Here is a 59,244-nt window from a genome sequence, read left to right as displayed (position 1 = left end):
ACTTATCATGAATCCATGTACTGAAGTCACTGATAACTGTTAACTCCAGTCCCTGAGGGACTTTATGGAGTAAAACCCCTTTCTGACCCATGTAGCAAGAGAGAGAAATAAACTTTTATGTGGTAAGCCACAGAAATTTCAGGACAAATTTGTTACTTTAGCATAACCTGGCCTAACCTGACTAATAAGAAATTCCATCATATGAGTTGACACAACAAAGCATCCTTTTCATTAAAAAAAAGAGCACATGTAATTTGATATGTTTTCAACAAAAGTACAGCAGTGGTTATTTCCAGCTTCTATCTAAACAAAATTTAGATGAACTCCTTGTTCATTTTTTAAGCTGAAGGGTGATCGCTGAATGGTTGACTAAATAACACAGGATATTGTCCATTCTTTCAAAGATCCTCATTTCTCAATTGTTTTTTTCCTGATTCTTAAGGTTTATGAAAACATTGTTTTTTAAACATAGCTCTTGGATAATTAAAAAACTAATATTGATGCTTTATAATTTTCTAAATTTCTTCAAAAACAATTCTCTCCCCTTACATCAGCTAATTTTTTAGGTGTTTGATTCATTTGACAAATTGATGATACAGGAGATTCCTTTCATTCATTTCACAAATTTTAATTGAGCCTCTACTTTGTTCTAAACATTTTGATAGCAGCCAGGGAAATAATGAAAAGATCCAGTACTTACCCTCATAGTTATGGTTCTGATACCACCTGAAGCATTACCTACAGCCAAAGTCAGTTCTGAGATCCCGAGAGACAGGAAATCAGTTACTCTCTATGTGCCTCAATAGCTTCCGCTGTAAAATGGAAATAGTAACTCATTCCCCCCAGAGGTACTGCAGTAATAAAATGAGACAAAGTGGAAGGCTATTTTTAGCTACACTTAGAAGTGCACTCAGACCATCTCAATACAAAGGGTTTTTATTGGACAAAACAGAATCTACAAGGTACCTGGTGCTCTAGCAGCTGGAGGGAGAGAGTAGGGACCATGTGGTCTCCATATTGCTCACTCTGTCTTCTGTCTACTCAGTTCCCTCACTATCTTTGCTTGCTCTTACCTTTTACTCTGTAATTCTGCTTTTAAGTTTGTATCATTGGTAGCTTCTATTTCTTCCTAGCTTCAGTCTACACACTCCCTTGGGTTTTATCTCCATTCTCTCTTTCTTCTTTAGCACTTACAGACAACTACCTAATTAATTTTTCAGTTCAAATTTCTAGAAGAATCTGTTGGGTTGATTTGTTCATTCCAGCATTCAGGACACATACATGGAATATTTACTGAGAATAGGCAGTGGACCCCCATGGTAACCCCCGCCCCCATTAGGACCCCCCGAATGATCCCTCTATCCTCATCCCGAAGATGCTCCTCTTTCCCTGCGAGCTTGTTAGAGGTGCTGAATTTGCCCCCCACTCCAGATCTACTAAATCAGAACCAACATTTTAACAAGATCCCCAGGTGATTTGTGTGCAAAGTTCAAGTCTGAGAAGCACTACTTTAAACTTCTGGCTCAAAACTGGCTGCACAAAACTGCTATGGATTTTAAAAAATTACTGATGCCTGGGTCCCTTCCACAGAGATTCCTTTTTAATTTTTCTGGGGTGCAGGCTGGCATTCAGAAGATCCTAGAGGATTCCAGTGTGCAGGTAGGTTTGAGAATCTCTGAGCTTGTCCTGAGTCACCACGATCAGCTGTGAACCTGGACAAATTGTTTCATTTCTCTCTAAGCTAGATTTCTTATCTCGTAAGTGAAGATAACCTGTGGACCTCAGAGTTGTTCTGAGGCCAAACCTGATTATACCTGTGAAACTGTTTGGAATTCCACGCAGCAGCAGTTAAGTTCTCTAAACCCATCTTCTTTTATATAATTGGGAATTCAAGGAAACAAATGCATTATTAAATATGAGAATATAAATAAAAATGCATGGAAGATCATGTAAAACTGTCATGATTACACTTTACCTGTGTCATGGCTAAGTACTGCTGTCCCATCTCACCTATCAAGTAATGGAGGGTTAGAGAGGTTAAGTAAGTGTCTTAAGGCCCTGAAGGCTGCTAAAGAGAAATTATTCACCAGATCCTCTTTAAAAACCTGCGGACAAGACTTCACTCCAGACCACTGCGATGGGGGAAGACAGACTGAATGCAACTCTGAACAACAGGGAGCAATGGAGATTTATAACAGGGGGCAGGATGTGGGAGAGAACGTTAAAAGGACCAAGAGGAACTTGGTAAGATATTGGGGGGGGGGGGGGACGTGATAAGAAATAGAGTGGAGGAAGAGGAGCTTGATTAGATACGGGGGGAGGGGGTGGATTCTCAGTCAAGTGGCTTTGCAGGATTCTTTGGTAAAATCGGGCTCAGCAGGCCAAGCACGAGGCCTAGTCTAGACGAGGGCTCCAAAGGACCAGACTAGAGTATGCTCCCGGAGCGGGTCAGTCTATGCGGAGTTGGGGCCTCAAGCCGGGCGGGTCTAAGCGCGCACACCCTGCTAACCTTTGACTGCCAGTGTCGGCGGTTAATGCAAACCTCATAGGACCGAACGTGTCTGGCGCCGTACACCCACGAAGCAGGACTGCTGGCCGCGCTCCAGCTTCAAATCAGAGCGAGCCCTATCGCAGCAGCGGCCCCCTGATACGCGCGGAGCCTCCAGGGCTGGGTTTGCCGCGTCACGACCCGCCTCCCGGTCCCCGGGGCGGGGCCGCCGCACCTGCCGCACGCCAATCACGGGCCGGCGCGCAGGGGCGCACGCGCCAAGGCCCTGGGCGGGGCCTCGCCGCACATCTGTCTCCGAGACCTGCCGGCCCCTCCGCCGCCCTGATTGGCCATCTGGTAGTGACGTGATGGCCGCCTCAGCCTATGATAGCCGAGCCGGCCGGCGGCGGGGTGCGGAAGCGGCGGGGCGCGGCGGGTGGAGTGCGGAGCGGCGGGCGCGGGATGCGGGAGGCGGGCGCGGCCTTTGCTCTGCTAGGTCCCAGCGCCGGCGGGATGCGGCGCTTCGCTCTCACCGTGGTCCGGCAGTGAGTATGGCCGGCGTGGGCTGTCCGTTCCCGCTCCGTGGAGTGCTGCGGGTTGGGCTGGGGGACCGAAGACCTGCCCTCGCCCTGCCCGTCCCGTTTGCTCCCCAGAGGCTCGGCCCGGCTATTTCCTAGGTGTTTCCCACGAGTTACCCCTTCCGGCCCTCCTGTCTCAGCGACGCCCAGCGGGAAGCCAGGGCTCAGATGGCATCGGTCCCGCGTTAGCTGGGGACAGGGAGGTCGGGAGGAGTGCGTGTCTAGGTCCCCCGCCGCTGGGCGGCAGCTGAAGCGGAAGAGGCAGCCCTGACCCCGCACCTCCCGGGACCCGCGTTTGCCCCTGGCCGGCCCCCCAGGGTCTGCAGAGTGACTGGTCCATGGCTGACGTCTCCGCTGCAGGCTCTGCGCCCGCTCCATCCCAGTCCCCTCGGGCCCCCAGGCTCGTGTCTGAGATTCGCTTCTTGCCCGCAGAGTTTCCGTCGCTGGGGGAGGAGGGGGGCCTCGCCCTGCTCTCAGCCGAGGGCCCTGCTCTCAGCCGCCTGCATCGCTCTGAACACATATTTTTATCGTATAACATTACACGGAGCTAAATGCTGACCTGTCTGTAGGTCTCTTCCGTTTTCCTTCTCGACTTTTATTAGCCCGGTGTTAATGGGGAGGTGAAATTCAGGGCGGTCAGGAGCACAGATTTTCCAAGCAAGATGGATGTAGGTTAGAATCTGGAGCCTGGTAACCTGGGCTTCCGTTAACCGACTTAAATCTCTACGATCTCAGTGTCCTGATTTATAAAATGGGGGTAGTGACAGGACCCACCGCACTGGGTTAGTGTGGTAATGAAATGTCAGAAAGGTGAACGGTCTAGTACAGTGGAGGGGGGAGATATATCTGAGGATTGAGTAACTTGTTTCTGTAAGGACAGCTCTGATACAAATGAAGTCGTGTGTAAGGTTAACGGGACCAGCATTCTGAGTGGGTGCTTTGTGTCAGAGGACTGGGTTGCAGGTGACAAAGTTTCCAGTTTGACCTCATGGAGCGTGTGAACAGCAATATGGTCTAACCTTATCAGGCTGACTTGAGCTGCTGTCTTTTTTGTCCTGTTCATCCCTTATAAGAAGATGATCTTGACAGTCATCTGAAGTTGTCCCTTTAGGATTCACAGGATTTTAATGACTGAGCTAGAAATCGATTTCCTCTCTCCACCCCATCCTCTCCATTTGATAGAATGCTCTGTGACCATTGTATGACCTTCTTAAGGTCATACTGCTGGTCAGGATCAGAGCAGGAGCTAGAGTCTCGATCGCCCTTACCTCTAAAGTTAGAGCACTTTCTGGATGCCTTGACCCAGGGCCTGGCATATAACCGCAGTTCAGAGGTTGTAGAAAGTCTGGGCAAAACCACCCCTTGGAAAACAAGATGATCCCTGTTTAGATTCTTAATAGACAATGGTTACATGAATGTGGATTTTATCCCCTCCCTGTGTAACAGGGAAGAGCTAAATTGGACTGCATGTTGGATCTGTTTCTTTGACTTTAATCTTTGCTTTTCCTTGCTTTAATCATACACAATGGCCTGCCTCAGGGAACCCTACCCACCTGTGAAACTAACACATCCCTTCCCCAAGGCTAGTCATTCCAGGAAATGTTTTGCAAGACTGATCACCCTTTTTACTTTACTTATGCACTTCTCTCTCTTTCATTGTGTATAAGAAACTAGCATCCAGACCCTGATAAGATGGTTTTTAGGAGACAGTAGCCTGCCATCTTCTTGGTTTGCCAGCTTTCCGAATAAAGTCATATTCCTTGTCTCAATACCTCATCTCCGATGCATTGGCCTGTCATGTAGTGAGCAGAGCTAGCTTGGACTCGGTTAACACCTGCTTCTTAAAAAGGGCTTGATTTTTAAAAATTGATTCCTCATAGAAATCCTATGATTAATTAATTTAAAAATAAGTCTTAATAAGTTAGTATGTGACCCATCCTCTTAAGTATATACTGTGCCTTTCTGCCTCCTATTTTATAGAGTTAAAACCCAGTGTTTGTAGGTTGTTTGAATATCACCAGCCATTTCAGAGGCTACTTTTTTATTTCCCGTCATATAACCTTGAAGAGTGATAAGAATAGTTTGCTTTGTTCTGTTTTATTCATGGGAAAGTGCAGAGACAGTGTGAAATAATTGGTAGGATTATGGTTAGTTTTCTCCTTCAGAGTTCTCAAAGCTAAAAATTGACGATTCTTTCAGGAAAAGAAACAATTTCAGACTTGATTGAGAATCACCAGAGTTTGATGTGATGACTCTTATTGGAATCAGCAAGATTGATTTAGCATAATACTGGGAATTTACCTTGAGTGTTCTATTACCTGATTCTGTCAAATGCTTTGAAACTGATAGCATGATCAGTATTTTTAAGAGTTGGATAATTTCTGGAAAGGTGCATCTTCCGATAATGCAGTGGAACTTTTTAAATGCAGCCAAATCCTTTATGAAAGTGAGAGCACCAGTTGTATCATTTTTGGAACAGAATACCCCAGATTTCAAACTTCAAGTCTACTAATCTGATTGAGCTGTAGCCTCTCATGGTCTTAGAGCAGCATCGTTGAAAACCCCAATACCTGCAGGTTGGCATCAGCATCACCTGCATAGCACATTGAAGGCCCTAGTTCCCTTGAAATGTTCTTTGAAGGTGTTTCCAATTAGTTGCCTGCAAAACCATCCCATTTCACTTCCATTTTTAGCTAGCTCATCAAACATTTTTACAAACTAAATTTAATTTACTTTTCATTACTTAAAGATGGTGAATCAGTGTAGTTATTGACAGCAAAACGGATTTGTTTTTCTTGCTGTGCCTCTTTTGGCAGTTACTTAGTTTTCATTGAATGCTAATCATTGTTCTGTTCATTAATAGAGCAGGCCACATGAATGTTGGATCACCTGTAAACTTTTATAAAGATGCATGTAATTGTTATGTTACTGTGATATTTGTTTTCTGGGAATAGGGTTGGTTAACTGGGAGAGCCTATGCAGCTAGGCCTAATGTACATACAGACAAAAATATATTATGAATTGGGTATTTTACATTTTCCCCCTCAGACCATCTAGTGAAAGTCTCCATGTTACTAGCCCTTGGAATCTTCTATATTTTCAAATGAATTAATTGGTGTGGAGGAATTAGGAATAAAGCTGTATATTCATGATTAAATATCAGGTGAGTATACTCCATGCCCGTGTATACCAAAGCATATCTGTTTCAAGAACTTGCCCCAAATGTATACTAATTTCCCACAATTTGTCTCTCCTGTGGCCAACTGAGTAAGTTGTCCATAGAATCTGAATTATTTAAAAGGATGTGATTAGGAAATTCAGCTTTCTATATGATTTCTAGAGAAACACCATAGAATACAAACCAGAACTAACAAAATAAATGATGCATATTTGTGGCCCTGTAAATGGCTGGTCATAAGACTTGACTTCTCGGCATAAGCGTTTGGATTCTTGCAGAGTCGGGTGTCTGCCTTGGAAGTGGATCATGCTGCAGATTTTGGAAATCAGCGCTTTTATTTCTGACTCCTTCAAAATATATTCCTCTGACCTTTCCGCTCCCCCCCACCTTCCCTGCCGCCGCTGCTACACGCCAAGCTTTGGTTAGGGAACTAGATTAATAGTAAACCTATCTTAGCCACCCGCTTTTCTTTCCCACTCCCCAGACAGACAACTTCAAACAGTTGCTTCATGGATTTGTACAGACCTCTCAATAATGCTGATAAAAGCTGTAAAACTAAATATTTGTGCACATTTTTGGAAAATAATTCTATGTCTAGATTCCGACAATATAATGTTTATAAAGTGATTTGAAAGCAAAAAATGCCCAGTAGAACACCAGTGATTGTTAATAATGCACTATTGTCTACAGCAGGCTCTACTGACTTACAGCTAAAGCAGATCTGTTATTAGTGTATAGCTATTTTTTCTCCTTTAGCTGAAATTGGTTAGATGCTGGGGCAGTACTGTTACAAACCATCAAAGTACTGGGGTTCTGTTTTTTGTAGGATGACATTTTGATGATATAATGTTTTCTTCTGAATCCTTGGTCAGATCAGCTCTTGGGATTAAGTTAAAATCTTGAGCTATCTTTTCAGTAAGCACACAAAAAGTTATCATCCCAGCAAATCATTTGTGTGATTTGTAAAGACCTGGTCTGGCATAATTATTAAATTTCTTCTCACCCTTGATTTTAAATTTATAAAATGAGCGAGGGAGCTTGTGATCCATAGTAAGTGGGCAGAACCTTCTGAGGTTTCTGTATAAAAGTAGATATGGTCTTGGGGTGGGGGAGGCGTTCTTTGAATTTTGCTGGAAATTGAATTGGTTACAAAGCCACTGTCTAAAGAGGACATCACTTGTATTGAAGTGAAGCACAGTCCTTTTATTCTTGGTCTCAGCAAGATGTGTGAGGCTGAGGCAGACAGGAAGCGGATCCAGTGTTTGGGAACCGTTTTCCGTATGAGAAGTGACTGCTTCCCCATCACTGCCCTGGGTGCTTTCTCCATCTGAATGGCAGGGCTTCATCTCCTCTTCATGTCCATTTCATAAGCCATTTTGGAGTACTGTAAGACATCTTTTATTAATACTCACCTCAAAAATGATAGGCGTGGCAAGTAGTTCTGTGTAATTCACTCACTTGTATATTTCTTAATAGAGCCAATATGTCCACATGTTTAGAAATCAGAACAGTTCTCCCAGGTCTTCTGTCCTCTCACCCCGCAGGTGACCACAGGGTTTCATTTCTTGTGCAGATGCAAACATTTACTCGAGTCCCGCCTTTCTAAAAAGCTAGCAGTCTTTGTGTATTATTCTGTACCGTGCTTTTTCTGCCGAATATGTCTTGGTGATCTTTCAATATCTTTACTCTCTTTCCAGGGAACACAGCCACATAGATTCCATCAGGTGGATATCCCACTGTTTGTTTGTTAAAAAGTAATGGCTTCCCTGCAAAGGGGAATTTAGGTTATTTACCGTCTTTTGGTGTTGGAAATATACTGTTGCAGTATTCTTTTAAATATAGATGAATGTAAGCATTTCCAGTAACAGGGCTGCTGGTAAACAGACTTGTCATTCTGATGGACATTTCCAGATGTCCCTCCATCCACAGAGCACGTACACTGAGGTTCTGTTATTTCCCAGGATTTTCTGCAGGTACTGGACACGTTAGGGTGATGCAGCCTCTGGCTGTTCCTTTAAGGACCTGCGTGACTACAAAAGTTAACTAGCGTACAGAAGGTAACTAACTTCAGTAGTGCCTGGTAAAATGGGAGCATAGAGTCAGGGTAGTTACATGGGATGGGGAGATGGGGAATGGTGCCAGGGAGGGAAGTGTACCTCCAGGAGCTGGCTGGCTGTGTTGGGTCTTGAAGAATGAGAACACTGTGGCCAGGTCCAGCGGTCTCTGATTTAGCCCCCTAGGGCATTCTGAGACACATTCAAGTTTGAGAACCTCTGTTCTTGATGAGGTTGACCAACAGCTGCTTTTGTCAACAAGGGACCAGGTTCCAGGAAGAGACCTGAGTTTGTGATTCTGACTTTAAGGTCTGATGGTGTTCGTTTCTGAATCTAAGTCAAACCCACGTAAGATTTTTTTCTTTTTTCTTTTTCTTTCTTTTTAAATTAGTGCTTCATGTAAAAACAAAGGAGTGATGAGCCTTCATGGTAATCAGGGAAATACAAATTAAAATCAAAGTGAGGTAGACTGTTCAGGTGCCTTCTGGGCACAGGTTGAAGGAAATCACGTGATGATGAGGATGTGGAGCACTGCCGGGTGGTAGTGGTTGGAGTAGCCACTTTGGCATTATCAAATAAAGCTGGGTACGCTATGGCCGCGCAGTTCTAGTGCTGGGTATAGATCACTAGGCAGGGGGCAGCAAACCCCTGAGAGTAAATAGTTTAGGCTTTGCAGGCCACACAGTCAATCTGAACTGCTCAGTTCCACCGTTACAGGGTGAAAATAGTCGTAGACAGCAAACAAACATGGGCGTGACTGTATTCCAATAAAACTTGGTTCACAAAGAGACTTGTTTACCAGTCCTTGAGTGGACTTCAAACATGCGCCTGCATCAGCATCACTTGGCGGGTTTATTAAAACACAGACTGCTGGGCCCCCACCTCGGAGTTCCTGATTCAGTGTGTCTGGGGGCGGGTGGGGCCCGAGACTTTGCATTTCCAACGAGTTTCCAGGCAATGCCAGTGATGTGGGTCCAGGGACCATGCTTTTGAGAACCACTGTCCTAGAGAGTCTCCTGAGGTCTGAACAAACATGTTCCTGGCAGTGTAGCCTGGAACTGGAAACAGACAATCTAAGTCTATCACAGTGGACTGTGTAATACATTGTGGTAAATCCTTTCAGTGGAGTTTACACAGTAACGAGAATCAAGTCCAGCCACGCTCAGCAACATTGGTGTATCTCCCAAAATGCTGAAGGAAAGAAGCAACACAGAAAGCCAGAGTAAGAAGCAAGTCACTGTAAACTTTAACAACAGGCCAACTAATCTGTGCTGCACATGGGTAGGAAAGTGATGAGGGAAGGCAAGCCCTTGAGCAGGCAGAAGAGCCACTGGGGAGGGAGGACATTGTGATGAACAGGGACAGGGTCCGGGAGGCTGGCAGCGATCTGTTAACCTGGGTGGCCACTGGCTTTATCAGTATATTATTTACTGTTTATTTCACAATTTTTTAAAAACGAAATATTGGGTTTATTTTTTTAAAAATATTTGTTTGGCTCTGCCGGGTCTTAGTTGCGGCATGGGGGATCAAGTTCCCCAACCAGGGATTGAACCTGGGTCCCCTGCTTTGGGAGCGCAGAGCCTTAGCCGCTGGACCACCAGGGAAGTTCCGCACAATTTTTAAAAGGTTAAAAATGCATTGTTAAATCTTTGATAGCTGTATAGTCTCTGTCCAAAAATGACTTATAAACAGAACTGCTGAGTGCTTCCTAAAAGCTAGGCAGAGTTCTGAATGCTTTACCTGTATTCACCCAATCATCCCGAGAGTCCTGTGAAGTAGGGACCATTTATTATCCCCATTTTACAGATGAGGAAGCTGAGGCATTGAGCTTAACCCAGCTGGTAAGTGTAGAGCCAAGTAGTCTTGTTCCTGAGCCAAATAGATGGCAGCGGGGTTTCTTCTCACGGGTTTTCACCTCTCACCAGAATGGAAGGGCGTGGATGTGGGCTGTAGGGACAGTTGATTCCAGATGAAGAGATAACTTGAGCTGAAGAGACCTGTGGAGTGTTTCTACCCACCATTTCCAGTTCTCTGTCTGGTGTCTGCACAGCGCATTCCAGCTCCCACCTCCAGGAGCTGCTGGTCTAGAGCACCTGTGGATCCAGTGCCTGATCCTGGGGTCACCACATAAAAAGAGCTCAGAGAAGCGTCTGCGGGTTCTCCCTGAGAGCTTTCTGTGTATTTGACGATTGCTTTTATTGTAGGTGTGCTCGGTGGTCCGGTCTGGTCCGGGTGCCCCCACCCCCAGCTGCCCTCTCCAGCCTCAATCCAGTTACTTGGTGACACCGTTTCTCACCCTGTCACTCTTCTGGTTGCTTCAGAATGGGTTGGGTTTAGTTTTGTAATTCCTCGCTGTTGCAAAGTGGAGCAGCTTGAGCAACTTCGGGGCTGAGGAGGCAGAGCCGGGTCTGCAGGTCTGTGTGCCCCCCTTCCCCTCCGCTCATGGTCCCTCGCACTTGTCCACTCAGGCCAGCGGGTGGACGGATGGACCAGCTGTTGTGTTTTGGTCCTGAAGCCTGTGGGAGTAGTTTTGGTCAACATATTTAAGAAGATTATGGAAGAAAACATATATATATGTGTGTGTGTGTGTGTGTGTGTATATACACACTACTTTTGAAATAGCATTTTCTACCTTCAGTTCACTTAAGGTTGATCTATATACATTTTAATTTGGGCCAGTTTGAAATTTTTAGCATCAATTAGGTACATAGAATACACAAATGCAAATAATAGTTTTAGAATAAATTTTATCTTTACAGGTTAGATTCTGACATATGTTTACAATATGCTGTCTTTACAAGTAATCATAACCAGTCATTGCTGATTTTTTTTTTCTCATTTCAAAAATAACTTAATTTGGTAATAAAGGCTTTTTCCCTCCCTGTTTTAGTGGAGAAACAAGACTTAACAAGGAGAAAATACTTCAAGGTTGGTATGCTCTGACTCTTATTTTAGCTCTCTCCGCTAGTGTTAGTGTGAAATGCGGGTTAATCAGATGGGTTGGGGTAGGGTGGAGGGGCGCAGGTCTGGAATCTTAACGGGGGATTACAGAATTAAAACATCATGGTCACAGAACTATGATCAGAGCAGATGGTAACCACGAGGCGTAAGTCTCTTGAGTGAATTGGATGGAAAGAACAGTGCTCCAAGTTGTTCATGGGCCACATCAAAGCCGATGTGTCAGCTGATTAAGGAATTATATTGGGTCTAGTCGTCTTAAAATATATCTGCCAGGATTTAAAGTGATTTCATATTTGGAAACAGAAATTTACTGGCAGGTGTTAATGGTATTTTTCTGCTAAGATAGTTACATTATTTTTAGTAGTAACAGCAAAATGATTTAAAAAGAGAATTCCTGTTCTCACATGGGGTCCTTTACTGTATTCTGAATAGATCCTCCCCGCCTTGTTCTGTTAATTTGAGTTCAGATCTTTTAATCTCCCTGTGATCCAGCTGGTCTGGCTTTTAAAGAGTATGTTTCAGCTAGACATGCTATTTCTGTGCTCTGATTATACAAGCATTTAGTTTTATATTTTGGGGTTAGGGACATCTGGGGTTTGCAGAAGCTGATTTTCATACCCCATGTGGCTGCCTCCCCCTCTTCTGGAAACCAGTCTGATAATTCAGTGCACCTCTATTTCCCACTGATGTGGGGCCCACCCAGAGCATCCTCTGGGCTCATGTGCCGTCCCACCTTGTCCGTGGGGCCTGCTCCTTTGTCTCATTTCATTGGACGCTGACAAGAGACCCTGAATAAAAGTTTTCATGGTCACACCTGTTTTTTAAGTTTGTTTCATGTTTCCCTAACTTTGGAAGTTAGATGCTTAGTTCCTTAAGTTACAGCCTCCTTTTTATTTTTATTTTTTATAAGCATTCGAGCCTTATATGTTCCTAAGTACCATTTTTTGTTGCATACCCGCTGTTTTGTAGTAATCTGATAAGTGTTCAGCACCAAGTATCTTAAATTTTCATTATGATTTCTTCATCAACCCTTGGGTTATTCGGAACTGGTTTTTAAATTTCCAAATGAGTGGGCTTTTTGGTTTTGTTCCTTATGTTCTGTGATTGACTTCCAGTGTAATTGCTTTGTGTTCTGACAGTATGGTTTATTTGATAATGGATCTTTGAGATTGGTCAGCATGGTCAGTTTTTATAAATCTACTACTGTATGTTTGAGAAAAATCTGTTTCCTAATCGTTGGGCTTGGAGTTCTATATCAAATATTTAACCTTGACTTTGTTGTTCAGATCTTCCAAACTTTACTAACTTTGTAAATTTATTCATTTGCTGGTAGGACCTAAGGGTCAATCTGTGAGTGACATGCGTTGAATTTCCCACTCTGATGGCCAATTCATCCTTTCGTACCTGAAATGCCGTCAGCTGATGCTTAATGTCTTCTGCTTTTATACAGGTAGAGGGTAATTTGGTTTTAAAATTGCTCTATCTTCCTGGTGAATTGGAATGTTGATTATTTATAGTGATCGCCACAATCCTTACTAAGACTTGTCATAAAGTCCTGCATTTCTGCGAGTGATATGGCGACTCTGGCTCTTTGGGGTTGGAATTTGCCTGAATATATTTTCCCATTCCTTTCCGTTCAACCCTGCGGTGTACTGATATCTCAAGTGTTACCTCGTAAATGGTAGGCAGCTGATTTGGTTCTTTTTAAAAAATATATATATAGTCTTTCTATTAACTGGTGAGAGTGGTCTGAACACATTGACTCTGGTTTTTGGTGTGTTTGGACTCTTCCTTTGTGGTTCTTGTCTCCCTTCTTTTTCTAGTCTTTTCCTTCTCACACACCTTTACTTCTTAGGTGCCTGCTTTTCTTTTTCTTTTCATTGTCCAACCCACTCTTACCTTCCCTACTGGCCTCGAAGTAAGTCATCTCTGTTCTTTTTTTTTTTTTTTTTTTTTTTTTTTAGGGTATTTTGGGGCATTATTTAGGCATAATTTATTTATTTATTTTTTTTTTATTATTTTAATTTTATTTATTAATTTTTTTTTGGGGGGGGGTACACCAAGTTCAATCATCTGGTTTTTTTTTTGTTTTTTGTTTTTTTTTTTTTGGGGGGGGTACACCAGGTTCAATCAACTGTTTCTATACACATATCCCCATATTCCCTCCCTTCCTTGACGCCCCCCCCCCTCGATTCCCCCCCACCCTCCCTGCCCCAGTCCTCCAAGGCATCTTCCATCCTCGAGTTGGACTCCCTTTGTTATACAACAACTTCCCACTGACTATTTTACACTTGGTAGTATATATATGTCTGTGCTACTCTCTCGCTGCGTCTCAGTTTCCCCTTCACCCCCCGCCCCCTCCCATACCTCGAGTTCTCCAGTCCATTCTCTGTATCTGCCTCCCTGTTCCTGTCACTGAGTTCATCAGTACCATTTTTAGATTCCGTATATGTGAGTTAGCATACAATATTTGTCTTTCTCTTTCTGACTTACTTCACTCTGTATGACAGATTGTAGTTCTATCCACCTCATTACATATAGCTCCATCTTATCCCTTTTTATAGCTGAGTAATATTCCATTGTATATATATGCCACATCTTCTGTATCCATTCATTTGTTGATGGGCATTTAGGTTGCTTCCATGTCCTGGCTATTGTAAAGAGTGCTGCAATAAACATGATGGTACAAGTTTCTTTTGGGATGATGGTTTTCTTTGGGTATATGCCCAGGAGTGGGATTACTGGATCATATGGTAGTTCTATTTGTAGTTTTTTAAGGAACCTCCAAATTGTTTTCCATAGTGGCTGTACCAACTTACAGTCCCACCAACAGTGCAGGAGAGTTCCCTTTTCTCCACACCCTCTCCAACATTTGTTGTTTCCAGACTTTGTGATGATGGCCATTCTGATGGGTGTGAGGTGATACCTCATTGTGGCTTTGACTTGCATTTCTCTGATGATTAGTGATGTTGAGCATCTTTTCATGTGTTTGTTGGCCATCTGTATGTCTTCTTTGGAGAAATGTCTATTTAGGTCTTCTGCCCATTTGTGGATTGGGTTATTTGCTTTTTTGGTATGAAGCTGCATGAGCTGCTTGTATATTTTGGAGGTTAATCCTTTGTCCGTTGTTTCACAGGCAATTATTTTTTCCCATTCTGAGGGTTGCCTTTTAGTCTTGTTTATGGTTTCTTTTGCTGTGCAAAAGCTTTTAAGTTTCATGAGGTCCCATTCGTTTATTCTTGATTTTATTTCCATGATTCTAGGAGGTGGGTCAAAAAGGATGTTGCTTTGATGTATGTCAAAGAGTGTTCTGCCTATGTTTTCCTCTAGGAGTTTTATAGTGTCTGGCCTTACATGTAGGTCTTTAATCCATTTGGAGTTTATTTTTGTGTATGGTGTTAGGAAGTGTTCTAATTTCATTCTTTTACATGTTGCTGTCCAATTTTCCCAGCACCACTTATTGAAGAGGCTGTCTTTTTTCCATTGTATACTCGTGCCTCCTTTGTCAAAGAGAAGGTGCCCATATGTGTTTGGGCTTACTTCTGAGTTCTCTATTCTGTTCCATTGATCTTCCTTTCTATTTTTGTGCCAGTACCATACTGTCTTGATCACTATGGCCTTGTAGTATAGTTTGAAGTCAGGAAGCCTGATTCCACCAACTCCATTTTTCCTTCTCAAGATTGCTTTGGCTATTCGGGGTCTTTTGCGTTTCCATACAAATCGTAAGATTTCTTGCTCTAGTTCTGTGAAAAATGCCATTGGTAATCTGATCGGGATTGCATTAAATCTGTAAATTGCTTTGGGTAGTACAGTCATTTTCACTATGTTGATTCTTCCAATCCAGGAACATGGTATGTCCCTCCATCTGTTTATGTCATCTTTGATTTCTTTCATCAATGTCTTAAAGTTTTCTGCATACAGATCTTTTGCCTCCTTAGGCAAGTTTATTCCTAGGTATTTTATTCTTTTTGTTGCAATGGTGAATGGGAGAGTTTCCTTAATTTCTCTTTCTGCTCTTCCGTTGTTAGTGTATAGGAATGCAAGAGATTTCTGTGCATTAATTTTGTATCCTGCTACTTTACTAAACTCATCAATGAGTGCTAGCAGTTTTCTGGTAGAGTCTTTAGGGTTTTCTATATATAGTATCATGTCATCTGCAAAGAGTGATAATTTTACTTCTTCTTTTCCAATTTGGATTCCTTTAATTTCTTTTTCTTCTCTGATTGCTGTGGCTAACACTTCCAAAACTATGTTGAATAACAGTGGTGAGAGTGGACACCCTTGTCTTGTTCCTGTTCTTAGAGGGAATTCTTCCAGTTTTTCTCCATTGAGAACAATGTTGGCTTTTGGTTTGTCATATATGGCTTTTATGATGTTGAGGTAATTTCCTTCTATGCCCATTTTCTGGAGAGCTTTTATCATAAATGGATGTTGAACTTTGTCAAAAGCTTTTTCTGCATCTATTGAAATGATCATATGGTTTTTATCCTTCAAGTTGTTGATATGATGTATCACGTTGATTGATTTGCGTATATTGAAGAATCCTTGCATCCCAGGGATAAACCCCACTTGATCGTGGTGTATGATTTTTTTAATGTGCTGTTGCAGTCTGTTAGCTAGTATTTTGTTGAGGATTTTTGCATCTATATTCATCAGTGATATTGGTCTGTAGTTTTCTTTTTTTGTGACATCTTTGCCTGGTTTTGGTATCAGGGTGATGGTAGCCTCATAGAATGAGTTTGGGAGTGCTCCGCCTTCTGCAATATTTTGGAAGAGTTTGAGAAGGATAGGTGTTAACTCTTCTCGAAATGTTTGATAGAATTCGCCTGTGAATCCATCTGGTCCTGGGCTTTTGTGTGTTGGGAGATTTTTAATCACTGCCTCAATTTCTGTACTTGTGATTGGTCTGTTCATGGTTTCTATTTCTTCCTGGTTCAGTCTTGGAAGATTGTATTTTTCTAAGAATGTATCCATTTCTTGCAGGTTATCCAATTGATTGGCATATAGTTGCTTGTAGTAGTCTCTCATGATGTTTTGTATTTCTGAGGTGTCCGTTGTGACTTCTCCTTTTTCATTTCTAATTCTGTTGATTTGCATCTTCTCCCTTTTTTTCTTGATGAGTCTGGCTAATGGTTTATCAATTTTGTTAATCTTCTCAAAGAACCAGCTTTTAGTTTTATTTATTTTTCTTATGGTTTCTTTCCTTTCTTTTTCATTTATTTCTGCTCTGATCTTTACGATTTCTTTCCTTCTGCTCACTTTGGGGTTTCTTTGTTCTTCTTTCTCTAGTTGTTTGAGGTGTAAGGTTAGGTTGTTTATTCGATCATTTTCTTGTTTCTTAAGGTAGGACTGTATTGCTATAAACTTCCCTCTTAGAACTGCTTTTGCTGCGTCCCATAGGTTTTGGGTTGTTGTGTTTTCGTTGTCATTTGTTTCTAGATACTTTTTGATTTCCTCTTTGATTTCTGTAGTGATTCCTTGGTTGTTTAATAGTGAATTGTTTAGCCTCCATGTGTTTGTATTTTTTGCAGTTTTTTTCCTGTAATTGATATCTAGTCTCATGGCGTTGTGGTCTGAGAAGATGCTTGATATGATTTCAATTTTCTTGAATTTGCTGAGGTTTGATTTGTGACCCAAGATGTGATCTATCCTGGAAAATGTTCCATGTGCACTTGAGAAGAAAGTGTAGTCTGTCGTTTTTGGATGGAATGTCCTATAAATATCAATTAAGTCGAGATGGTCTAATGTGTCATTTAAAGCTTGTGTGTCTTTATTGATTTTCTGTTTGGATGATCTGTCCATTGATGTAAGTGGGGTGTTCAAGTCTCCCACTATAATTGTGTTACTGTCGATGTCCCCTTTTATAGCTGTTAGCATTTGCCTTATGTATTGAGGTGCTCCTATATTGGGGGCATAGATATTTACCATTGTGATATGTTCTTCTTGGATGGATCCCTTGATCATTATGTAGTGCCCTTCCTTGTCTCTTTTAATAGTCTTTACTTTCAAGTCTAATTTGTCTGATATGAGTATTGCTACTCCAGCTTTCTTTTGACTTCCATTTGCATGGAATATCTTTTTCCATCCCTTCACTTTCAGTCTATATGTATCCCTTGGTCTGAAGTGGGTTTCTTGTAGGCAGCATATAGAAGGGTCTTGTTTTTGTATCCATTCAGCCAGTCTGTGTCTTTTGGTTGGAGCATTTAATCCATTTACATTTAAAGTGATTATTGACATGTGTGTTCCAATGACCATTTTCTGAATTGTTTTGGGTTTGTATTTGTAGGTGTTTTCCTTTTCTTGTGTTTCCTACTTAGAGAAGTTCCTTTAGCACTTGTTGTAAGGCTGGTTTGGTGGTGCTGAATTCTCTTAACTTTTGCTTGTCTGGAAAGCTTTTGATTTCTCCCTCAAATCTGAATGAGATTCTTGCTGGGTAAAGTATTCTTGGCTGTAGGTTTCTCTCTTTCAGGACTTTCAGTATATCCTGCCATTCCCTTCTGGCCTGCAGAGTTTCTGTAGAAAGGTCAGCTGTTATCCTGATGGGTTTTCCCTTATATGTTGTTTGTTGCTTTTCTCTTGCTGCTTTTAATATTTTTTCTTTGTGTTGAATTGTCGTTAGTTTGATTAATATGTGTCTTGGTGTATTTCTCCTTGGGTTTATTCTGTATGGGACTCTCTGTGCTTCTTGGACTTGGTTAATTATTTCCTTTCCCATGTTGGGGAAGTTTTCCACTAGAACCTCTTCAAATATTTTCACAGACCCTTTCTTGTTTTCTTCTTCTTCTGGGATGCCTATAATTCGAATGTTGGTACGTTTAAGGTTATCACTGAGGTCTCTGAGGCTGTCTTCTAGTCTTTTTATTTTTTTATCTTTTTCCTGCTCTGTGGCGTTTATTTCTTCCATTCTATCTTCCAACTCACTTATTCGTTCTTCTGCCTCAGTCATTCTGCTGGTTAGAGCATCTAGAGTATTTTTAATTTCAGTTATTTTGTTATCCATTGCTGTTTGTTTTTCTGAGTTCTTATGAACTGTTTCTTGTACTTTCTCTAATTTGTTATCGAGATTTTGTATCATTTTTACTATCATTACTCTAAATTCTTTTTCAGGCATTTTTCCTATTTCCTCCTCATTTATTTGGTCTTGTGGGTTTTTTTCCTGCTCCTTTGCCTGCATGGTGTTTCTTTGTTTCCTCATGGTTGTCCAAGCTTTTGGGGTTGCTTGTCCTGGTGATAGAGGTGTTTATAGAAGACTGTCCAAGCCTCAGACTAATGTCCAAGTATTGGATTAGACGAATATTCAGTCTAGGAAACACATACATGTATAAGACACACAATTATTGAATCCGTTAGGACATAAGGCTCTAGAAAGACCTGACAGAACCCCAGTGTGCTATCAGATATTCAGAGAGAAACCCAGCAGAGATTGACAACTGGAACAGAACAAATCAGAGACAAAAGCAAAAGCAAACAAACAACAAATAACACCCTACACATACAAACATCAATCCAGGGAGATTTTGTAAGCTAGGATCAAATATAGAAATGAGCTGGAGTACCACCAGAGAGAATGGAGATTCTCAGAATGTAATTAGACAACTGTACTAAGAACTAAGATAAAGACAAAAGCCTAATATTAATACCAAGGCAGTGCATCATCTGGAGAATAGAGCAAGGAGTCTGAGCAGACCGATAGTGTTGCTTATAAGTATGTTAAGATAAAATACACTTAAAATGGCTGGAAGAAAGGGGAACAGAAGAGCGTAATGTGGTTGGAAATATGCAAAGAAAAAGAAAGGAATAGAAGTGTATAAAAGAAAGGGATGAAAGGAAAGTATGAAAGATATTTTGTCCGTACTACCAAAAACTTAGCTAGATATAGAAGTATTTTAAAAGGCAAAAAAAAAAAAAAAGAGTAAAAAATATCCTTAAAAAATTATGTTGTAAAACTTGTAGATCCCTTAGGGCTAAGATCATATTTAATAAATCAAAAAAAAAAAAAAAAAAAGAGAGAAAGGAAAAAAAAAAAAAAAAAAAATCCAGAACTGATCCCCGAATGGACCAGTTCAATAGGTATTGATACTACTATTTCTGTTTCCTTAGCGTCTCAGCTGTAAGTGTCCTTTTCCTTGCCTTGGGTTTTTTTTTTGCGTTATTCTGTGACCAGCAGAGGTTCCTTTATTGTTCGTCTGTAAGCCTCGGTGTGTGGGGAGGGAGAGGGTGCAATAGTGGCTCCTTCTCCTGGGAGGGAGTGAGCAGTGGCGCACTGTTGCTTCAGTCAGGCTTGGAGGTGCCTGTTGCAGAGGGCGCTGGTGGCTCAGGCGTACACAGAAAGTCTTAGAGTTGGGCCTCTCTCGGGGTTTTTTCTTTTTGATGCTGGTTTTTTTTTTTTTTTTTTTTTTTTTTTTTTTTCTCTCGGCAGCCTCCCTGCTGCTGGCGTTGCAAGGAGTTTTAATCTAGCCCCGCCCGAGCACCTGAGGGTGCTTGTTATCCCTGAGCGCCTTATGTGGCCCCACAGGGCGTCTCTCCGCTGCCTGTTGCAGAGGCGCAGAAAGAGAGAGAGAGGCTATGCGCGCGGCTCCTCCCCCCCGCCCGCGAGCCTGCAGCCTCCAGCCGCCATCATGGCCGGGCAGCTCTCAGGGATCGGCACTCCTCTCCGCGGACCTCCTCCCTCCTGTCCTCTCAGTCCGTCACCCTACCGGCAACAATGTTTCTCCCCCTGAACCAGCTCTCCGGTTCCCACGCTCCCGCTCCTGGACCCTCCGTTCAGCCGCGGATCGATGTCTCGGTCCGGGAACGCTGAGCTGCGGACCCTCCGTATGTTTCTCACTCGATCTCTGTTCTTTTAATGGTTGCCTTTAAATCTTTACCATTTGTACCCAATAAAGTGTAAGATAAATATCCCCTCTCCCGAAAAATACAAAGAAGTATGTGCTATTGTTTAGTATCTCAGTCCTTTTCTAAGCACTCAACATAGGCATTATTATTTAATTTGTTACTTAGTGTTTGTTTAGATGTACATCTGTATTTGCCAGTTTCTCTCCTCACCATGTCTTTTGCATCTCAGATTTTCATTCCTGAAACACCTTCTTTGAAAAGTCCTCTCTTGTAAATCGGTTGGTAGTAAAGATAGTTTCAGTCAATTCTATTCCAGACAATTCTCTTTTTATCCTTGTCAATCTTTTTTAGTCCAAACAGTGCTAGACTCACAGTTCTCTTAGCTCTTGGAAGCTCTTCCTCTGCTGTTTTTTTGGCTTCCGTTGTTCCTGTTCAGAAGTCTTCTCTCAGCCAAATGGTGTCCCACAGTGGGTATCTTTCTCTGTAACTGCTTTTAAAGTCTTTGTGTTTTATTTTGGTATTCTGTAGTTTCTCTTACTAAATCTAGGAAGGTTTTGGTTTTTTTTTGTAAATAATGTGTCTTTCTTGGTGTACATCGTGTTTCCTTTATCTGTAGTTTTGTCTTCCCTCATTGTGTTCTCCATTTTCTCTCTTCTCTTTCTGGAGTTCCCACTGGATGTACTTAGAATCCTCTCTGTGTCTCTGACACATCCGAGATGTGCTCCATCTCCTTGTGTCTGTGCCGGGGAACAGCTTCAGCCCTCCCTTCAGGTTCATGAAGCTTCTTGGCTTTATTAATCTCCTTTTATCCACTGAGGGTTTGTTTTGTCTTTTGCCCTTCTCAGCAATTCCATTTTTCACTGTTAAGAGACCTGTCTGGTTCTTTTAGAAAGCCATCTGGTTTTTGATGTCTTGTCACTTATTTTTTGTGATTCAGTTTATAGTCTCTGTTTGCTGATTTCCATGTCTGAAGTGTTAGCGGTTCCAAATCTGTTCCAAGTTGTTTCTGCGGACTCTCATTCACCACGGATTATTTTCCTGTGTGTCGAGTCATTGGCCGAACTGCTATTTTCTCTAAATTAGTAGAAGACTTGTCAGCCTTTACTGAGAATGACTCGCAATACTGAACGTTTCTGAATTCGAGCAATGGACATAAAGAAGGAAAACTTTTTGGGGGGTGATTCGACCACCCAAAGGCAGCAGCTGAGCTGAGAATGGCAGGTTGGAGGCAGTGTTAATAAAACCTGTGCCGGAGTGATGGGCGGTGTGAGGGGGAGAGCCCAGGACAGCCTCATCATCGCCCAGCTCCCGCCAGGCAAACATTCTTCTGGGAAATGCTTGAATACCTCAGCCTTTACAGGATCTTAGCGTAATTTTGCTTGCTTTCAGTTCTCGTTCTCTGAAAAGTTATGTGGAAAAGTACCCAAGGAAATCTTTTAATAAAATATAGATAGATACTCTTTATATTCTCTTAGGTGTGATTTTTATTTGTATCCCTTATGTATATATTTTGAATGTTATTGTTCCTTCTCTTAATACCACAGGGCAAGGAATAGATGAACCTCTTTCAGAAACTGGATTTAAACAAGCAGCTGCTGCTGGTGTGTTTCTTAATAATGTGACGTTTACTCATGTTTTCTCCAGTGACCTCACGAGGGCAAAGCAGGTAAGTGTAGAGTCAGGGTTGAGGCTGATGACTGAAAAGTCTCAGTAGTTTTAGCCTCGAAAAATTTGCTGTCAGTGTCTGTAGGGAATTAAATCACACACAGACGTCACCCCCAACCCTCCTCTCCCTGACAGAACTTACTTCTTTTCCTTTGGTTTTACTTTTGTGCTTTATTTTACTTTGGTAATTTTTAAATTAGAGTAGCTTGGGGAAAATGTCTAACAAAAGGCCTATAAAAAGGCAAAGAAGGTGTCGTGAGAAAGAGCCAGCAGAAACACCACAGCGGTTTAACCACAGAGATGTTAGATTTTAGAATCCAGATACAGTTTGAGGAACAGCTATATTACTCTAAAGAAATAAAAGATGTGTGAAATATCTTTAGGGAACAGATTATTGTAAAAATGATCCTAGAGACTTAAAAAAAGAACCAAATCAACTTCTAAAAGCTCAGTGGCAGGAGACTTTTGTGACAACTGTGGGGAAATAACAGGGTTGGAATGTAGCCTACCCCATAAATAAGTAGAACACAGGACAAAATCTGTGAGACACCTGTTCTCAGACATTGTACTCCAGGTGGTGTGGGCTGTGATCCCCAAATAAAGTGAAACAAGGCAGGTGAGCCCTCGGTTGTTGTGATTTTCCGGCTGAAGCAACTCCCAGACTCTGGCAGAAGAAGCCAGATAGAGGCCAGTGGTCTCACTGAGTTGGGGGACAAAGCTTGGCATCTGGGGAGTTGAAGTAACTAAAATGCGTGGGGCAGAGTGCTGCACAGACAGGGGGCGCTCTGCATATGTGCAGGGGACCCTGTGAGTCTTCGGTGGACGGTTCATCTGCACACGTGTGGCTGAAACTGCACGAGGACAGAAAGCACAACTTCGGGAGGGTGGGGGAACACTTCCTGGGGGGTGGTCATCCACTCCATTCCTGAGGCTTACATGGGGTGGGGAGTCAGAGTGCCCACCAGCACAAGTGGAGGCTTTGCTGAATACAGAGAGCATATCACACCTTAATAGTGAGACTAAACTGTCCTCAGAGGAACATAATGAGAGAGGTAGGAGACAGCAGAACCAAGTTCATCTTCTAGAGATGAAAAATGCAGTATTCTGAAATGAAGATTTCACAGCGTGGCATCAACAGTAGTTAGACACTGTAGAAGAAGAGGTCAGGGAACATGAAGGTGTGGAAATGGAACATTCCGAAATTAACTGTGGAGAGAAAAAGACTGAAAAAAGGAAGAATGAAGAGTCTCAGTGAATATACATGTAGTTGATATCTCAAGAGGGAAGAAATAATGACTCAAAAGTCTCCAAATACACACCCAGTGAAAATAATTTCAAAAATTAAGGTGAAATAAGAACTTTTTCTTTCAAGCACAAATTGAGGGACCACGCTTATATATCAGTTGTTTTTGGTTAGTTTTTTTGGTCAATTGGATTTTGACAAAGGTGCCAAGATAATTCCACAAGCCACACGGCATGACAAAAAGCAAAACAAACAAACAAAAACAACTCAGAAGTAGAAGAGCTGGGTCATATGGTAGTTTTATTCTTAATTTTTTGAGGAATCTCCATACTGTTTTCCATAGTGGCTGCACCAATTTACAGTCCAACAGTGCACAAGGGTTCCTTTTTCTCTATATCCTCTCCTGTGTTTCTTATCTCTTGTCTTTGTGACAGTAGCCATTCCAACAGATGTGAGGTGATAGCTTATGTAGTTTTAATTTGCATTTCTGTAATAGCAATGTTGAACATCTTTTCATGTGCTTATTGGCCATCTCTGTGTCTTTGGAAAATGTCTATTCAGATGCTCTCCCATTTTTTAATGGGGTTGTTTGGGTTTTTGTTGTTGTTGACTTGTATGAGTTCTTTATACAGTTGACCTTTGAACAATGTGGGGCTCAGGGGCACTGACCCTCCTTGAAGTCAAAAATCTGCGTGTAACTTTGCAGTCAGCCCTGTGTATCCACGGTTCCACATCTGAGAATCATGTAGTACTATAGTATGTATTTATTTATAAAAGTCCATGTATACATGAACCTGTGAAGTTCAAATCCATGTTTAAGGATCACCTGTATATTTTGGACATTAATCCCTTAGATATATGATTTGCAATTATCTTCTATCATTAGGTTGCTTTTTAGTTTTGATGATGGTTTCCTTTGCTGTGCAGAAGCTTTTTAGTTTAATGTAGTCCCACTTATTTATTTTTGCTTTTCTCTCCCTTATCTTTAGAGTCAGATCTATTAAAACATTGCAAATACTAATATCAGTGAAGTTACTGCCCTGAAGTTACTTGCCTGTGTTTTCTTCTAGGATTTTTATGGTTTCAGATCTTACATTCAAGTCTTTAATCCATTTTGGGTTAATTTTTGTGTATGGTGTAAGATAGTAGCTTAGTCTCTTCCTTTGCATGTAGCTACTCAGTTTTCTCAGCACCGTTTGCTGAAAAGACTGTCCTTTCTCCATTGTATGTTCTTTGCTCCTTTGTTGTAAATTAATTGTCTGTATATACGTGGGTATATTTCTGGGCTCTCTATTCTGTTCCATTTATCTATATGTCTGTTTTTGTGACAGTACCATACTGTTTTGATTACTGTAGCTCTATAGCATAGTTTGAAATCAGGGAGTGTGATTCCTCCAGCTTTGTTTTTTCTTAAGATTGCTTTGGCTATTTGGAATCTTTTGAGATTCTATACAAATTTTAGAATCATTTGTTCTAGTTCTGTGAAATAGTGCCACTGGAATTTTGATAGGGATTGCATTGAATCTAGATTGCTTTGGGTAGTATGGACATTTTAACAATATTAGTTCTTCCAGTCCATGAACACAGAATATCTTTGCATTTATTTGTGTCTTCAGTTTTTTTTTTTTTTTTTTTTTTTTTTCATCTGTGTCTTATAGTGTTCAGTGTACAGGTTTCACCTCCTTGGTTAAATTTACTCCTAGGTATTTTATTCTTGTTGATGCAATCATAAATGGGATTATTTTCTTAATTTCTCTTTCTGATAGTTCACTAATTAGTGTATAGAAACACCACAGATTTCTGTATTTGATTTTGTATCCTGTGATGTTACTGAATTCATTTATTAGTTCTAACAGTCTTTTGGGGGAGTATTTAGGATTTTATGCATATGGTGTCATGTCTTCTGCAAACAGTGACAGTTTTACTTCTTCCTTTCCAATTTGTATGCCTTTAATTTCTCTTTCTTGCCTAATTGCTGTGACTAAGACTTCTAAAACTATGTTGAATAAAAGTGTAATGGTGGGCATCCTTGTCTTGTTCCTGATCTTAGAGGAAAACCTTTCAGCTTTTCAGTGTTGAGTATGATGTTAACGGTGGCCTTGTCATATATAGCCTTTGTTATGTTGAGGTATGTTCCTTCTATACCCACTTTGTTGAGAGTTGGTTTTTTTTTTATCATAAATGGGTGTTGAATTTGTCAAATGCTTTTTCTGCAGCTATTGGAATGATCATGTGATTTTTATCCTTCAGTTTGTAAATATGGTGTATCATGTTAATTGATTGTATATGTTGAACCATCCTTGCATCCCTGGAATAAATCCCACTTGATCATGGTTTATGGTCCTTTAAATGTATTGTTGGATTCAGTTTACTAATATCTTGTTTAGGATTTTTGCATCTTATGTTCATTGGTGATATTCTTTTTGTGATATCCTTGTCTGTTTTTGGTATCAAGGTAATTCTGGGTTCATAAAATGTGTTTGCAAGGTTTCCCTCCTCTTCAGTTTTCAGGAAGATTTCAAGAAGGCTAGGTATTAAATCTTAGAATGTTTTGTAGCATTTCAGATGGCTAGCGAAGCCATCTGGTCCTGGGATTTTGTTTGTTGGAAGATTTCAGATTACTGATGCAGTCTCCTTACTAGTAATCGGTCTATTCATATATTCTGTTTCTTCATGATTTAGTCTTGAAATCATTGAGATTTCTAGGAATTTATCCATTTCTTCTAGGTTGTCCAATTTGTTGGCATATAATTGTTTGTAGTAGTCTCTTACAATCCTTTGTATTTCTGTGTTATCAGTTGGAACCTCTCTTCTTTCATCTCTGATTTTATTTATTTGAGTCCTCTCTCTTTTTTCTTTGTTAGTCTAGCTGTGGGTTTGTTGATTTTGTTTATCTTTTCAAAGAACCAGCCCTTATTTTCATTGATATTTTTCCTATTATTTTTAGTCTCTATTGTGTTTATTTCCACTCTGATCTTTATTATTTCCTTTCATCTACTAATTTGGGGCTTTCTTCTTTTTTTTTTTCCTTGTTCCTTTAGGTGTAAAGTTAGATTATTTGGGGTTTTTCTTATTTCATAAGATAGGCCTGTATTGCTATGAACTAACTTCTCTCAGAACTTCTTTTTGCTGCATCCCATAGATTTTGGTATGTCATATTTCTGTTTTCATTTGTCTCTAGGTGTTTCTTGATTTCTCCGGTGATTTCTTCGACGATCCATTGGTTGTTCAATAGCATGTTGTTTCATCTCCACATTTTTGTGGTTTTTCCTGTTTTTTTCTTGTGCTTGATTTCTAGTTTCATACAATTGTGGTCAGAGAAGGTGCTTGGTATGATTTCAGTATTTGTGAATTTATTGAGACTTGTTTTGTGACCTAATATGTGATCTATTCTGGAGAATGTTCCATGTGCATTTAAGAATGATATTCTGTTGCTTTTGTTTGGAGTGTTCTGTTTATATCTATTAAGTGCATCTGGTATAATGTGTTATTTAAGGCTGATGTTACTGATTTTCTGTCTGGATGACCTACCTATTTGTGTAAATGGGGTGCTAAAGTCCCCTACTATTATTGTATTGCTTTCAATTTCTCCCTTTAAGTCTGCTAATATTTGTTCTATATATCTTGGTGCTCCTGTGTTGGGTGAAAATACATTTATAAAGTTATATCTTCTTGCTGGATTGGCCCCTCTATCATATAATGCCTTCTTTGTCTTTTATTACAGTCTTTGTTTTAAAGTCTATTTTGTCTAATATGAGTGTAGCCACTCCAGCTTTCTTTTCATTTCCATTTGCATGGAATATATTTCTCCATACTTTTAGTCTGTATATGTCCTGTGTTCTGAAGTGAATCACTTGTGGGCAGCCTATAAATGGCTCTTTTTTTTTTAATCTATTCAACCACTCTTTATCTTTGATTGGCATATTTTGTCCAATTACATTTAAAGTAATTATTGATAGGTATGCTAGTAAAATAACCCTTATCTTACATAGTTTTCCCAAATATTTCCTAGTCACTGTCCCACAATTTACTGCCCCTAGCCCAAGCCCCCCTTTTTTTATCTTGTCACATCCCCACAATTTATTGTTCTTTTGTGTTCAAAGGTTTATAAGCTTTGGGGCTTAATGGCTTCTTCGGGTTTTCATTTTCCTTCTGAAGACTTCTGTGTACATGTAAGAATATTAAAGTTTTATGCTTTTCTCCTCTTTAAAAAAAAAGTAATTATTGATAGGTGTGTACTTATTGCCATTTTGTTAATTGTTTTCTGGCTGTTTCTATAGTTTCTGTCTATTCCTTTCTTCTTTCTCTCTTCCTTTGTGGTTTGGTGGTTTTCTTTAGTGTTATGTTTAGATTCCTTTCTCATTTTCTTTTGTGTATTTAGTATAAGTTTTTTCTTTGTGACATCCCATGTAAGTAGTAGCCTGTTTTAAGTTGGTAGCAACTTAAATTTGAACACATTCCAAAACTTTAGCGTTTTACTCCTTCCCACCACATTTTACACTTTTTATGACACATTTTACATCTTTTTATTTTATGTATCCCTTAACTGATTATTGTAATTTTACTTCTGTCTTTCAGCCTTCATCTCTGTTTTATAAGTGATTGATCCACTACTTTTATTATATATTTACCTTTTCCAGTGAGATTTTTACTTTCATATATTTTATTATTAATTAGTGCTATTTCTTTTCAGCTTAAAGAAGTCCCCTTAATATTTCTTGTAGGGCTGATTTAGTGAGCTCCTTTAGCTTTTGTTTATCTGGGAAAATCTTAATCTCTCCTTCAATTCTGGATAACCTTTCTGGGTAGAAAATTCTTGGTTGGAATTTGCAGCACTTTGAATGTGTCATGCCACTCCCTTCTGGCCTGTAAGGTTTCTGCTGGAAAATCTGCTGTTAGCCTTAGGGGGTTTTCCTAGTCCTTGGGAGGAGGTGAGTTCAGGGTCTTCCTATACCACCATCCTGAATCCTCCCAGAATGATTATTTTTATGAGAAAAGAAGTAGTTGTCATTTGATTTGCAGACCGTGCATGGGATTTTGGAGAAGAACAAACTTTGCAAAGATATTACAGTAAAGTATGACTCAAGACTCCGAGAAAGGGTAAGTAACTTACTTACATATTGTTCTTTTACCATAAGACATCAATAAACCAACTTAGTTTAAAACGCCTTCCTGCTAACATGTGAAGAATCTACTGTGTGGCAGTTACTCTTACTTACTCTCATAAAGTATCTTATTTAATCATTAAAATCATAGGCAAGAGGCATCTTAAATTATAAAAGCAAGGTATACTTGTGAGAATTTAGTACAGAAGAGTTTAAAGTTAAAAATGAGGGATTTCCCCAGTGGCGCTAGTGGTTAAGAATCCGCCTGCCAATGCAGGGGACACGGATTTAAGCTCTGGTCCAGGAAGATCCCACATGCTGTGGAGTGACTAAGCCTGTGTGCCACAACTACTATGCCTGCGCTCTAGAGCCCGCAAGCCACAACTACTGAGCCTTTGTGCCACAACTGCTGAAGCCTAGAGCCCATGCTCCACAACAAGAGAAGCCACTGCAGTGAGAACCCCATGCACTGCAACAAAGAGTAGACGCTGCTCTCCGCAACTAGAGGAAGCCTGTGTGCAGCAACAATACCCAACGTAGCCAATACATAAATAAATAAATAAATAAACAAACAACTTATTTTTTTAAAAAAACCCACCACATTGTTAATGACCAAAAAAAAAAAGTTTAAAGTGAAAAGTTGCCTTCCCAGCCTCCCAATCCTACTCCCTAATTGTAAGCATGGATAGACTTTTTTTTACAGCAACTTTAAATACCAGAAATGAATCTTCCTGAAGCTGGGATTTAGCTACAACCATACAGCAATTCCAGATCTGAGTTTGGTCCCAGGTTTCCTCCTAGAGCAGCATTTTTAGGATGACCTGTAATACTGATGTGTAAGCTGGTTACTGTCCTGCCGGCCCTGTGAGTTCCTCTGCACCTGGAGAGAAACGTAACAGAATGGCTAGGGCATCTTTGAGCTTTTCATGACTTACACATGTTCAGCATATAGACTAGAGCTCCAGTATAAACACTCCCTGGAAAGGCACACTCTGTGCCCAGGAACCAACGTTCTAATGGTGTTAAAAACGTCCTGGGAATTCCCTGGCAAGCCAGTGGTTAGGACTCCACAACTTTCACTACCAAGGGCAGGGGTTCAATCCCTGGTTAGGGAACTAAGATCCCGCAAACCACACATTGCAGCCAAAAAAGAAAAAAAAAATTGCAGCCAAAACAAAACAGAACACCTATCCCCAAAACTAAGCTGAATAGATTAAAAAGTAAAAATGTCCTGAGTTCAGTGGAAAGCTACAGGACCCATCATCACCTATCAGAGAAAGCATTATAATCAGCTGGGCCATCCCTTCTCCATCTGTGCTCTCTCCCGAGTAACTTCATCCTCTCCTGGAATTTCAGTCCATGGGCTCTTCCCTGATCTGCATACACACATGGAGCTGCCCGTGGCCCAGCTGCCCCAGTGGCCACACCTGGCCAGTGGAAGCTGCTCTCCTCTCCCTGCGGCCCCTGCTCTACGCAGTGGCTGAAGCCCTTCCTCCTTGGCCCCTCACTGTCTCTCCCACCACACATCCTGTCTTCATCTCGTCCCCTCCTCCTCTGAGTAGTTGCTGGGTCCTTCATTTCTCTGCGAGCCCACCCCTGCTGCCCTCCTACTGCCGCTCATCATCCTCTGCTGCCTGGGTCACTGGGGCAGTAATTCTCCTGCTTTTTGTCTCACTCCCAGCTTTTCCAATCTGATCTGCATGCTGCACCCAGAGTAATCTTTGCAAATTTGGTTGCCACACCCCTGTATAAATGGGTTCACTGCTTCTCTCTTACCTTCGGGAGTTGTCGTAACTCTTGACGTGGCTCTCGGGAGCTGTGGGGTCTGATCTGTTGCCTCCTGCCTCTTCCCGGGTGCTCAGTGCCCGGGCTTAGCCGTCACGTTAGTGGGCATTGGCACCGTGCTGCCAGCATCCCACCTCTGTTCCAAGAGCCACAGGTGTGTTCATCTTCATAAGAACCCTGGTGCCAGGAAGATGTAAAAACCTCATTTCTTAATGCCCATTTTACAGAAGCAGAAACCAAGGCACACAGAGGTCAAGTCCAGGCCCAGGGTCCCAGAGCTCATTTGTGGCAGAGTTCAGATTTATATTGAGGCCTCTGGCCCTGGAGTCCGTGCTTTGGACCACTGGTCACGTGCTTCTCATGCCTTTTCTCGGAAATGCCCTAATACCCCATGCTCTGTGCTCACGAAACCTCTGCATTGGTCCTCTCCTCTGCCTGGAATGCTTGGTCCCAGGCCCGGCCAACTTCCACTCACCAGAGGCTTTGGCCCCCAGTAATTTCCCGAGTCCAGATTAGACATCTCTGCCATGTCTGTCTGTCTCTGGTACTTCCTTCCATCCATCACGGCACTTTTCCACTTGTATTTGGTTAGTACCTCCAGCACACCAGGGTCTCAGCAAGGGAGGGAGCTGTGTGGCACTCCTGTCCTCGCCTGCTAACTGCTCCAGCATAGAGTGTGGAGTATTTAACAAATGGATGTTTCCATTCTTGTGAAAACAAAGCAACTGATGGTTTTTAATGGCCATCTTTGTAACAGTTAGGTTGCTCTAGATATAGTTGAGAGTGTAAGAAATCGGACTTTCGAGGATTGGAAGAGCAGCTGGTAAAGTGCACATGTAATCTTATAAAAAAGTAATATTTCACTTGGACTTCTTATCTGATGGTGATGGTAGAATCTTTTGGCATCATCAGTGCAAACTGTAAGTAATGATTTGTCTCTTTCAATATTTTCATATGCAAATAATCCATTGTCATTGTAGGGAATTAAAACTAAGAACACTTGGGGAAAAAAATACAATTAAAATTTCTACCACACACAGACACTGAATATTTTGTGTGCGCTCCTGACTTTTTCATGTTTGTCTGTTCACTTATCTGTCTGTCTGATTGTGTTTGTATTTCTCGAAATGAAATCCTACTATATGCGTTGTTCTTTAACCAGCTTTTCTCAGGTACTGTGTTTTTCAGTGCCCATAAATGCACACCAATATGATCACATAATTAATGACTGTATTCATCCAAGATATTGACATTGCATCATTTGTTCAACCAAGCTACTACTGACCTAGTTTAGGACATCTAGGTTGTGACTAGATTTTTCCACTAATGTAAATAATGTTAAAATGTGAATATGTTTGTAGTTAATCCTTTGTACACATATCTAATACATTTCCTAGAAATGGAATTGCTGAGTGTGTCCTTTTTAAAAAGACTTTGGTACGTATTGCTACATTTCCTTCCAGAAAAGCTGTGCCAATTTATACTCCCATGAATGATCTAGGAGAGAGTTTTTCTCACATCAGCACCGGCTAGTAGTGGCCTCTGTGGTCTTCCGATTTAATGACTCACAAACGATGTCATTTTAGTTTTCACACTGTGGATTCCTAGTGAGGTAGATTTCCCATGTTTCTTGGCCATTTGCATTTCCTTTGTGACTTGTGTGTCCTCTGCTAAGGCTCAGTTTTTATGACTCTAAAAAGCTAAAATGGGGTCTTCCCTGGTGGTGCAGTGATTAAGAATCCACCTGCCAATGCAGGGGATATGGGTTCAAGCTTTGGTCCAGGGAGCTCCCACATGCTGTGGAGCAGCTAAGCCCATGTGCCACAGTTACTGAAGCCCACGCGCCTAGAGCCAGTGCTCCACAACAAGAGAAACCACCTCAATGAGAAGCCTGCACACAGAAACGAAGAGTAGCCCCTACTAGCGACAACTAGAGGAAGCCCACGCACAGCAATGAAAACCCAATGCAGCCAAAAATAAAATAAATTAAAAAAAAAAAGCTAATGGGCTTTGAAGTCACACGCACCTGTGTTTGCATTTTCTCTGAGGAGATGGGATAAAGTAAGCCGAAGGCATCTAAGCTCACCCCCAGAATGATTGTTGTGAATTTGCCATAAATGTGTACTTAGTTGTTGTGTTGCAAGTTCTGTTGAGGCACTTTTGTCTTTTGGATCATTGCAGAAATACGGGGTTGCAGAAGGCAGGCCGCTGAGTGAGCTAAGGGCCATGGCCAAAGCAGCTGGGCAGGAGTGCCCTGTGTTCACACCGCCTGGAGGAGAGACCTTGGACCAGGTGTGTAGCCCTGGGGAAAGTTGCCACATCCATGAGCTTGCTATGGTCAGAGTAGCTGAAATCTGACTCGTTGTGTAAGCGAGATGTTTCTGAGTTGTAGCTAAGCAGTTTGGACGTTGTTTGGTTCACAGAACAACTCTGCAGGATACCATTTTTTCCCCTTTTAAGCTGTCCTGTCTTTCTCATTTATTAAATTGGCCTCATTACTGATAATGGATTTGAGGAAATGGGTTATTAGACGGTCCTGTTCAGAAAACTCCTTGAATAGGGAGCAGTAGCCTTCGGATTGGCCGTTGGCGTCAGGGCAGCAGGTGTGGTGGTGCTCAGGGCAGCAGTGGGCAAAGCCCAGCAACTTGGGCAGCAGGGCTGTCCTGCCTCCCCTGCCCCTGCAGCTCTAAGTAGCCCTGCTTGCATTGCTGTGGAGTGTTCTGCTTTTGAGTTTTGTTATCGGTGATTTCCCCCTTATTTTTATTTTTCATAACTTTCTGGTAAAGACTTTGTATTAGTTTAGTGAGGGAAGGTTTTTTATCCTTGTTGTTCTAATTGAACGGAAGTACCGGATGCAGTTGCCTAAGTATTCCTAGTTTCCTGCTATTTTACAGGCTTCTGTTTGCCCGTAGCTTTCCCCAGCTGGACTCTGAGCACTTTCAAGTCAGGAATTAGGCTTTGTATCTCACTCACCTTTCTTTGTCCCTAAAATGTTTTCATGGGTCCAGAAATCTGGTGGGCGCTTACTTACCAGTGTCTGTGGAAGTACTGACTGAATGAATAGAAATACAGCGTTTCATCTGCTTCTGTAATTACTAACAATGACGTGTAGAAACAGTCAGTTCTGTTTATGTCTTAAAAGTCATTAATGTCACTTTATTTCGCTTTATTTTTTTCTTTCCTTGTAGGTGAAAATGCGTGGAAAAGACTTCTTTGAATTTCTTTGTCAGCTGATCCTGGAAGAAGCAGGTCAGAGTGAACAGTTTTCCCAGGAAGCCCCGAGCAACTGTCTGGAAAGTTCTTTGGCAGAGATATTTCCTTTAGGGAAAAACTGTGCCTCCAAGTTTAATTCAGACAGCAGCGATCCGGGATTAGTGGCCAGTGTCTTAGTTGTGAGTCACGGCGCCTACATGAGAAGCCTTTTGGATTATTTTCTGACCGACCTCAAGTGTTCCTTCCCAGCGACCCTGAGCAGGTCTGAGCTCACATCAGTCAGCCCCAATACAGGCATGAGCGTCTTTATCGTAAACTTTGAGAAGGGAGGAGAAGTGAAACCGACCACCCAGTGTGTGTGTGTGCACCTACAAGGCCACCTGACTGGGGTAACCAAAACTCACTAAAATTTAAAAATCTACATCGAAATCTAACACATGTGAGCCTCTGAGGGAGTGCCTTTGACTTTATTTCCATTCCCTGCTAATGCAGACTTGGAAACAGTTAAAAAGCTATCCATTATAGCAGGTTATAAAGCTCAGATGGAATCAGAGCCACGTGAAACACTAATGGAAAACCATTGAGAATTAACTTCTTTTGTCTGAGTACAGTTGGAATTTTCCAGGGTAATTTTACCCGTGGGGGATCTCAGTATTGCAAATTGGGGGATTAAGAACCCTGTTACTATGGGGTTTGTTGCTTTTTTTTAATGTCCTCTTTTTGGCTATTTTTCTTTAATGTCTGAAAAATCTAGCCTATTTTATTGGCTCTTGGTAAGATACTGTATTTTTTTTTTTTTTTTTTTTTTTTGCTATCTCATCCAGTGCTTGGAAGATGGAACTATTAGTAATTTCCACTCCATATTTATGTGACAATATGTTATATTCAAAAAGTCCTTTAAAGGAGAAATGCCTGCCATCACAATTTATGTAAAAGCAAACAACACTAAATGTTTACTATAGAAATCAACTGTTGGAATTGTTTACTCTGGGCGGTTTAAGATGTAGATGAATGTGGAGTGTGGTTGCAGAATCGTCTTGTGAGGAAGAAGCATCTCTGAGACAAAATTTGTAAAGAAGGAATCTGAGAGGGGGAAGGGAAAAGAGCAGTCTTTCTTATTTAACCTGTAGGCCGAAGAATTTAGTTTGAAGATGGTGCTGAAGAAAGTAAATGGTTGCTTCCCAGGAGCCTCAGAATAAAAGAAGGGCTTCGCTGAAAAGAACTGTGGGGATTTTTGTGGAAGGTACGGTTGAGGTTTCCTCTGTTTTCCACCAGATGGCACTGGAGAAAAGGGATTTTGGTTAACTTAATTCTGTACTAAAGATGGGTCCCTCTGAGGTCTTCATCGAAATGGGGAAAGTGTTTTCCGTGCAGTTTGCTTTTAAGTTATCATGTTGATGAATGCCGTGAGTGTCAGCTCACGAGAAGGTAAGACTGAGGCTGTCAGTTAAGGCTAAAGTCACGTGTACTTATATGTCAGGTTCAGGATCATGGTCCTCAGTGCATCCAGCGCCACCGGTGTTTATGCCAGTATTGGAGCAGAGCGTGTGGTCAAGCGCAGAGGAAGTTCACTGCGGATAAAAAGTTGGAAAGTAATTGAAAAGGACAAATAATAAATGTCCACATCCCCACCATCCAGAAGTAATAACTCCCCCCTCCTTTCTTAAACAAGAACAATACATTGAGATGTAAGTAAAGTTCCTTTAAACAGCTGTCACCGGTCCTGTTTCCTCCTGTTCTCTGCAGAGGTGGGCAGCGCCACGAGCCTGTACACCCATCCATCCTTCACGTGGCCACCTAGTGTCATAAAGGAACGGTATTATTCTGATTGTTTTAAAAATGTACAAAATATCAAGCTGTCTGTATTCTGTATTTTCCCTTATTACATGTATCTTGGGGCTCCGTATTGGTATGTATAGATCTGGTTGCTTGTAACCACAGTATTCTACAGAATAAATATAGTACCTTTTGTTTCTTTATTCTCATATCAGTGGATGTTTTAGTGTATTCAGTGTTTTCTCATAGAAACAATGCTTACAGGAAATAGTCTTGTGCTGTTATAAAAAATGTACATCTCCAGTTTGACAAGAGCCAGTGGCTTTCTGAAGTGGCTGTACTATTTTTCAGTCTCACCAGAAGTATTCTTGAGTTCCCGGTTTCCACATTTTTGGCAACACTTGATTTTGTCTGATGAACTTTTGTAAATCTGATGAGTGAGAAATACGTCACTATTTTAATGAGCTTTTCTGTGACTGCTGGAGTCTGGGCCTGTTTTTCATGTGTGTGTTGACCATGAGGATTGCCTCCCTGGCGAGTCAGCAGCCTGCGTGCTTGGTCTGGTTTTCTGTTGGACTGTGCGGCTTTTTCTTAGTGAGTTACAGGACACCTTGCAAATATCCTCCAGTTCACTTGTCTGTGGTGTATGTTATCATACATCTTTTTCATATGTGTTTTTTTATTTTGAAGTTAAACTGATATACCTTGTTCTTCATGGTTTCGGGGGAGTTAAGGGGTGTTTTTAAGAAGCCTTCTCTACCCTGAGGTCATATCCTAATTCCTTTTCCTTACAGTATTAGAGGATTTTTTTGAATGTTAAATCATTAAATTATCTGGAATTTGTGTATGGCATAAAGTCTTAAGAATTCAATTTTATATTTTTTTCCATGTGGTGAAACAGTTACCCCAGCATCTTTATTAGGAGTCTTTCTTTTCCCAGCTGGCCTGTGATTCTTGACCAGACCCCCACGCACCCACATTTGCTGGAGTGCGTCTGTTCTGTTGTAGTGAGAGCTCTGGGTTCCCACAAGCACTGTTGTTCTCACTTACTGTAGCTTTGCAGCTGAGTACCTGGTAGGGTGAGCACCTCTATTCTATACACATGTTGGAATCAATTGATCAATTTCCAGAAAAGTTCTGGTGCACATTTAGTTGGAATCGCATGTCATTCATTTATCTGGTCATTCGATAAATATATTTCAAGCATGGTACATGCATGCCAAGTTATTATAAGAACTATTAGACTATTGTAAGAACTGTGGATATATAGCACTGAGGAAAAAATAGGCCAGGTCCCCATCCTTGTATAACCTGTACTCTGTCAGGGAAGATAAATACATGACCTGTGGGTGTGGTCCGTGCAATGGAGGGAAATGAAGCGGGGAGGCCGGAGGGAGGCATGCAGCTTTCTTTGGGGGACACACAGAAGGGCTTCCTCGGATGGGATCGGAGGAGAGAGAAAGCCCTGCTCACCTGTGGGAGGAGAGGAACCCAGACAGAGTGGGGGGCGCAGGGCCCCGAGGAGGGTTCGAGCTCTGTGTGTGGGACCCAAGCTGGGGGCGCTGGACAGACGACAGGAGAGTTGGGCAGGGAGCAGAAGGACTGGAGGGTGGAGGGGTGGCTTTGTGGCCTGTGCTGGGACTGGGGTCGTCTGTTGATGGATTGATGTCTGGTGGGACCGGGCAGTGACACAAGGAAGGTTTGTGGTCAGAAGACCTGTATTCGCTGCCTTCTAGTATTGTGGCCAAGCAAGTCTCTTAATATCCCTAAGCTGCTGTTTCCTCACGTTAAATGGAGAGTAATTATAATAATGTATGTGTGTTTTGGCAACCTTTTGGTTTTGACACATCAAACCTACAGAAAAGAGGCAGGAATGATACAAGAACCTCCTTGTTTTAATCTCTACCCCGATTCGCCGCTTGCTTACATTTTGCCCCATTCGGTTTGTCGCTTACATTGTGTGTTTTCCCTCTGAAACATTTGAGAGTAAGTTGGAGACATGCCCTTTTCCCCTGCAAAATTTCAGTGTGTGTTCATCTTAAGAGCAAAGATGTTCCTGTATATAGCCACAGAATAAATATCAAAATCAGGAAATTTGATATTGATAGATTGTATTATCTGGGCAACAGATCATATTTAAATTTTGTCAATTATTCCATCGATGTGCCTTGCGGCTAATTTTCCCCAGCATCTAGTCCAGGACCACGTGCTGCATTTCGTAGTCCTGCCTCTTCATTGTTCTTTGATCTGGAACTGTTCCTTAGCCTTTCTTGACCTTGTTATTAAAAGAAAAAAATACGGGCTACAGGCTAGTTATTCGGTTTTTCCCATGCTTCTCTTTATTAGATTCGGGTTATGCTTTTTCGTCAGAGACACCCCAGGAAGGAGGTGGGTCTTGTCAGAAGCCACATGAGTTGTATCACCAAGTCCATCGGCCATAAAATGACTGTTCATCTGGTTCCTCATTAAATTGTTACCTATACTTTTAGCCCCCATTGACTATTTTCTATCTCTATTTCTGTTTCTGTATGTGCTAGTTGGTATCATGCAGTAAGGAAGAACGTTCCCTTCTGCCCTTCTTATTTATTTATATCACTATGAACTGGGGTTCTTATTCAATGACTTAAAATCCAGTACTATCATTATTTTATGCCCAAATTGTCCCAAATTTGTCCTTTGGGAACCTTTCCCAGCTGCTTGTTGTGTTCTGTTGGGATATTCCCGTCATTCTTTAAGCACGTCTTTCTATTCTGACAAACAGGGTGCTCCAGCATCGTCTAATTCTTTCCCAGCCCCAGTCCCGGGAATCAGTGTTTTCTCCAAAGAGCCCTGGTTCCTTTTAGTGGAAACGGCAATTAGAAACCAAAATCTGGGTGTCAGACATGTTCACTGCTAATCTAGGTATTCCTTGTTATTTTTGCATGAAATTCCCACGTGTGAATGCGTATGCCACATTTATAAACTGTTCTATTGATGACACGTGGACCCTTTCCAGTTTAGAGGTATTTTGAAAAAGCTGATGCAAATTCTGCTTTTTTACAAGTCTTTTTGCAGATACGTGTTTTCATTTCTCTTGGGTAACCATCCAGGAGTACAGTTGCTGGTCATAGAGTAGGTGTGGGTGTACGCTTAATATACAAGAAAGTTGTCAGACCTTACTCTAGGTCTGTGTGTATGTATATACACATAGGCTTTTAGATATTTATACTATTCTAGGCTATATATTTGTTATGAAGCATAACTTTTTTTCTTAATAGTGTTTTTTATGAGAAGTTGTTAATTTTCATAAGAAATTTACCATTGTGTTTGTTTTGTGGTTATTGCTTTCTGTGTTCTAAGAAATCTCTGCCTACCCCCTAACTATGGAGATATTCTGTTTTCTTCTAGAAGCTTTATAATTTTACCTTTCCTGTTTAGGTCTTAATCTATCTAGAATTAGTTTTTTGTTTGTTTTGTTTTTGTTTTTACTGAGTGTCAACTTTATTTTTTTTTCATGATACAAATTTATATTTTATTTTTAAAAAATTTTTATTGGGGTATAGTTGATTTACACTGCTGTGCTAGTTTCAGGTGTACAGCAAAGTGAATCAGTTATGCATATACACAGATCCACTCTTTTTTGATTCTTTTCCCATGTAGGCCATTACAGAGTATTGACTAGAGTTCCCTGTGCTACACAGTAGGTCCTTATTAGTTATCTGTTTTATATATGGTAGTGTATATATGTCAATCCCAATCTCCCAATTTATCCACCTGGAATTAATTTTTGTGTATGGTATAAGGTGAGGGGTTGAGATGCATGGTTCTTCATGTGGATGTCCAGTTTTTCTAACAGCATTTGTTGAAAAGACTTTCCTTCTCCCTTGACTTACTTTAGTTCCTTTGTCAAAAATCAGTGGATCATGTGGGACTTCCCAGGTGGTCCAGTGGTTAAGACTCCACACTTCCAATGCAGGGGCACGGGTTCCATCCCTGGTCAGGGAACTAAGATCCTGCATGCCACACAGCACAGCCAAAAATAAAGCAGCTAGATACTTTCTAAATAAATAAAAATCAGTTGATCATATAAGTGTGGGTCTATTCCTGAATTCTTCATGTCGACTTTCTTTTGCTGTTGCAGGACATTTGTATCTCCACCTACATTTTAAAATAGACTTTATATTTTAGAATAGTCTTAGGTTTACAGAAACATTGAGAATTTGGTACCAGGACTTCCGTATACCCTGTGCCCAGTTTCCTCTGTTACTGGTATGTTACATTAGTATGGGACCCTTGTTAACTAATGAAGCAGTATTATTAACTAAAATCCACGGTTCATTCACATTTCCTTGGTTTTTACTTGATGTCCTCCTTCTGTTCCAGAATTCCCAACCCCATCCCACACCGTGTTACATTTAGGGTTGCATCTCCTTAGGCTCCTCTTGACTGCGACAAGTTCTCAGACATTCCTTGTTTTTTGGTGACCTTGGCAGTTTTGAGGAGGACTAGTAGGATGTTTTATAGGATGTGTGTATGTTGGAATTTGGTGTTCTTCTCATGACTAGAGTGAGGTTATGGTTTTTTGGGAGAAGACCACAGAGGCAAAGTACCATTTTTATCACATCATATTAGGAGTACACTCTGTCAACATGACTTATTTCATTTGATTGTTGATGTTGATTTTGATGTTGACCTTGATCACCTGGCTGAAGTGGTGTTTGTGAGGTTTCTCCACAGTCAAGAGGCTCTTCTTTCCCCCCTTTCCTGCTTGTGCCTTTTGGAAGGAAGTCTCTGTGCACAGTGAGGTTTATGCCCACTCCTTGAGGACAGAGCATCCACAAAAATTACTTGGAATTCCTCTGCCTGAGAGATTGTACTCTTCTCCCGTTTATTTATTTATTCAGTCATTTATTTCGCTCCGTAAGATTTTGAACTTTTGACTTGATCGAGACTTGTTTGTTGGCCCTGTATATGATGTATGTTGATGGACTTTCTGTCTTTTCAGAAAGACTGTCTTCTGTAGTTGTCGGGTTTAATGCCCTATAAATGTAAATTATACGACATTCATGAGTAATGTTGCTTAGATACCTCTAATCCTTCCTGATTTTTTTGCCTGTTTGCTTACTCAGTTACTGAGAGAGGAATGTTCACATTTCCAACTCAGATTAGTACTTGTCTATTTCTCCCTTCATTTTTATCAGTTTGGCTTCATGTGTTTTGTTACTCTGTTTTTAGAGACATAAACATTTATGATTTTTATGTCTTCCTTATGAATTAGCCCTTTTGTCATTAAAAAATGTTTCTCTTACCTGTGGCAGTACTCCTTAACTTGCAGCCTATTTTGTTTGCTATTCATATAGGAAGCCCAAACTTCTTATGCTTATAGCTCATGGACTGAATTATGTCCCCTCAAATTCATGTGTTGAAGTCCTAGCCCCAAGTAACCCAGAATGTGACTGTGTTTAGGGAGAGGGCCTTTAAAGAGGCAATTAAGTTGGGACTTCCCTAGTGGCGCAGTAGTTATGAATCCACCTGCCAACGTAGGGGACACAGGTTCAATCCCTGGTCTGGGAACATCCCACATGCCTTGGAGCAGCTAAGCCCATGAGCCACAACTACTGAGCCTGTATGCCATAGCTACTGAAGCCCATGCAGCTAGAGCCTATGCTCCGCAACAAGAGAAGCTACCACAATGAGATGCTCCCGCACCGCAACGAAGTGTAGCCCCTGCTCACTGCAACTAGAGAAAGCCCTCACACAGCAACAAAGACCCAACTCAGCCAAAAAATAAATTAATTTAAAAAAAAGAGGCAATTAAGTTAAAATGAGGCCAATAAGGTAAGTTCTAATCCAGTCTGACTAGTGTTCTTAAAAGAAAAGGAAATTTGTTCACACTGAGAGACACCAGGGATTCCTAAGCACAGAGGAAAGACCAAGTGAGGACACAGTGAGAAAGCAAGCGGTGCCTCTAAGCCAAGATGAGAGGCCTTGGAAGGAGTGAAACCTGCTGGCACTTTGACCTTGGATTTCTGGCCTCCAGAACTCTAAGAAGATAAATTTCTGTTGTTTAAGCCACCCCATCTGTGGTATTTTGTTATGGCAGCCCTAGCAAACTAATATAATATCTTTCCCTTTTCTTTCAAGTACATCTTTTGTAGACAACGTATGAGTATTTTTATATGACCATTGGTGCCTTTAATTGTGTTTTATTTATATATGATCTAATTATTGGTATGATTGGATTTACTCTGTCATTTTTCTGTTGGTCCCCTCTGATTTTTGTTCTGCTGTTCTTCCTTTTCTCTCTTCTTTTGGGGTTACTGAGTATTTTTTAGTATTCTCTTTTAATACTTTTATTGGTTTTTTGCTAACACCTCTTTGCATTGTTTTTATTATTGCGGGTGCTTTAGGAATTACATATGCATATATTCATATCACAGTGTACTTAAAATTGATGTTGCATGACTTTCACAGTCTTGCAACCATCTAGTTCATTTATCCTTCCCATCCTGTGTGGAAATGTTGCCACACAGTACAGTGTTGTAATTTTGCTTTAAGAGGTATTTTAAAGAAACCAAAAAAGAAAGTATATTGTCTATTTGTAAGTTGTTTGAATTTACCCACATTTTTACTATTTCTGATGTTCTTCTTTGTTTTCTCTAGATTTTCTATATGGTGTTATTTTTTTTCAGCCTGGCAACGAGTTTTCTGTTTTTTACCTCACCTTCATTGTTTTCCCCACTTTTGAAGGATGTTCTTGCTGGATGTGTAACTCAGGGTACATAGGTTTATTTTCTTTCAGTCTTTTCAGTGACTTATGGTTTCCATTGTTTATGATGAGAAATCAGTTGTAAATCTTACAACTATTCACCTATATGTAAAGTTTCAGTTTTTTGCAGCACTTTTCAAGATTTTATCCTTGTTTTCAGCAGTTTTACTGTGATATACCCAAGTGTGATTTTCTTTGTGTTTATTTTTCTTGAGGTTTACTGAGCTGCTTGTATCCGTACATTAGTTTTTCATCAATTTGGGGGGAATTTCAGCCACTATATCTTCAAATATTATTCCTCAACTTTTTCTGCACCTGTGCTAGAACTCCACTTACACATATTTTGGACAGTTTGATATTGTCACACAGATCACTGAGACTCTGGTTATTTTATTTTATTTTATTTTATTTTGGCCTCACAGCATGCAGGATCTTAGTTCCCTGACCAGGGATCAAACCCATGCCCCCTGCAGTAGAAGCATGAAATCTTAACCACTGGAATCTCAGAGAATTCCTGGTCATTATTTTTAACATATTTTTTTTTCTTCAGATTAGATTGCACATTAACTTTGTTATCTTCAATGACTATTCTTTCATCTTCAGTCTACTATTTAAGCCCATTTAATAAGTGTATTATTTCAGATATTGTGTCTTTCAGTTCTTGATTTCTTCTTTGTTCTTTTTATTATTTCTTTTCTCTGTTGAGATTCCTAATCTCTATATTCCTTATTACCATTCTTTCCTTTAAAACCCTTAAGTATATTTATAATAGCTTTAAATATAATATTTAAAGTTCCTGCTGCTAATTCCAAGATCTGGGTCATCTAATGATTGGTTTCTAGTGATTCCATTTTCTCTTGACTGTGGGAGCCTGGAATAGGGCATCTTTCTTTAGAGCGTTACTGGGATCTTGATGTGGTTGTGTCTGTGGGTTTTTTTGTTTTTATTTTTAATGTCTCATTAAGGGAAAACACAAGCTAGAGTGATCAGAAATCCAGTATTGATTAAACTTTTCTCTTGTTTTCAATAATTCTGTCTGAATTAGTCAAAATTGCTGAGTTCATTTGTGTGTAGAAAAATCTTGACTATTTTAAAATTCTGATTTTCTTTAAATTTTGCTTGCTCAAGATTTTCCCAGTGCTCCCTTCCCATAATTCCTTTAATTCTCATATTGTGACATACTTTTATGTAGTAATACAAAAAAGAAAAGCTAAGAGAAGCTGAGATAAATTTTATTTCTTTAACAGAAGAAAGGAAAAAGGTGGGGTTACATTTTTATAAATATCTATAAATATAGAGCGATAGGCAAAAATCTTCCAAATAAATAAATAAATATTGCCATGTGCTAAGGGACAAAAGACATTGTGAGGCTCCCTTGGCTCTGCCAAAGAGAAAACCCCAATGAACCAATTTTCTGCCAAAGTCCTTTCCATGTAGTTTTCCAGTAGCTTTTATACAGTATGATACACCCAACGGAAGATGAAAACTAAAGAAAATAGTTGCCATGCACTGCTATATAGTATTATACATAGTCTGAGTGTTTTGAAATAGGAACTTGTCCTTCAAGTTCAGCCTAAAACCATAGGTGAGAGCAGTTGGCCGATGTCTCTCTAGTAAGTAAGAGAATGGATCAGTTTCTAAGGTTGGGTGTGTGATGGCAAAGGGGCGGGGGGTGGGGAGAAGGTGACAGGGAGGAAGCTGCTCTCTACATCTACTCTGCTCATTCATATTCTGCTCTTTAGGTGGCCATTTAAATAGAGGTAGGAAATGGGGCCCCTGAGGACGACTGAGGACCCCTGCTTGGTGCTCAGCTGCTGTGTGAGGGTTGGTTTTCCTCAGGGTAGTGCTGGGGCTCCTGGGACTGAAAGCTGTCTTCATTTGGTGCCCGCAGAACTTCCAAGGGGAGTAAGACCCAGACGTGCCAGCCTGGGAGTGTTTTAGCTAAGCCTCGGCCACGGCTACAGGGCGGGTAGAGGTCATGGTGAAGAGCGGACAGTGCTGGCTTTTCCCAACTCCTACCCTGTGGTCCCTGGTGGTTGGACTTCTTTGCCCAGAATCCTTGATGCCACTTCACAAAAGGGCACAGTTGGCACAAAAACCTAACCCAGAGCAGTCCCTTTGTCTCAAGGCGCCTCCTGCAGCATTTGTGTAGTTCATCCAGAATGAGTCATCGCTCAGCCTGGAAGCAGAGGCTTAATTAAGTGCCTCTTAGGAGAGTTTGAATTTATTTCCATTTTGAAAAACAAATCCTAGTGGGGTGGATTTTTAGGAGCTAGGACCAAAGCCCCTGCTCAGGCCTGATTCACTCAACCCAAAGGCAGGGGCCAAGAGGCAGGGCTCTATCAGGCCCACTTGAGAAGAGCAGGGTCACTCTTGGCTGGGCTATGGCTGCAGAGAGAGAGCAGGGGCAAGTGGGCCACCTTACAGGGAAGGTACGTTTCTAGCTTGATCCCTGCCTCCGTTCTCTAAGCATTCATTCTGGCTAAATTTTGAGCAGCCTACCGCCAATCTTGTTGACAGCCCTTCTCCAGAGATGCTTAAGGAAGAACGAAAGCTTGAGATTAGGATTTTCGTGGGTTTGCTCAGTCGAGCTGTTAATGTCCCAGGTCAAGGTTGCAAACTCAAATGCCAACAGGGTCCAGGCAGGTGACACAGAGCAGGGGGCAGTGCAGAACCTGTTCTTAATGCTAGACTGATAGGAGAGGAGAGGGAAGGAGGAGGGGGAAACCCCTTCTCTCCCCGGGGAGCGCGTACAGGTGGGAGGAGGAAGGCGAGAAACTGCAAACCTCCAGCCTCAAAGGGCGATCCCCCGGGGACCTGCCACCCCACCTCCCCCGCACAGGATGGAAGGGGAGCTGGTCCTCCCCTACACTCCACCAGAGACGGTTCGGTTTTCCGAGTCGGGCCGCCCTAAGCGAAGCTGGGGAAGGGCCGACAGCGCTCGGCGGCCCCCAGCCCGGCGCGCGCGTCCAGTCGGTGGCCGCGGAGCACCCCGAGCGGGTCGCTGGCTGCGGGGCCGCCGTCCTCGGCGCTGGGCCGCTCGTGGGAGCAGGAGGCGGGCGCGGGCGTGGCGCGGGCGCGTGGCTTGAGCACGCTGAGCGGGTCCCCGCCGTCGTGCGCACTGCGCGTGTGGCGCCTGGGCCGCGCGGTGGCGAAGTGCGGCAGCGGGATCTCGTTCCTGCGCGACAGGAACTGCGCGTACGGGGGCGGGTTGGTGCCCGGCAGGAAGGCCCGCTTGGCCCGGCCCAGGCTGACGAGGAAGCGGTGCTCCGGGGAGTGGTACACGTCGTAGCCGTTCTCCAGCGTCCGCTGCCGGAACCTGCAGCTCTCCGGGCTGAAGTGATGCTGAAAGCGGGGCGGGGCGACCGGGTGAGGCCGAAGCCCCTCCGGGAGCTGGATGGGACCAGCTCCACCCTGGGACCCAACCCTCCCACCCACTCTGCTCGGGCCCGAGCCTTTAACCCCGTCGTGCCCTGCTGGGCAAAAGTGATTTACACCTTTCCAAACTGCCCGGCCTCCAGCGCGGTTCCGACTCGCAGGTGGGGACAGCCTCGAGTATCTCGCGGCCCCGCCTGGGGACCCGCCGCCGGCACGTGGCTGCCTGGGGCCGGGCTGGACGGAGCCTGTGTCCCCGCGTCCGCTTTCTGGACTTACTTGCAGCCTTGTCCCGCCCTCTCTCTGCCTTTTGAACCTTCTTTGAGCTCAAAGGTGGCTTGGGTGTCTCCTCACCTGGAGACAGGTGGGCTGGGTGAGGGGATATAAGTGAGCGGACTCCCGTCCGAGATAGAACAGAGTTTGGGAACTAGGGACATGAACTTCATCACCAGGTGACCTGCGTGGGCCCTCACTCTGCCACTAACGAGTGTTGGGTTTTGCTGAGTGCCTGCGAGGGCCTTTACCTATTATGTCATTTAATCTGCAAAGTCCCGGAAGTAAGTATTTTCCAGATGAGGACTCTATATATCTATATGCGGCCAACAGGTATGTATGTATTTATTTATCTATGTTTGTTTAACAGATATTTATCTACTCTGGGCCGGATACTGTGGTAGGTGCCGGGACACGGCAGTAAGCAAAACAGAAAGTAATTGCTCTCTTGGAATTTCTGGTGGGAGGAGCGTCTGAGATCTGCAGTCCTGCCCCTGTCCTATGTCCCAGTGCTTTGGGTTATGCTGTGCCCCACAGTTTGGGAAAGCCCTTGCTCACCAATCCTAAAGACCAGCCATCACAGCTGGGATCTGTTGCAGATCTTGAACTGGGAGAACCCCACAGGGCATGTGGTCCATCCCATTTGATTTTTCCCAAGTGAGGAAACTGTAGTTGAGAGAAACAGGGAACTTGTCCAGGGTCAAGGATGTCTAGTAACAACATCATGAGACCCCAATGGCTTCTCACCCTTTATTTCTAATGGACTTTACAACATGAACGTATGTGACTTAGGACCTGGGCCGCAGACAAGGTGCTGTGCAAGATACAAAAATGGGGACCGAGGGGCAAGTCGGACTAGAGGCTGAGAGCCCAGGTACCCAGAGCCAGATGGCGTGGGTTCAGACCCCAGCTGTATAAACCTGAGCATTTGATACTTAGACGGAAACAAGTACTCAGTGAAAACATCACCAAGGGACTCTGCACGTGGAATCTTTAAGCTATAAAATTCTGCACTTTGCCAGAGCAATGAGATAATTATTTGCAAAAATTATCCAGCACAAAAAGAAACTCACAGATCCAAAAATGTTGCCTCTGAAGTCCATGCAGAGATACCTCCTGCTCATCACACCTGTTATCACCACGAAGCCTGCATCCTCTGATCTGATCATCAGGGCACCTATGGAGAAAATCATTCAGGTCAAAACCGGGCTTCACATCCAATCCCCACCTCCAAGAATCCTCCCTTGATTGATCTTAAGAGTGGTGATGATTTCACAGAACCCTCCCCTTGTCCTTGTTCAGCCTCTTTCTTCTGGCTCCCCCTCCCCCGCATCTCCTCCTTTACCCCTCCTTGCCTCCCGCTTCTCCTCCCGCCAGTAAGGAGCACCCGGAATCCCCAGCATTCTTCCACCTGTGCCAATGCATGTCTCTCTCTGCCCGGACTCTTTATTTCCTCCTTTGCCTGGCTCATACTTCTTAATGTTTGCAGTGGTGATCACATTCTCCCAAGCCTTCTGCTTTTGTGATTTTTAAATAGGTGCCCAGATGTCTTTCAAGAATCCAGCTTGCACGTGCAGCCTGATCCTCCACCCAGGTAGCGGTGCAGGAGTCAGCGATACAGCAGTCCACACGCTTTGTATGTCAAGAACTGTATTTGAATTGATCTTCTCCTCCCCATTCTGCTTCCTGAGGTCACTCCTGCTTCAAGGCCAGGCTCGGATGTCACTATTTTATGGAGACTTTCCTAATCTCCCTAATCAACATGGACTGTTCTTTCTTCTCAGCCCCTCCAAACAATGCCTCGCGTCTATCAAAATGTGTATCTCATCACCTGCTTTAATAAGTTCACATGTGTAGTGCCTCCCTAGAGTGAGCCACTTAGAAGCAGATGGTTTATCTTTCCATGTAGATCCCAGGATGCAGGGAATTATTTTTTGCTTCTTCATCGCTCTTCTTGGTCCTTCGCTTACTTGGTGGTACCCCCCAGGTACAGCCCGTGTCAAAAACTAGCCCTGGACAAGGGCCTGAAACCCATGTGTACTGTCTATACCCTGAGTAACTGACAACAGCTTTAAGTGTGACCCCCCTCAGCCACCCCAGTGGAGACTTGCAATTTTAACAAGTACCAGTGACTAGTTAAATAAGTAAGGTCTAAAGTTTCTGTTTTGTGGCAAAGGTACAATGAGACCATAAAAGGTGTGATATGTGTGCTAATTGAGCAAGACTTCCTCCCCAAACACTGTTTAATCACCTGACATTTTCTACTAGAATCATTTCTTTAAATCTCGGGGCCTCTTGCCTTTGCTGACCACAGAATTTCCCCATGCATCTCATTTGGCCTCACAGTCTGCAGGGAGGTAGCCCAGGCAGGGGGTTGAGTCTCCTAGAAATGTAGCCTGGGCCTCTGGAAATGCCAGGCATCTGTGCCCAGTAAGTGGTGGCGCCTCACGGGGTGACTTATAGCTCAGATCTACCCCAGGTAGGCTTAGTACAAAGTCCTCCGAGGGGAGCAGCAGGCAATACTAGACGCTAGCTGAGCACAGAGAAATCAGAATGATGTGGGGCAGAGGCCACGAGGCTGGGAGCAAGCCCAGGCAGAGGGCCAAAGAGGAGAGGGCACTGGTTTCCATGTTTGGCTAAGGATTAGGCTTAAGGGAAGCTTCTGGAAGTGGGGTGGGTTATGGGAGGTACAGAGGATATTAAATGCTCCATAACGGGTCTGCCGGTGTGTCTCAGATCTACAGTTAATGTTGAGAGAAGGCCTGAGAGTGTAAGAAATTGTTTCTAACCTGATGACTTTTCAGTCTAGTCAGGGAAAAAGAATTACACTTCATAACTGTCTTTTGAGAGGTTGCACTCTGAGCACTTGACACATTTTAAATTCTCAAAACAGTTGTTACCGGGACTTCCCTGGTGGTCCAGTGGTTAAGACTCCCCGCTTCCACTGCAGGGGGCGTGGGTTCCATCCCTGGTCGAGGAACTAAGATGCCTCATGCCGCAGGGCATGGCCATAAATAAATAAATAAATAAATTTTTAAAAGCTGCTATATTGTTAATGTCACAGCATTAACATTGGAAGTAGCCACCTCCCGATTTAAATGATGAGGAAACTAAGGCGCGATTCAGACTCAGGTCAGCGACACTAACATCTCTGCCCACAACCCTGGAGCTCGTCTCCAGCTGAAATCCCGATAAGCCTCAAAAGACACAATCAAGGGCCGGAATCCAGGCCATGGCCTTGAGGCCCCCTGGTCATGGCACCCCCAAGGGGGTCACAGTGCTGAGCCCAGAACCACGGTGCTAGGATTCTGGTCCCTGTTATGCCACGTACTAATTTTGTAGCCTCTGACAAGTCATCGCTCTTGCCTCAGTGTCCTCAGCTGGAAAGAGAGAAGAATCACAGCTGTCCTGCCTACTTCCCAAGGCTGCCACTAGAAGCAAATGGATGATGCTGTAAAAATGCCTTGAAAATGTTTAGTAGGTGGAAAGGCCCCGTGAAGGATGGCTGACCTGCCCCTGATGACAAGCCCATATTCGCAGTTGCTGGCCGATGCCTGGGTCCCTGTGGGCGGTGTGCATGGTCTCCAGGGCCAGTGGGGACAGAAGACAGCCTGCAGGGGGATGGGCAGCCACTGCCTTGAGGACGCACAGGCTTGAATCAAACCCACAGGAGCCGATGCGAAAGCCCAGCAAATGGAAGAGCCGACTCCCCTCTCCGTACAGGTGCCTGAGGCAGGTCTGCACAGACTCAAGGGCAGAATTCGGCAGAAAGAAGGCACAAACCACTGGCTTCTGGGGCCACACCTGTTGGAGGCTGGCAGGTGTAAAGGACATTTCCTTTTGTGATGCCGTGTCTGTGTATGTGATACCAGAAGAAGCGTGGGACCTGGGTCCAGGTGTCCCCTAGGTCATTACTGCCTATGGGACCACAAGCCAGTTATCCGAGTTCTTGGACCTCTGTTTTCTCATATGGAGTAGAACCATTTACTTCATTTGGTCATCTTCGGAATGTAAGGAGATATTTTTATCTGCTATAAACCCACTTTCTAAACACCAGTGATTGTGACTATCACCATTTTGCCTCAATCTCTGCTATAAAAGTAGGAAATTATCTGCCCTATTCTAGTCTCATGGCCAGTAAACAATAAATAAGATGATGGATATAAAGTGCTTCGGGATCCCCAAAAGAAAGATAATGTTTTGAAGGGTTAAAGAGCCCAAGGATAGCTCAGCTTCAAGTAAAGAAAGTGACACTGGGGAAGGCGGAGGAGGTAAAAAGATCAGGATCTGGGAGCGATATTAACCAGGGGTAAGAAGCATCTCTTTGCTGCAGTTTCTACACAGTGGGGCCATGGGGAGTGGAAGGGTGGCCTTGTTCATAGAAGGAAGGAGACACAGACATTGGAGAGGCTCTGCGACATGAGCTGTGATCCTGAGGGTAGAGAAACTTGTAGGCAGATAATTTCACAACAACCAACAAACCAAAGATGGCTTGAGCACTCAACTATTAATCAAGAATTTAGTAAAGCACAATAATCAAGTGAACCACATTTCACTGGAAATGTATAATTAATTAGGAGGGAACAAAAAACACCCCACATCTTTCCATCAATGTAAAACCATTGCTTTGTGTTCATGCGGAGGTCATTACAAATCCTTCTCCAGACTGTTACTTAGTTGTGCTCAGTAGCTACACACATCAATGTTTCTTCTTTCCTTTATGGGTAAATTTTTATCTTAGTATGTCTATCATCTATCTATCATCTATCTATCTATCTATCTATCATCTATCTATCTATCATCTATCTATCTATCTATCTATCTATCATCTATCATCTATCTATCATCTATCTATCAATCATCTATCATCGCTCTCTCTCTATATATATATATATGTATATAATGCTCATGATAACTGATTTGAATAGTATAAAAGGTTATATAAACTGGGAAAACTGTCTCCCTCCCACCCCTGACTCAGTCCCTTCCCCAGTTTCTTAATTGCCAGAGACACAAGGCTTAGCTAAGGTCCATATACGACAAAACAAAATCCCATTTCTATTTAAAAAAAAATCTGAAATCAGTTCAATTCACTTTGCGTCCTCTCAGTCATTTTAATTCATTCTACCTAGCGCTCTGTGCTTTCTTGGGGCCTGAGGTCAGTGGATATGAGAGGGCAAGTTCTATGATTCATGCTGCAAAATCTGTAGGCTGAGCCCTGCCCTCCTGGCACCCCTCACAGCCCTTCCGCCACCCCCATCAGGACATGTCTTTGGGGGCTTCCTTTCATCAAAGGGATTCCATGATTCTAGTTTAATAAGCATTCTCTAATTGTGTGCAGCCCTTTCTGTGTATAGGAATCAAACTAGTTTACTATAATCTACTATCCTGCGTTTAAAATCACCTCTCAACTTGAAGTGAGGGTGGCCTTCCATGAGAGGTGCAAAACTGTGTTTTCTAAAAGTCTGATCATGAGCTGGGAAACATGAAGGGTTGAAAGCATGGAGCTGCTTGAAGGGTTGGGTCTTCTTTTGAAGTCACAGAGCTTTGCATAATGTCAGACACATTGTAGATTCTGCTAAGTAACCACTGAATAAAAGGGGCAATACTTTAGATGCATTAACTGTATCCGGATTTATTTCAGACTTTTGCCATGGGACTCAAACTTGGCTTCCATAATGTTGACTCCCAAATCCTACTGTATTTCCCTGAGTTCTGGAAACTGTTTGGTATTTGGGGAGAACATCCTCCTTTCTTTCACCTCCTGTCACCATCCATTGAGCACTTGAAGAGGTCCAAACTGTTGGCTTTGCACATACATCTATCTCGCTACCAGGTTTAAGACCCTTTGACTCTTAGCAGAATTAATGTCTTGCATACAGCAAGGCCACAGCAAAAGTACAGAATAATTTAGTGCAACAATAAAGGGCAAGTCATTATTCCTATAAGAAAAAATTTTTTAATTAAAAAGAGACTGTGCTTACTCTTTCATTCCTCTGGTTGAATCTATTTTGAATTAGTTGCCATTTTTCTGTATCCTTGGAGTAATTTTTACAAATTCTCCAAAAATAGAAGACCTTTTGCAATATTCGTCCTTCTTCCACCCCATTATCCCTTCTGGGGACATCAAAGGCACAGCTAGTTGATTGACTATTGTGGACTGTGGTCCAACTTTCCGCAAACCTAATCTTTAAAAATATTCTGGTTGTCTCGTGTTTTCAGTGAGTTCCCAACCAGCTCGATTTGCTAATAAGTGGAACTTTCAGCTCCACAGAGAAGACTCACCAGCTCATAGCATCCTGGGTACCACTGAAGCCCCTAGTAAGCCTATTGGATGAAGAGTGCATGGATGGATGGATGGATGCACTGGGTCAGACTCATCAAGACAGCATTCCTGGACAATCTAGTCTTTAATACATTTTCCCTGAGAACTTTTATAAGGCCAGCATACTAGAAGCTCCGAGTTGGAAAGAGCCTCTGGGTTTATCTATTCAAAGCCTCCATCTGGTACAGGAATCTTCTTCACAGCCTCCACGGCTAACACAGTCCAAATTTCATGAGCCAAAGCTCGGTATCTACTGCCCAATCTGGCTTCTTTTCCTCCCAGCCTTCTTGCCTATCTTTTGTACATTTTTTGACTCTTTGGAAAGGGCAAAGAGGAAGTGGCTGCTGTTGTGGGAAGATGGATTTTAATTAAGGTGGAAATTATTCTTGTTGGGAGAAACCAATAAACACTAATTGGGAAGGTGGGAGAATCTTCTCCCAGGATTTAAACACACACACACACACACACACACACACACACACACAGATCCTGGGCAAGAACCTCTGGTCCAGCCAAGGCCACCCCAAGTCCCTGCAGATGGAGGCACAGAGCAACCCCCACTTCTTCCCAGCCTGGACAGAGCCCCCACTTACTGTAGATGGTCTGCTGGGGTGAGCCATCCACGTGGCCGTCCCTGTGGATCTGCAGGTGGTAGCTGTTCCTGGCTGTGGCCGTGTACAGGTGGATCAGGCCGCCCCAGCTGGAGCCCAACAGCGGTGAGGTGTTGGGATAGGCTTGGACCGCACAGCCCAGGGTGCAGACCCAGAGCCCCAGGCGGGCCCCCAGCATCGCTGCTCTCTGAATGGCTGGCGTGGAGTCTGAAACCCGACCCTTCCTCCCTCACTCCACGACTGGCCCTGCTGGCCTGCTTCTGCTCTTCCTTGCTGGTTTCTGGCCTGAGGCTCCTAGGCTGCATTCCCTCCTTTTTTTCCCTTGGACTTTTAAAGGGTAGCAGTGTGACATCAAACAGGAAAAACTCCACTGTCCACATCCTCTGTGTTGTAATCAGCCCATTTGAAAAGAGTACAGGGACCTCTGAGGCTCACGGAAGGCACGTCAGTTCCAGACACACACACACACACACACACACACACACACACACACACACACACACACACCTCAATTTCAAGCCAACGCTCCCAAAAGTGAATGATGTGTGGGCAAAAGTTATCTACGACTCTGGGTTGTCTGCTGACCTGCCCCACTTCCACCAGGAAATGTGAAGGCAGCCAGTGGTTCTGAAAAAATCCAGCTTCAGTCATGCAGTCAACAGACGCCTATGCAATTAATCTTCCAAGTCCACTCATTTTGGTTTTCTCAGTCCTTTTAATTCCAATCAGGACCAAAGCATCCAGAGCTTTCTCTGTCCATGGCACTAGGTGGGTGCTTTAAGGGAGGGACACAGGATAATCCAGGTCAGTGTCAGGCAGTGGCGTCCTCTGAGACCCCCTCCTCGGGAAGATATGGGAGCTGGAGGCAGAGGCACAAAGACCACAGTTGCCACCTTGGGAAGATTCCAAGATGGGAAGAAAGAAGAAAGACCTCAAAGTCACTGCTCCTTTGTGAAATGCTGAGGTTTGATCTCTCAGTTTCCCTAATTTGGACTGCCAAGGGCAACTTCACTGCTACTGTGGTCTCTCCAACAGCGTGGAGGTGAATCCAGAAACCTCCTGAGGATGGGACGTCTGCTGGCTGAGCACAGGTAGTAGAGCCCAGGAGGGTGCCGGGGCAGAGCTGCAGGCCAGGCGTCCCCACAGTTAGTGTCTGTGGGGGGCCCGGCTCCTGGGATTAGATGTGCCCTCTGATGTGAGGGGTGCAGTCCTCTCATGTGCCACCCCTGGGGAGCAAGCCACTGCACACCTTCTGGAAGAATATACACGTGAGGGGACTTTCTCTTCCCACATCCCATCTCCTGAGTGCAGACCACGTGCGGGTGGTAGGCTAGACATCAGGACTGGTGGAAGAGGAGAAAGATGTGACCCCCTGCCCCAGGAGCTCCCAGCTAACGCAGGAGGCAGAGAAAAGTCAGGAACCATCATACAAGGCATCATGGGAAGGGCAGTCACACAGACGCAGGTACAAAGAGGTGGCATTTGTTATCCTGCCGTGTACATGTTTTTATAGATCATGAAGCATTTTCATGTGTATTCACTCATCTGAACCTCACTGCCACTCCGTGAGGTAGACACACCTGGCATTATCAATATTTTAATTTTGTAAATGAGGAGACAGGGCTCTTGGGGTTTGTATGTCCAGAGTCACAAAGCAAATAAACAGCAGAGCCGGGACAGGGTCTTCCGGTTCCCTGGGCTGCTCCTCTGATAATAATCACTGTGACACTTGTTGACAGCTTACGAAGCACTTATATTGTAGTAACTCATTTACTCTTCATAATAACCCTTTGGGGAGGTGCAGTTACTTCCTCTGTATAGATGAGGAGGCTGATGCAGGCAGTTTAAATAACACATCCAAAGATGTGCTCTCACACCGGGAGAGGTCGGATTTGAATGTGGGTGTCCTGAGCCCACCACGTGTTGGGGCTGAAGCCACGAGGGCAGGAGAGAAAGGTCCAGGAGCCAAGGGGCACAGTGCTCCTTGCCTGGACCCAGGATGCGTCTCTAAGACACAGGATGCTGCCCCTTCACCCCGGGTTGGAGAGAAGGTTTAAGACAATTCAATACTATATGTGAGACAGCTTTCTTTAGTAACAGTCACAGAATGGTTCATACTTGGAGCTCCATGCCTTAACTAAGTGAAGAAACAGCTTTCAGGATTGAAGTGCAAATCATTTAGGGACATCTGACGGTGGGTAGCCCTGCATTTCCTCCTGTGAAGCAGGCTCAGGTCCTGAGAGCCTTCTCTGGGCCAGAGAGAAGGGAGGGGGAGTTACAGAATACAAAGGAGAGCAAATGTATCCTCAAGGGGCCCACGATTGAGCAGAGAAGACCTTGTTCTATACGAGGCACTGTGTGAGAGGTGCTGGATGACCAAGATGGGTGCCACATCCCAAGAGCATCCCGAGGAGGGACAGACCATGGTGGGAGGACGCCGTGGTCAAGGAGGACTTGGGGGCAAAGGGGCGTGAGGGAGGCTTGCAGGGTGGACAGGGAGGGATTTCCCAGCACCTGCCAAGGTGCTGTGGGAGGCAGGGCAGGTGTCTTGGGCAGAGGATGTGGTCATAGGCTCTGGTTCTGGGATGGTTGGAATGGGATCCTCCCTGGCCACTTCTGCTTATCCTGTTAGAAAAAAGAACTGATGTTCCAGCTTACTCTACTTCCGAAGACTCCCTACCAAGCCTGAATGCTTCGCAGCTGGGTCTCAAGGCAGAGGACAGCCCAGGGGAGTGGGCTGATTTCTGGGAAAAGAAGCATCCCCCACTTGGCAAGAGTGAAGGAAAGTACAAGCATCTCAGAGTAATTCTTCCCACCTGAGAGATGGAAGAATAGAACTCGGAGGCAGGGAGTTGCCCTATAGCAGCAATGGCAGACCTTCCAGCTCCTGACTGGACTCCATGCCAGTGGAGCCCCAACCTAGCTCCGAAAGAACCACTGTAATTCCCCAGGACCACCCTTAGCCCTGCTGCATGAAGGTGCAACTCTTAGCACTTGTTTCCAAAGCTCCCAGACAGAGTCTAACTCCCAGGATAGACATCAGTGACTCTACAGTTCTTGTCAAGGAATAGACTTTGTGCCCCTGCCATGTACTGGAGTCAGTACACAAGGACCAAGCCACATCTCACTGTCTATCCCCTTCCAGGGTTCCAGCCTAATATGTATATGGAACTTTCTGGGGAGTCCTAGCGCTAAATACTAAGTCCATACACTACTCTGAGCCTTGTAGCTGTGGCATCTCCTCAGAAGTTTCCGAGGGTGAGGATTGCAGAGCCCAGAGTAAGTGTGCTCCTGTTCTTGGCTCCTGGAAGGCATCAGCTGTCACTGCACAGGTGGGAGGATCTGGGGACATGTGACCTTGGGAGCCAGGTGTGAAACCCTGGTACCAGATGGGGACAGGAAGCTCAGGATGAGGCTGATGGCTTGTGGTTTTTGGATATCCCTGTGCGTGGATCGCTGGGACACAGCAGGTGCGGACACCTGCCCTCGTGTTGGGAGAATTTGTCCCGGGAGCTATGTGGAGGACTTCTGGTCCCATCCCTGCATATACAGTCATAGATTTGAGGCTCTGAATGTAGCCTGGGGACTAGACAATTCTTTATTCCCATAAGTTCGTTCCTTCCCTTCATCCCCTGACTTTTTCTCGGAATCCTCTCTGAGAAGGTGTAGAGAATTCTCCCCCAAGGTCATATTCTCTCCACGTGAAAACTTTTCAACAATTTTCAAAAAATAATGTTTTGATTTAAAAGCAATACTTGATCAAGATGGCGGAGTAGGAGGACGTGCGCTCACTCCCTTTTGCAAGAGCACAGGAATTACAAGTAACTGCTGAACAATCATTGACAGAAAGACACTGGAACTCACCAAAAAAGAAACCCCACATCCAGAGACAAAGGAGAAGCCACAATGAGACAGTAGGAGGGGCACAATTGTGTTAAAAATCCCATAAATGGAGTCCAACTCGAGGATGGAAGATGCCTTAGAGGACTGGGGCAGGGAGGGTGGGGGGGACTTGAGGGGGGGAGTCAAGGAAGGGAGGGAATACGGGGATATGTGTATAAAAACAGATGATTGAACCCGATGTACCCCCCCCCCCAAAAAAAAATCCCATAAATGCTGGGTGGGTGACTCACAAGCTGGAGAACAGTTATACCGCAGAAGTCCACCCACTAAAGTGAGGGTTCTGAGCCCCATGTCAGGCTTCCCAACCTGGGAGTCCAGCAATGGGAGGAGGAATCCCCAGAGAATCAGACTTTGAAAGCCAGCAGGATCTGATTGCAGGACCTCCACTCTTGGAGGGCACACAAAAAAGTGTGCTCACCAGGACCCAGGGGGAAGGAGCAGTGACCCCATAGGAGACTGAACCAGACCTACCTGCTGGTGTTGGATGGTTGCCTGCAGAGGTGGGGGGCAGCTGTGGCTCATCAAGGAGATGGGGGCACTGGTGGTGGGGTTTCTGGGAAGTGCTCATTGGTGTGAGCTATCCCAGAGTCCACCATTAGCCCCACCAAAGAGCCTGTAAGCTCCAGTGCTAGGTAGCCTCAGGCCAAACAGCCAACAAGATGGGAACACAGCCCCACCCATTGGCAGACAAGCAGACTAAAGTTTTACTGAGCTCTGCCCACCCAGCCCTACCCACCATCAGTCCCTTGCATCAGGAAGCATGCATGAGCCTCCTAGCTAGCTTCCTCCACAAGAGGGCAGACAGCAATATCAAGCAGTGTCAGCAGTATTTCATCTTGTGGAACTGAAAACCACAGCCACAGAAAAATAGAGAAAATGAAAAGGCAAAAGACTTTGTATCAGATGAAGGGACAAGCTAAAACCCAGAAAAACAGCTAAATGAAGAGGAGATAGGCACCCTTCCAGAAAAAGAATTCAGAATAATGATAGTGAAGATGATCCAGGACTTTGAAAAAAGACTGGATGCAAAGATCGAAAGGTTGCAAGAAAAGTTTACCCAAGACCTAGAAGAATTAAAGAGCAAACAAATAGAGATATGCAACACAATAACTGAAATGAAAAATACGCTAGAAGGAACCAATAGCAGATTAACTGAGGCAGAAGGGCGAATAAGTGATCTGGAAGACAGAATGGTGATAATCACTCATGCAGAAAAGAATAAAGAAAAAAGAAAGAAAAGAACTGAAGACAGCCTAAGAGACCTCTGGGATAATGTTAAACACACCAACATTCGCATTATAGGGGTCCCAGAAGGAGAAGAGAAAGAGAAATGACCCAAGAAAATATTGGAAGAGATTCTAGTTGAAAACTTCCCTAACATGGGAAAGGAAATAGCGACCCAAGTCCAGGAAGTGCAGAGAGTCCCAGGCAGGATAAACCTAAGGAGAAACACGCCAAGACATAGAGCAGTCAAACTGACAAAAATTAAAGACAGAGAAAAGTTATTAAAAGCAACAAGGGAAAAATGACAAATAACATACAAGGGAACTCCCATAAGGTTAACAGCTGATTTCTCAGCAGAAACTCTGCAAGCCAGAAGGGAGTGGCATGATATATTTCAAGGGATGAAAAGGAAGAACCTAAAACCAAGAATACTCTACCCAGCAAGGATCTCCTTCAGATTCGACAGAGAAATCAAAAGCTTTACAGACAAGCAACAGCTAAGAGAATTCAGCACCACCAAACCAGCCCTACAGTAAATGCTAAAGGAACTTCTCTAAGTGGGAAACATAGGAGAAGAAAAGGACCTACAAAAACAACAACAGAACAATTAAGAAAATGGTAATAGGAACATACATATTGATAATTACCTTGAATGTAAATGGACTAAATGCACCAACCAAAAACACAGACTGGCTGAATGGATACAAAAACAAGACCCATATATATGCTGTCTACAAGAGACCCACTTCAGACCTAGGGACACATACAGACTGAAAGTGAGGGGATGGAAAAAGATATTGCATGCAAATGGAAATCAAAAGAAAGCTGGAGTAGTGATACTCATATCAGATAAAATAGACCTTAAAATAAAAAAATGTTACAAGAGACAAGAAAGGACACTACATAAAGATCAAGGGATCAATCCAAGAAGAAGAGATAACAATTATAAATATATATGCCCCCAATATAGGAGCACCTCAATACATAAGGCAAATGCTAACAACTATGAAAGAGGAAATTGACAGTAACACAGTCATAGTGGGGGATTTTAACACCCCACTTACACCAATGGACAGATCATCTAGACAGAAAATTAATAAAGAAACACAAGTTTTAAATGACACAATAAATCAGCTGGATTTAATAGACATCTATAGGACATTACATCCAAAAACAGCAGATTACACATTCTTCTCCAGTGCACATGGAACATTCTCCAGGATAGATCACATTTTGGGTCATAAATCAAGCCTTGGTAAATTCAAGAGAATTGAAATCATATCAAACATCTTTTCCAACCACAACACTATGAGATTAGAAATCAATTACAGGAAAAAAAACTGTAAAAAACACAAACACATGGAGGCTAAACAATATGCTACTAAATAACCAAGAGATCACTGAAGAAATCAAAGAGGAAATCAAAAAATACCTAGAGACAAATGACAATGAAAACACAATCATCCAAAACCTATGGGATGCAGCAAAGGCAGGTCTAAGAGGGAAGTTTATAGCAATACAATCCTACCTCAAGAAACAAGGAAAATCCCAAATAAACAATCTAACTTTACACCTAAAGAAACTAGAGAAAGAAGAGCAAACAAAACCCAAAGTTAGTAGATGGAGAGAAATCATAAAGATCAGAGCAGAAATAAATGAAATAGAAACAAAGAAAACAATAGCAAAAACCAATACAACTAAAAGCTGGTTCCTTGAGAAGATAAATAAAATTGATAAACCTCTAGCAAGAAAAAGAGGGAGAGGACTCAATTAGAAATGAAACAGAAGTTACAACAGACACCACAGAAATAAAAAGCACCATAAGAGATTACTACAAGCAACTACATGCCAATAAAATGGACAACCTGGATGAAATGGACAGATTCTTAGAAAGGTATAACCTT

General features: G+C 42.9%; 2 protein-coding genes across 7 annotated transcripts; one reads left to right on the top strand and one right to left on the bottom strand.

Moving 5' to 3' along the window:
- The first annotated feature begins 2,872 nt into the window (after positions 1-2,872).
- Positions 2,873-35,360, top strand: TIGAR (TP53 induced glycolysis regulatory phosphatase). Of its 6 annotated transcripts, none has more exons than XM_057703495.1 (8): positions 2,902-3,033; positions 11,189-11,226; positions 21,639-21,760; positions 27,106-27,174; positions 28,025-28,102; positions 32,074-32,184; positions 33,081-33,494; positions 34,586-35,360. In XM_057703495.1, exons 1-8 carry the CDS (start codon positions 2,951-2,953, stop codon positions 34,703-34,705), a joined length of 1,035 nt encoding a protein of 344 aa, XP_057559478.1. In that variant the 5' UTR covers positions 2,902-2,950; the 3' UTR covers positions 34,706-35,360. The 6 variants fall into 6 exon arrangements, with proteins under 6 accessions (XP_057559483.1, XP_057559477.1, XP_057559479.1 ...); XM_057703498.1 differs by lacking the exon at positions 2,902-3,033 and adding an exon at positions 10,507-10,712 and having other exon boundaries at positions 34,586-35,359; XM_057703500.1 differs by lacking the exon at positions 27,106-27,174 and having other exon boundaries at positions 2,873-3,033; positions 33,081-33,141.
- A 9,179-nt stretch (positions 35,361-44,539) lies between these two features.
- FGF23 (fibroblast growth factor 23) lies at positions 44,540-52,391 on the bottom strand. The gene is made up of 3 exons (XM_057704146.1): positions 52,196-52,391; positions 46,351-46,454; positions 44,540-44,974 (listed from the first exon to the last, which is right to left on the bottom strand). The coding sequence occupies exons 1-3, from the start codon at positions 52,389-52,391 to the stop codon at positions 44,540-44,542; spliced, it is 735 nt and encodes a 244-aa protein (XP_057560129.1).
- Between the last annotated feature and the right edge of the window lie 6,853 nt (positions 52,392-59,244).

This window comes from Hippopotamus amphibius, chromosome 12 (assembly GCF_030028045.1).
Source record: "Hippopotamus amphibius kiboko isolate mHipAmp2 chromosome 12, mHipAmp2.hap2, whole genome shotgun sequence".
NCBI classification, from domain to species: domain Eukaryota; kingdom Metazoa; phylum Chordata; class Mammalia; order Artiodactyla; family Hippopotamidae; genus Hippopotamus; species Hippopotamus amphibius.
The sequence above is the reverse complement of the archived record's forward strand: the minus strand, read 5'-3'. Positions and strand labels throughout refer to the sequence as shown.

Bases quoted from the DNA above. Each gene is read 5' to 3' on its own strand.
- TIGAR (XM_057703494.1), top strand. From the start codon at position 2,873: ATGATAGCCGAGCCGGCCGGCGGCGGGGTGCGGAAGCGGCGGGGCGCG. The intron at 32,185-33,080 runs GTGTGTAGCCCT...CTTTCCTTGTAG, and splicing joins GAGGAGAGACCTTGGACCAG to GTGAAAATGCGTGGAAAAGA. The intron at 33,495-34,585 runs GTAACCAAAACT...CTTATATGTCAG, and splicing joins TACAAGGCCACCTGACTGGG to GTTCAGGATCATGGTCCTCA.
- FGF23 (XM_057704146.1), bottom strand. From the start codon at position 52,391: ATGCTGGGGGCCCGCCTGGGGCTCTGGGTCTGCACCCTGGGCTGTGCG. The intron at 46,455-52,195 runs GTAAGTGGGGGC...TTTTCTCCATAG, and splicing joins ACCCCAGCAGACCATCTACA to GTGCCCTGATGATCAGATCA. The intron at 44,975-46,350 runs GTGAGTTTCTTT...CCCCGCTTTCAG, and splicing joins GAGGCAACATTTTTGGATCT to CATCACTTCAGCCCGGAGAG.